The sequence below is a fragment of the Arvicanthis niloticus genome, chromosome 1 (assembly GCF_011762505.2).
Source record: "Arvicanthis niloticus isolate mArvNil1 chromosome 1, mArvNil1.pat.X, whole genome shotgun sequence".
Taxonomy (NCBI): domain Eukaryota; kingdom Metazoa; phylum Chordata; class Mammalia; order Rodentia; family Muridae; genus Arvicanthis; species Arvicanthis niloticus.
The window spans coordinates 147053052-147124327 of NC_047658.1; the positions used below are offsets into that span (position 1 = coordinate 147053052).

General features: G+C 44.9%; 2 protein-coding genes and 1 pseudogene across 3 annotated transcripts; 1 reads left to right on the forward strand and 2 right to left on the reverse strand.

Moving 5' to 3' along the window:
- Window positions 1–621: 621 nt before the first annotated feature.
- Aldh18a1 (aldehyde dehydrogenase 18 family member A1) lies at window positions 622–36407 on the reverse strand. Of its 2 annotated transcripts, none has more exons than XM_034505505.2 (19): window positions 36245–36407; window positions 34049–34115; window positions 33441–33556; window positions 26912–27126; window positions 24607–24756; window positions 24412–24516; window positions 20967–21125; window positions 20462–20552; window positions 17654–17778; window positions 16464–16608; window positions 15747–15820; window positions 14105–14198; window positions 12147–12367; window positions 10205–10342; window positions 8117–8312; window positions 7889–8010; window positions 5018–5204; window positions 3916–4011; window positions 622–1666 (listed from the first exon to the last, which is right to left on the reverse strand). In XM_034505505.2, the coding sequence occupies exons 3-19, from the start codon at window positions 33526–33528 to the stop codon at window positions 1485–1487; spliced, it is 2388 nt and encodes a 795-aa protein (XP_034361396.1). In that variant the 5' UTR covers window positions 33529–33556; window positions 34049–34115; window positions 36245–36407; the 3' UTR covers window positions 622–1484. The 2 variants fall into 2 exon arrangements, with proteins under 2 accessions (XP_034361396.1, XP_034361405.1); XM_034505514.2 differs by having other exon boundaries at window positions 1059–1666; window positions 20973–21125; window positions 36245–36364.
- Window positions 36408–43021: 6614 nt separating this feature from the next.
- On the reverse strand, window positions 43022–60221 carry Tctn3 (tectonic family member 3). Its single transcript, XM_034514160.2, has 14 exons — window positions 59902–60221; window positions 59629–59752; window positions 59276–59394; window positions 56970–57097; window positions 56636–56744; window positions 56427–56542; window positions 55956–55991; window positions 55346–55426; window positions 54252–54377; window positions 53148–53255; window positions 52625–52719; window positions 52181–52334; window positions 49714–49851; window positions 43022–45051 (listed from the first exon to the last, which is right to left on the reverse strand). Exons 1-14 carry the CDS (start codon window positions 60119–60121, stop codon window positions 44818–44820), a joined length of 1788 nt encoding a protein of 595 aa, XP_034370051.1. The 5' UTR covers window positions 60122–60221; the 3' UTR covers window positions 43022–44817.
- Window positions 60222–63889: 3668 nt separating this feature from the next.
- On the forward strand, window positions 63890–64625 carry LOC117696035 (heterogeneous nuclear ribonucleoprotein C pseudogene; annotated as a pseudogene).
- The last annotated feature ends 6651 nt before the right edge of the window (window positions 64626–71276 follow it).

A 71276-nucleotide genomic window follows, 5' to 3' on the forward strand; every position in this document is an offset into this window, starting at 1 on the left:
TGAGAGGTAGAACCGGAGCCAGCCTGGGAACATGATCCACACGACACCATAATTCTTATGCCCATAAAATCACTTGGAGGATCAGAAGCAGTGTGTCAATGAACCCTTGCTTCATATGGAGGCCTCCAAGAGATAAAAAGTCTTCGAAATGCAGATAGCAGAGTTCTGAAGACTCTAAGAATAGGAGCTGAAGGAAAGGGGTTGAGAGGATTAGAAGTGTTTAGACACACTTGACAGGTCAAGAGAGTGAATTTAGTTATAGCCACGGTGAACCAAAGATGTGGGCTAGTGACATGGTGGAGCAGATGCTTCGGGGATGTGACAGAAACAAACATGTTCATGTCATACACAGCCCCAGACACTAGATCATCATATAACCAGCCTCTAAACTCTTGGTGCCCACTGTCATGTTTTCTTTTCCTCTTGAGGCTGGAGTCCTTCCCTGGAAGGTTTCCCTGTGGTACTTCCATTGAAACTGCTCCCCCACCCTCATCTCCACACCAAGCCAACTTCCAGGAACAGCATGCAGAGAGCCGAGAGCTGGACAGGAAGGGTCACCAGGGAGGGAGAGGGAAGAGATGGTAAGGACAAATAAGGGAGAAAACTTTAACTGTGCACACGGGCTTTTATAAGAATTTTATTTCTCAAAAAAGGGGAAAGAATCTAAAGTATTAAAATAATCTCTAGTCTTTGTCCTGGAGGTCAAGAATAGGATGTCAAAATAATTCATATAAAAAGGTCAAGCATAATTGTAGATCTTCCTCCCACTTGTAGGAACATCCTGAAATCCATCCCTCCAGTGTGATGCTCAGATTCCAACTACTTTGAAGGTACCGTGTGTCCCTGGGTCAGGGACAGACTGCATGTGTACGATGTGCACTCATGACTTCACAGACACAAAGGTCATCTTCCCAGTGGATATAGGTCAGTCTGTCTTAGTCACCGTTTCCAATGAAAATGTTAATGGTTTTAAGGAGTTACCCCTCCTTAAGAATTCCTAGTCTCCCTTTCTGAAGATGAGCGTACGTAAAAGAAATAAAATTACATGTCGAGAGGCTGAGGATGGCAGGCTGGTCAAACGCCAAGAGACTTTACCTCACTGAGGTGTCACAGCAGCCAGGACTTTCCATTGTCTCTGATGTGAACAGACTGGGGAAAGCCAAGCCTCCACATCCAACAATGATTCTCTTCCTAAGACTGGACTGCAGGGCTAGGGACACAGCCTGGCAGTAGAACATTTGCCTAGCATGTGCAAGGCCCTAGATTCAACCCCAGTGACAGAGACAGACACACCCAAGAAGGCCGAAATGGAGTGTGAACAATAGCTAAGGTTGTAAATGCTGAATAGAGCCAGAAGCATAGGTGAACTGTCCAGAAGGTGAGCCTTCCAAGAAGTGAGGGATGAGATCAGGTTCTCTCTGGAGACCCTTGAGTAACCTAAATGTGCCAGACTGCACACAACAGTCCTGACTGTCTGGCTCCTCTCAGCTAAAATTTCTCTGGGGAACAGGGAGGTTCTCGTGAAGGTATTTTAGGCTTCCGTGTTCTGAGAAGTCTGAGACCACGTGGTCTTGCCCTCGAAGCAACCACTTAGTAGTTAGCAGTCCCTCGAGTCCTACTGGTCCCCGGGCGTGGATTCGTGATGTGCTGATTCCTACTTCAGCTCCTATTAAAAATTAAAACAAAACGAAATCAAAAAGTCATGGAGGAAAGCTGTGGCTTTTCCCACCTGCCGCTCCCTGTCCACCCGCGAGCCTGCAATGGACATCTTCTCTGCTAACGTCTGACCCATCTTCCCCGTGCCGGCTGGTGCTCCTCGTCCACCTGGTAAGTTCTCTGTCACTACAGATCATAACGACCCTTTCCAAACTGTGATGTGGTGCAGTATGTCACCTCTCTTTCCTGTCCTTCATCCAAGTGTATTCTGACAGTTTTAGAAGATCTTCATCAGTTTAAACATCTTAATTGTGTGCCCCATTTTAACATCCGGGCATGTCTTGAAGCTTATAACAATGTCTGGTATAAAGTTCGACTCCTAAACCTCCCCACCCCCGCCCCCTTTATTTTGAGAGGCAGTCCTCCTGTATAGCCCAGGTTAGCCTTGAAGTTTTGATCTTCCTGCCTCAGTCTCTGGAGTGGTAGGATGGCAGGTATGGGCCATTATACCAAAATAGTATTTATTTATTTTTAAAAGATTCATTTTTTTTTTTTTACTTTGTATAACTTTATTTTTACTATGTGTAATTTGCATGTATACTACATGTATACTAGTGCTGGTGGAGACCAGAAAAGAAGGTCAGATCTCCAGAAACTGGAGTCACAGATGTAAGTCACCTGATGTGGGTACGAGAAAAGAACCCTAGTCCTCTGCAAAAGCAGCAAGTGCTTTCAACCTCAGCCCCCCTCCCGCCCCACCCAAATAAGTCTTAACACTCTAGAAAGCATGGTCGTTACTGCTTCCAGGCTCTTAGCACAAAGGCGCCCGTCAGTTACTGAATATGGGACTTGTTATATAGACCAGGCTGGCCTTCTTGCTCATTTCTCTTCCTTCTTGCTCCTGACACCAGGGTGTTCCTGGGTCTGGCTCCGTGTTCTCCACTGTATTTGGTGGCCACTGGGATTCCTTATGCATCCAATGCACCAGGCCTAGGGATGAGGTAGTTGAAGAGCAAGCTCCTATACTATGGGGTAGATTTTCACTGGGCAAGGGGACCAAGGGGCAGGTCAGTTATCGCTTTTCTACGGTGTTTGAGTTCGAGGGCTGTGAAAGTGAATTAAATAATGATAATGATAATGATAATAATGGAGTCTTTTTGTGTGGCAAAAACAGGAACTCAAAAGTCAATGACTAAGCCATCTGTGGTAAATCCCCTCACACCCTCCACAATCAGGGAGAGGGATTTCTCCAGGCAGATCAGATGTTCTAGAAAGCTTGGGGGAGGGAGACTAGGGTACAGCTCAGCTGCACAGCAATGTCAGAGGCCCTGGGTTTGGCCCCTAGCACCAAAGAGAAAAGCCCAACACCAAAGACAAAAATCTCAAATGTTGGCTGGACACAGGTGGCACAAGCCTTTACTCCCCATGCTTGGGAGGCCAGCCTGGTCTATATAACAAGTTCTAAGATAGCCAGTGCTACATAGGAAGACCCTGTCTCAAAATGATACAATACACAACAAAGCAAAACGGCAACACATACATATGCCCTTCAAATATCCACAAACTATGCCACAGTGCCTTACTGGATGCTTGGGTAATGGTCCCCTGGGCAAGGAGGCTGTTCAAACGGCGATATGGAGAGCTGAAAGTTTGATAAGTAATGAAAGGACCGGGTGTATATTCCTAATGATCACCTTTGTTTGTGCTTGTGCCAGGGGTGAACCCAGAGCTTGTACATTCTAAGCACATGCTTTAGAATGACACCCCCACCTCCACACACATACACTTCCTTCCTGGTTCCTGATGTTGGTGTGTACACTCTGTGCAGGCACCAGTATCGACACCTTTCATTCTATATTCTGGTTCCTATCTCTGAGGCAACTTGGCAGTGTCACATCAAAGTAGTAAGTCTGCAATGACCTGCTCTCTGGGAACCACAGCAGCTTGTGAACTCAGATAAGCTGTGCTGGCCTGCATTGTAATGGGGGTGCCCGGGCTTGTGCAAGTTAGATCTCACATTGGCTGTGTGACTCTCTGCAAGTGACTTATCTCTTGGTTTCCCCATCTATGGAGAAGGAATTAGGAGCAATTATCATCTTCACAGTCGGGAGGTCTACCAATGCATGTGGTAGGTACATGGGATTTTTTTCTATCTAGGTCGCACAAGTGACTGGAGGGAGGTGTCTTTACTTCACCACAGTGCTTAGAGCCATCACAGTGGGACAGCCACAGGAGACTCCTTTTCTCTGTCTTTCTTACCCAGTCCAAATCGATAGCCATCAGAGAATCGAGTACTGGCGTTCCAGAAGACACAGGCGCTGTCCACGTGCTGGAGGAAGAATTCCGCTGTTTTCTCTACAAGGGAAAGAAAGAGAAGCCTACTGAGAATGACGCATGGGGAACCCACCCACTTTTGGTCACTCCTTGGTGACAGATCTGGCTGCACATGTTTTCCTCACATGTTAAACATGCAGGCTTAGGAGAGCTCTGAAGGGGAAGGCAGCAAACTGGGTCCCATGGTCGGGCTGGTAAGAGACAGTCAGCTGGAATCAGATCTGTAGGCAGTTATGCCTCCATGCTGGGACAGCCTGTCTAGGTCTGACCTCGAAGTCCACAAGTCTGTGGCCTTAAGCTCTGTGCCTGGGGGAGAAGGGAAGGGCATCACCTGGCTCTCAGGGTGTGAAGGAAGCCAGCTGGCCCCTGGGAATTCTCGCCCCAATGCCTCATGGTAAGTGGTCAGTTACTGATTGCTGCTGCTTGGTGCTATGGTCATAGCTTCAGTAAATTGGCTGTGAATTCCTCAGGGGCCATATGGCTTCCTTCACCAGCAGGTCTCAGCGCCAGCCATTCTGGCATGTATGCTATGTGCGTGTTAAATGAAGCAGTGTGCAGAGTCCGTCCTGCTCTTAACCTCTGGGTGCTGCTTTGCTTCAGCTGTAAATTGATTTTTTTTTTTTTTCAGACTCAGGGTCTTGCTATGTAGTCCAGGCAGGCTTTCAACTTGTGGCAATCCTCCTGCCTTAGCTTCCTGAGTTCTGAGATTGCAGATGTTTAGCCACAATGTCTGGCTTTGAAGTACATGGTGGGGCAGCTGCACAGGTAAAGACAATGCTTCTGAAGCAGGGGAAGCCTTAAAGTGGTGCCAATCATCCCTGCCCTGGCGATGGGGGCCACTGGGATGGACCCACAGATAGATCAGAGAGTACTCAGCAAGCCACCAGCTGTCTCCAATGCCAGGACTGTCACTGGTCAGTCTGGAGTGGGCTTTCCTGCAGGACCAGAGGAGCTGAGAGCAGCAGTCCCAACTGTAGGTCAGAGCAAAGAAAACTGGCACCACATGTCTGAAGCACCACAAACTGACCGTTCTCGGTGACGATGACATCTGTGTGAGAACTGCCGTACTTATGGATGTGATCAATGGCTTCCTGGACGCTGTCCACCACTTCGATGCACACTTCCAGGTCCCCATACTCTGTTCGGAGTGACTTCACTTCTGAGGGGCTGAAGGTCAGGTAGGAGGCAAACTTGGGGCCTGCGTGAATTTTTACCTGTCAAGAGAGGAAATCCAATACAAAAACCGCAGGGATGAACCAGCAGCTGGGCCTGAATGACCAGGCTGTGTGAAGAGAAGCTGGGCTAGGCAGCAAGGCCCTGGCAAGCAGCAGCCAGTATGCTTGTGGGCCTGGAAGGTGACTTGGCCTTCCTCACACCAGGATGCTCTGCTTGGTCATAGGCCAGGGATTGCTGGCCACTTTTCCAGCAACAGGCCCTTGAGCAAGCTGGGGATGGACTGGAAGGAAAAGCCTTTGAATGCTGAATGTCTGAGGCACACAAGCCCCTGACCTCTGGCTTTTTACTGAAGGAACATTTAACCATAAACTCTCATTCTCTCTAAAGTGAAACCTGCACTGGTTTCATGAGAAGGCACCATAAATGTATCTTTACTTCCTACACCCCAGGGAAGCCCTGGCTTGGTGCTCAGGGCTAAGTACTTCCAACTAGTTACCTATATGATTTTGGCCTGCCATGCCAGCTCTGTGCCCTCAAACCAATCCTGTTCCCAGTTAGACCAATGTAAGGGTCCTGGGCTGGCCCCTGAGGGACTTGATCACAGTCCAATTCCACAGAGGCCTTGTTCTCTGAGACTGCACAGGACTGGGTTCACGCCTTGATTCCTTCAGGTCTTGGCTCCAGCTACGACAAGCTGTCTCATCTGGTGGCTTGAGACCCTGATGCGACTTTGTTGGGCACTGCACTACCTCCAAGATAGGGGAATCCAATCTGTGATCAGATTATCCTGAGGATTTAGTTTCTACACACAAAGGAGCTGCATGTAGAATGCACATTGCCTCATCTTGGTTTGAAGCCTGTCAAGGCAATCCTCATTCTGACACCGGGGATGCCAAGAGTTAGCCCTCATTAGGATGGGGGGTGGGGGGGCTCAGTTCTAGCCAAGGACACCTTTCCTCCTGTACAGTGCAGGTGACTGTGATTTTTGGCATCTATAGGTAGCCAACAGTCAAATGGGCCACTAGTTTATGGACCTGAGCACGGACACTCGTGTGTCCTGATTCCCTTTTACTCTGTGGGGTGCACTTTCACTTTCAAACCAATGAGCGCAGGTGCTGGGCAGCTCTGACCGTTAACCTGACTAGGGGTTAGTGAAGCCCACCTCTGCATGTATCAGTAACCAGTCAAATAAGGGTGTCTGTTTCCAAACAGACGCTTAGAACCTGGGAGCTCTGGCCTAACGAATAGACCAATCCCTTGGCGGCCCTGTGGTAGGATGGCTTATTGGGAAGGGGTGAAAGGTAGAAGATGAACCTTCTTGAGGAAGGAGATCTCTGGAGAGATGTCCTGGAAGACTGTACTTCTCCTTTCTCTGCTTTCTGGCTACCATGAGGTGAGCTGCTTCCCACCGTGAGGGAAGAAACCCTCTGAAAGGGTAAACCAACTTAAGGAGTTAGGGATGGCACCAGGCTACGGGGAAACTGAGAGCAGCTGCTTTGCTGGTTCTTGGGTTCCCTAGCTGCAGCCTCGAGGACTCTGGGTTCCACTGGGGAACCACATTTCCACTGGCAGCCTCTACTCTGCATTTTGGACTACACCGAAAAGCTTACACACAGAGATTCTTCTGAGGATTTGCATGGTCCTCCCTGTAGTCATGTTTCTTTTAAGCACAGTCTTTTAAATTGCTTTTCTTGGGCGTTTTGTTTAGCTGTTGTGCCACAAAAAAACTAACACAAAAATCATACTGTATTGATAAGCATCTTTCCCTTCCGGCAAAAGGATGCCACCTCAGGGTCACAGCAAAGGAGGCCAGCAGGCTCACACCTGCTCTCAAAGGTGGAAATGTGGCCATGCAGGGCCTTTAATAGATGATTGTCCATTTGACCATGACATCTTCTAGTAATCTGCAACCGTGAATTTAGCACAGCATAAGCCTGTCTGTACTGCAAAGTTACTGACTATGTTTGCATACAACCTTGATAGCAGGTTATGAACAAAACCCAAAAGCTATGCAAACTGCTCACCCTGAATGCCACTCAGTAAGCTCATTTACATTGGCAACTGAAGACATTCTAGAGGAAAGGCGTGGATGCATATACATTTTACACCCAAAAAAACGCTTCTGAGGCTAGAGGAATGGCTTGGCAGTTAAGAGCGCTGGCTGCTCTTCCAGAGGACCCCAGTTCAATTCCCAGCACCCACATGACAACTCACAACTGTCTCTAACTCCACTTCCAGAGGATCTGATGCCCTCTTCTGGCCTTTTGGGGCACATGTGGTCTACAGACATTCATGCATAACACACACACACACATAACATGCAATAGTAAAAACACTGTGCCCCACTCCCCTCCCAAAAAACTCCTTAAAACAGAAACAAAAGTTCTTCTGTACAATTTTTTTAAAAAAGTTACATAAAAGGGAATGGCTAGTTGGAAACATAACTTTACTACCCAAATAAAACGCGGCTGTAAAGATCCCATTCTGTACGGTGCTATGTGGTCTGCTACCTTTGAACCCTCACAGAAGGGAAATATGCTGTGCCGAGTAAAACACGCAGCCACGGGCATCTGTGTATCCGTTCCATCCACCCACCGGCTGCAGAGGGCAGGGGTTATATCTTATTCGCCTGTGTACTCTGCACAGCACTGGTGTAACTTCCTGTCCCCTAAAGTGCCTGGAAGCTACTCCTGGTCTGATCTTTCCCGCGGGTCTACCATACCTGTTCCACTCTCAGCATGTCAATGATCTGGTCAAATAAGGGTGTTCTCAGCAGATCTCGGTGGATGAGCAAAGTCTCCAGAGCGTTACAGGCAGCTGGATATTCACATTTAGAGTCTCTGACTGAAGGGAAGAAGAACAAAGACTGAGTCCTGGGTACGTGATCCACAGGCACAGAGGATTCGCCAAGAGTTTCCCCTGACTCCACGAGAGCCCCGGGTCAGCTCACCGAGTCGGGTGACCTTGTCCACACTGGCTTCAGAATCCACGTACATATGGCAGATCCCCTCACTGTGGCCCATCACTGGGATCCCCTTGGCAGCTTTCTGGATGTCTCTGACCAGCTGGGAGGAGCCTCGAGGAATGATCAGATCTATTATTTTGTCAAGACGACAGAGATCTTCAACTTCTTCTCTGGTATTTACCTGAAGAGGGAGAAAATCAAAGAGGAAGATGGCATCTTCTGATCAAACTGCAGAGACGGGACTGTCGGTCTCGCTTGGCGACACGCTCTGTGTTTCAGATGTAGATGTGGCCGGTCCCCAGGGAGAGCTCAGTCACAGAAGAGAGGACAGTGGGACAGCTAACCACACAGGGCAGAGGGTCTTTTTAAATGCTCAGGAGGTGCTGAGTGCTGTGGTGGATGATAGGCAGGCACAGATGGCGCCATGCTACGGGATCACTAAAAGAAGCAGCCACTGGAGGAGAGGTCCCATTTCCCTGAGACTTCCACTGACAAGCTCCATCCTGGGATGCAGACTAGACCAATCACAAGTGCCTGTTTTTGTCACAGAGATAGCAGACATTTTCTTTTCTTCTTCTAGATTTGTCAGTGTCTTCCAACTATACAGCCCATCCAAGCTGTATAAACGTACATACGACAAAATGTTCATAGCTGCTTTATTTCGTGAAGCCAATACCAAGGACCAGCAAAAACTGCCACCGACAAAGAAAAGAGGAATGTGGCTATAAATGAACTACTACTTGGTAATAAAAAAGGAGAAAGAACTTTGGGATGCAAAACCACAGATAAATAGCACCAAGATAAAAATAAACAAAAGTCAGAGCATGGAATCGTGCATTCTGGATGACTCTGGATGACTCTATCAAAGTTCAGGAACAGACAAAAAGTAACTGAATGTGGTGCAAGTCAAAGAGGGTGGGAAGGGCAGGAAGGGCCCCGTGGCATGCTGGGGACATGTGGTTAGCAGCCATGCATATCCACACAGACATAGTTACAGAGCTGTCTTCTTGAAATCTGCATGTACCATAAGTTTAGTATACACAGCCAGGGAGGGAGGGAGGGAAAGGAAGAAGAAGGGAGGGGACCCATCCAAGCAGGCTGTACAGGAGCTGGGCTGAATTTCTAAGCCTGGGATTCTCCCACCAGATTCTCCCTGAGCAAGTAATAAGGCTGTTCCTCTCACAGAAAAAAAAAAAGAAAGCTCTAGAACTGGCTTCAATCAAATCCAAAACCTACCATAGATGGGTAAGGTTTTTGTACCCCAGAGTCTGCTTTTACTCAGTCCAGAGCAAGGGCCTAAGAAGGAACATTTTCTCTCAGGGTTATACTGAGAATTAGCTGAGGTAATGCAAGCTCCTGACATGACTTGCTCACACAGAGCTCCTCTGGTGACTCAGGCCAGGTCAGTGACCCAGTGACTGCAGTAACAGGCAGCAGTGTTGCTCTCATTCTCCCATGCCACATGAGGGCTGATGACAAACCTTCTTAAAGTGGCTTATGTCAAATCTAAACTCTATCAAAGACTGGAGAATTCTTTACCCCTGAGTCAGATTACCCTACATAACTTCTTCACCAATGGGAGGAACCCAGCCCTATAGTGGGTCTCCCACACCTGTAACCTAATGAATGAGGGTCTGGGGGCTCAGCAGGTAAAGGTGCTTGCTATACAAGCTTAAAGACCTGAGTTTGATTCCCAGAAACCATGTAAAGGTAGAAGGAGAGAGGTGACTCCACACAGTTGTTCTCTGACCTAAACGTATGCACGCACACATGCATGCACACACCACAGTACACTAGTAATAAAGAAAATTAAGTTTTAAAAAAGAACGAAGGTCTAATTGATTCTGAGTCACCCAGTAGTACCAGGATACACCTGTATGGCAGCTCTCTCAAGCCAGTGAAAACCCGCCTGGCTCAGCAGAATGGCCTAGGGTTCACAGAACTTGCTGCCTCTCTAACCAAACTTGCCTGTAGAAGCATCTTGGCTTCACACAACCTAGTATTTGCTACAAATTTCCACAGACCTCACCTGGCCCTCTCTGGGTGGGGCCAGGCTTGTTCCCAGCCACCTACCAGCTGTATGGCCTCCTTGACTCCGTGGGTGGAGAGGGCCTCCTGGGTCAGGAGGTGAAGAATGCGGTTGCTGTGTGAGGCCTCCTTCCCGCCTTTGAGCAATAAGCCGTTGCCACTTGCAATGGCCAAGGCTGCCACCTGCAGACAGAGTGACAATGATGTCTGCATTGCTGTGTGTCCATCTCACCTTCACCAGCCTCCAAGTCAATGAAAAACTCATTTTATCCCACTTTATATTGAAGCCCAGTAAGGGCGGTGACTCTCCAGGTCACACAGCTTACGAATGCAGGGCCGACAAACACTCTGAGATGCTTGGCTCTGGGGAATTAAACTATGTGGTTTCCATAGAAGCAGCACCAATGCAGGCTAAATTAATGGTCAGGGTCACATGGTACTTCCTCCCCTCTCTGGCCACTGTGGGGAACAGGATGCGGAAGTGTCTCTACAGTAAAGTCCCTGTTCCATTGGCTCAGTGGGGACCTATGGCCCCAGTTGACTGTGATCCTGAAGTTGACCTGGGGGCTCTACATGGCTGATCCTAAGAATATGGAGAACACAAGCTCATGCCAGCCCTGGATGGTGACAGCAGTCTGCTGAGGGAGCACACACTACTCAGGGCAGGGGGAAGATGAGCTATCCCACTGAAGCAGTCAGCAAAGACACAGGCTCACTTATCCTAAGCCATAAGCTTGATTTCCTGAACACTTCAGTTAAATGAAAATCACCCTAGTTGTTGGGAAAAGCTACTAAAACCCTTCGTCTGGCCATTTTAACCTCCAGATTATGGGTTCTTAATGCTTTCATTGCCTTGAGTTGCTCTTGAGCCCCTTACGATGGTAATGCAAACTTTGTCTAGCTCAATGCAGACATTTCATGTTCCACACACAACTGTTAGGATGTGTGTGTAGTCATCTGGGTCTACACTTCAGGTGAGGAGCCTCAGCCACAGGGGAAAGCCTTGTGAGGAATCGGGTCACTGAGACATTTCATGAACAGAGCCACACCATGGGGCCCCATTTCTGTTAGCACAAATGAGTTCTGCAGCCACCACTGGGCTCGTGTATAAGAGCAGCTTGTGGCAGAGGGGTAGTGAGCCTGGCTGAGGACAGGCAACCATGGGGAGGGAGTCCTGTGAGGAACAAGCTAATGGGAGGTCCAGTCAGGGAGTGCCTGCCACAGAGCTCTGCAGGCATCATAGTCCACGATGCTTTGCACAGAGAGGGGCTGGCTCTCCATTTTAAAAGAGAACTTCTCTTTGAGACTCAGAGCCAGTACAAAGAGTTGATCTTGTCCCACTCATGATTACTGATTTCTTGGAGAGTTTAGGTCAGAAGGGAGGCCAGCTCTCTACTGTCACCTCATGTCTCCCAACGTGGCTGCTTTGACACGTGTCAGCCACGTTCGTTAAAGAGGGCTGCATTCTATCTACCATCAACTATACAAAGTGCTTTTTCTATGTGATGTTCCTGCAGGAAGTACTCTGTGGCCCTGATAATGGAGTCCTTTTGTGTGGGTAGACAGGCGTTAGGTGAATGACTGCAGCAGCCTAGCAGGGACTTGCCAGTCTCAGAACAAAGAGCACCGGTGAGCCAGGAGAGCTGGGAGTTTCTTCTCCCCCTCCCTGCAGGGGGCTGATCTAGGCTCAGGGTGACAGGGAATATTAACTTTATAATGCTGGGTTGCATCTCTGCTCTGGGATGGCTGGATGGGTAAAGAGCATAACTCACCTTAATAATAAAATTGGCAATGCCATGGGCTCAAGAAAAAGATCTTTCTCTCTCTTATATATACACATGCTCATACATACATACATACATACATATATACATACATACATACATACATACATACATACATACATTCATCTCTGGTGACTTATCTCTACTCCTGGTAATAAATGCTTCCTCCAACCCATTCCCAGGCAGGGCCATGTCTCACATACCTGGGGTAGACAGTCAGGGCGAGACTCAAAGATCACCAGTAAAACACCTATTGGGACAGTCACTTGTTCTAACTCCAGGTTTTTGGCAATCCGAGTCCGGCGCAGGACGCGGCCTACGCTCTCTTGAGAGGAAGCTGCGATCTGCCGCAGCCCGATGGCCAGGCTGTTCAGTTTGGACGTGGAGAGGCTGAGGCGCTTCAGCAGAGGGCTTGCAAGTCTTCCTAAAACGGCAGTAGGACATGATAAAGTGGCCCGTGTGGGCAGGCTTTGGCCACCAACTTTACTGTAGTAGGGATAGACACGGAAGGAACTGAGAGTCTTGGTGATGCTGAGGCATACAGGTTTACATAGTTCTTCCTCGGGGTGGAGAAAGACTGCTTGACAACTCTATCTCATGTCCCCAAATGATCACTTTCAACATGTGACATTTCAAAACATTTCAGCATTTCAAAACAGGGAGGCCTGGGATTCTATCTATTTAAACAAGAGGCTGTGATGTAGTTGTTACACATAATCTCCCACAGGTACTAACAAGCCAGGCTATCTGGAATATGTATGGCATGTAAAAAAAAATGCCAACTGAGAAACATTAAGTCTATTCATCAGACATAGCTGAGGTATGTGTGCACTTGATGGCATCAAGAACAATGACAATTTGTCTTCTTTACTTTTCTGTTGTTGTTGCTGCTACTGTTATTGTTTTATTATTATTATTTTCCCCTTCCCTTCTCCCTCTCGCTCTGACCCCCTCACTCCAGCCCAAAGGTTTTTATTTAGTTACTATATGTAAGTACACTGTAGCTGTCTTCAAACATCCCATAAGAGGGCATCAGATCTCATTACAGGTGGTTGTGAGCCACCATTTGATTATGTGGTTGCTGGGATTTGAACTCCAGGAGAGCAGTTAGTGCTCTTAACTGCTGAGCCATCTCACCAGCCCCTATTATTATTATTATTGACAGGGTCTCACTATGTGGGTGGCCACCACACCCAGATAGCCCCACTATCTTTAGCTGGCAAAGCAGAGGATGAAGAGAAAGGAGGCGCCTGGGTCTCACTGACTGTTACTGGTCACCTGTGATATGACTTTTATCACCTGCTCTTCCATGAGTGCCACACAGATCTGTCTGGACAGCACTTGATGCCAGCCATAAAGATAGCACACTAGTTTAATGGCCCAAGAGTGTCTGATCTTTCAGTACAGGCAGCACAAGCCATTTCTATGGCTCTTTTACATCGACAGTTCATCTGAACTGGCATCCCAGGTCCACCATTGGCCATCCGTGACTTAGGGTGCATGACAGCTTTGCTGAGTGACACTAATAAATAGTTGTTCCCTCAAATACGTTAGATTGTGCAGTTTAAAGGGGATCCTGTTGGGAAAGCCCATAGCACAGTGCCTGCTAATAAGACGGCCTCAGCCACAATTAGCTGAGCATCTACAACAGTGATGTTCTCAGTTTCATTTTCTAGTTCTAAAATTGCCACAAAGGCCAGGGCTCACATCACACTTGAGAACAAGGAAAGCTCTTTGGAGGGTTGGGTTACAGTAACTGGAAATGGAGCAGAAGTAAGTACCATGAATAGTTAGAAAAAAAATGTAGGTAGCAGTAGCCACCAACCCTTGATAAAAATTACACATAATAAATAATGTGATTTCATCTAACAATCTTCCCTTTATATAGACATAAGAATTATCAGTAGCCTGACAGTGGTGGCACACACCTTTAATTCCAGCACTCAGAAGGCAGAGGTAGAGGCAGGCAAATCTCTAAATTTAGGACTAGCCTGGTCTACAGAATGAGTTTCAGGACAGCCAGGGCTACACAAAGAAACCCTGTCTTGGAAATCAAAAATAAATACATACATACATATATACATACATGCATACATACATAAATAAATAAGAAGAGAAGAAGGAGAAGCAAGAGGAGGAAGACAAAAGGATAAATCCTTACCCTCTGCCTCCTCCAAATCTTTTTTGTTGGCTAACAGAATCTCCTCCCGCTGGTCTGTCAGCAGGTCAGCCAGATGATTGATAATTTCTGCCCTCTATAAGAAAAGTAAAAGCAAACCATTAAAACGCCAGGTATGTACGAGAGTGTATACGATTCTTCCTCTACCCTCAGAGTGTCATGCTTGTCCCTGAAGCCAAAGTTGTCGCAGACTGAAGTCCCTTTCTTTCTCACACATTCCTGGCCCTGCCCACCTCCTTCCAACCTGCCCTCATTTCTTCTTCTCCTTCTCCTTCTCCACTCTGACTGTGGTCATTAGGAATCCATAGCTCAGCACTGAGGAGATGAAGAGTTATGGAATTTGACCGTGAGATAAACTGGCACACAGAATTAGGAATGACACACACAACTTTACAGATTTTGTATCAATAGACTGTTATTTCCCAGGTAAAGCTCACTCTTTCTCTCTCTGTCTCTCTCTGTCTCTCTCTCTGTCTCTCTCTCTCTGTCTCTGTCTCTCTCTGTCTCTGTCTCTCTCTGTCTCTCTCTCTCTCTCTCTCTCTCTCTTTTTGAGACAAGGTTTCTCTGTGTAGACCTATCTGTCCTGGAGCTCACTCTGTAGACCAGGCCAGCCTTGAACTCTCAGAGCTCCACCTGTTTCTGCCTCCTGAGTGCTGGGATTTAAGGTGTGCACCACCAACGCACAGCATCCCTGCTAAGTTTTAACAACTGGCTTTTCTTTAAGATTCTTTTGAGGTTTATTTTTATTATTTTATGTGTGAGAGTTCTGCCTGCACGTATGTCTGTACACCACAAGTGCACAGCGTCTGCAGTGGTCAGAAAAGGGTAGGGTACTAGATGACCTTGGCACTGGAGTCACAGATAATTATAAGCTACTATGTGAGTGTTGGGAGTCTAACTGAGGTCCTCTGGAAGAGCAGTCAGTGCTCTTAACTGCGGAGCCATCTCTCCAGCCCTTTGGCTTTTCCTTTGGCCAACTATTTGGTGAAATTAAAAGGAGAACATCCCAGTTCCCAGTGCCATATACCTAAGGGGACTGATCCTTGGCCATCTGACTGGGAAATGTGGCAGTGGGTGTGACACCATCCAAGTAGAGCAGAGTGGTCTGAGAGGAGCCAGAGCCCTCCTTGGTTTTAGCTTTTCTCACTTGTAGCCATTCTTGTCTCCCCTCTCAGACTGACTTGCTCCACAGAAGAAACCTGTGATACTCCAGCTGGAGCGGCGCTCCCTCAGGAAGCCAGCCAGGTTTCTCTTGGCTTCACCATTTCCATAAGCACCAGCTTTATTGACCTGCTGCTTAGACTCATTCATAATGGACAGAGGGGATGAACCACAGAGCAGGCTCTGAAGCTTCCCTTTGTCACCTGTTGCAGGCAATTCGATGGGCAGGAACAGGTAACTTTCCTGTGTGTACATGGGTCAGATCAGCAGCTTCCCTAACCTTGTCCTTGATCAAAACATAGTGATACACTGTCTTCAGACAAAGGGGGGGGGGCATACAATTAATTCAGATAATTCTATTAACAATAGGAATACACGGAGCCAGCAGACTTGACTGTTATACCAAAACGTACAGCATGTTTTGCTCTGAAAACCCCACCAAGCTGTCAGGGGATGTCCTCACCTGTTCAGGCTCTAAGGTGGCTAGCATTCTCCCTCCAGATCGAGCCATCTCCCCCTGCTGCTCCACTGTAGGGCCTGCAAGAGCACGTGCAAGCATCAGACCAGACTCTGTTTCCCAGGACATGCTTCACTGAATGCAGAAGGAATGTGGGTTTCGTGGTATGCTTGGTTGACCCACAGAGACCACCAAGGCCACAGAATGGCCACACCCGTCTCCCAACCAATAATAACCTAAACCACAAACAAACAAATGCATGCCAGAGTAACTGGGGGATAAACACAGAGACTTCCCATGTCTGATGTAGACAAGCATCTCTGGGCCTTCCAGAGTTCAATTTCATTTTGGCAAGCACATTTCTCACGGGCTTGCGTTTGTGAGTGCGGATAACAGGGCACATCTTTGTGTGCACTTCAGAGCTCACACTGTCTCACGGACCGCTCTGCATAGCTAACGCTCATTAGCTCTTAGCATCCAGTGCAGGGCTAGCAAGTGTTTCCTTATTTTGGAGAGTAAGAGTTAGACTAAGCAGGCAGGGTAGATGGACTCTCACAAGATCCAGTTCTGTAAACAGTCTTTACAACACCAGAATTTATGATGTGACTGCACTGCTTTCATAACCTGGATTTGCAAGGAGAGAGCTCAGGCTTCAGTCTCATCTAGGCTGGGATGGCGCTGGCTATTACCCACAAGCTCTGGGATTTGAGGGAAACTACTCACCAGCAGGCTTTACTTCTGAAAAGAAGGTGCCAACTTTCTTTCCCTCCACGATGTCTGTGATGACGTGCCCAGACACCTTTGGGTGGGTTCCGTTGGCAATGACGACAGAAGTACCGCCTTGCAAAGCCCAGAGGGCGGCTTTCACCTACGGAGTCAGGTTGGATCCAGGATGAGATTCACACCTAGAAACATGTATTCTGAACTTGCACTATGACATAAGATATAATCCGATACGTAGCAAGCTAAATAAACAGAGGAACGTGTTTAAAGCTCAGGGCCTGGGAAACCATATGCAGTCCACTGTAACTGTCCAGATACAGCATGTACTGCCTGAAGGGGAACCAAGTCCTGCTCTCTCTGAGATCGTCTAGTACTCAACTCAGAACGTGCACATTTTGATTTGTTATGCCTGAGCATTTCGATTTGTCATGCCTGAACAGCTACAACTGGATAGCTAGAGTAGTGACCAGAACAGGGTTATATGAACAAGGCCCTGGTCTTCTTCTCTACCATTGCCAACGTGATGCTCTTCTGCATTAAGGGTATGCAGCCTCTGAGAACAAATAACGGGAGGGAAAGGGGTTTTGAAAAGCTTCCAGAAACATCTGAGTTGACAACAGAGGATTCATTACGTGTGAACATTACACGGGCCATGCCCTTAATTGTCACTGTCTACTCTCTCTGGATTTGTATTCATCATGGAAATACACTTCTGAAGTTCCGGAAAACTTTAACTAGACAAGCAGAACACTACGTGAGCCGGGGGTTGCAGACTTAAGTAATGAAGAGAAAGTGAGCCGGGTACAGTACATCTTTACTTCCTGACTGTGATCCAATATGACCAGTTGCTATGTTAGCGGCTGCCTCGAAGGACTGTGTTCTCAAATTGTGAGCCGGGACTGAGCTCCCAAACTGTAAGCCGCCAGAGCTTTTATCAGCTATTTTGTCATAGCAACAAAATGAACACATGCACAAAATGTACTGTTTATATGTTAATAAAATACATCTAAGGGCATGATTAAATACAGGTATGCAACAGCCATAAAACATATCTAGATATGTGCATATTTAAGTATATGTGCGTGGTATCTAAACCATAACTTCCCCGTCAAAGTTAACACAAAAAAAGGAAAGAAAGTGATAAAATATCGTTTGAGTCTGATGACTGGAATAGTTCAGTGCTAGCTTACCTTGGCTTCCATGCCCCCTAGGCCCACTCTAGACTTGGTTCCAAATGTCACAGACTGCTGATCTCCCGGATAGAATATATCAATTAGTTTTGCATCATCTGAGCCTGGGGGGCTGTCAAAGAGGCCTAAAAAGTGAATTGGTGTCAGTAACTCTGCACTTACCCACACGGGCTGCCCCAGGCACTTGCTACTATACATACAAACACACCCCCCCCAAAAAAAAAACAAAAAAACAATGAATGCACTGTACCAACACCTGTCTCACCAGGAAAGAGCATAAGGGATCAGAGGAGCTGACCAACACTAAGCAATCGCTCCAGCACCTTCTGTGCCCTTTTAACCAGCCTTAAACAAATATCTCCCGAGCTCTGAGCAAGGTCACATCCTTGGCACAATGCCTACAGCGCTAACAAGAGTCTTTCCCTCTGCCCTCGGCTTATCATGCTGCACCTCAACAATATAACCAAAAGAGAGACAAGCGCAGAAACACTACAGTGAGCATACACCACTTGGGCAGGGTGAGAACTGAAGCAGGTACGGTACTCATTAACTCTCACCGTACCCGTGCAATCAAGCAGACTGATACCCGGTTTATGAGCGAGTGTCTTGGAGGCTGGGCTGAGTCAGCAGGAAAGCTATGACCGTCAGCACTCAGGCTGGCTTCATCTCCATGAAACACACAGCCTGTATGCAACTGAGCAGGGTAACATCATGGTGAGGTGAGATGTTATATATATGCAACATGAGGTTTAAAAAAATCCTCAGTTTCACTTTGAAAGATAGGAGACCCTGGAAAGGGGAAAGGTAAAGGGGAAGAGACCAAAGGGAGACACACATTAAGGAGACGCTGCCCATGGCTGAGAACTGGCTACAGAACATTTCAGGTGGTAATGTCATTTGGTTTTATGTGTTTGTATATACACGAGCGTATAGATATAATATACACATGTGCAGTGCATGTGGAGGCAGAGGACAACCTCAGGTGTCACCTCTCAGTTACCATCCACCTTCATTTACTTTTTAAAGAGAGTTCCACTGGCCTGGAACTTACCCAGTGGGCTAGGCTGATCAGCACCGAGCTCTGCTCACGCCGCCTAAGCACGCAGATTACAGGCCTACACTACTAGGCTTCTCTTTTCTTTCTATTTTTAATGTTTGTCCTGTGGGTCAAACTCACGTCCTCATGCTTGCAAAGCAAGTGCTTTGCCTACTGAGCCCCCTCCTCAGCCATTTTGGGGTTTAAATCGATGCTTTTCCTGCATGGGATGCCCACCTCATTCCAGATCTTTAGGACAATCCTGTTCCGTGTCAAACCTCCCTGGGGATTGAGGGAATCAGTGTGCGATGCTAACGCATGAGCAGCAGTAAGTGACCAACCCGCAAGGCCCAGCCAGTGCCCCACAGCTCCAGGATTCCCAGCTGGGTTCCTCCCAGAAGGTGACAGGCATGGAGTGAACTAAGGGGCTGTTCAGTTTCAGGTAACCGTGTGGGAAAGGCTGACCCACTGGATACATTTTCCAGAGGCCCTCCCAGCATTCTGTAATTCTGTCTCCTCCTCTTTCCTCTGTCTTCCCACCCCACCATCAGGATCTTTAACATATGATACTGTCCTAAGATTTAACACTTGATGGAAAAGGCGCATATCACTAAGCCTGGGTTTGATCTCCAGGATTCACAATGATGGAATGGAGATCAAGCCTCTGAACTCAGCACACACCCAACCCCCACATAAACAAATGTAATACCTTTTTTTTTTTTTTTTTAAGGAAATGAATAAAAACTTCTCATTAAGACAGTCACAACACAGAATAACACACAGCTAACAAGTAGGTATCATCAAGGGTCAGACAAATTAGAACCCTCATACTGTGTGGGTGGCAACACCAAACAGCACTGCGGTTGTGGGGAGACACCGTGGTTTTAAATACCAGGTTATCACATGAATCAAAGTCTTCTCTCCTCCCCACTCTTCCTCACTCCTCACTTCTCTCTCTTAACTGTAGGGTTGGGAATTGGCTCCCATTCTTGCTAGGTAAATATTCTCTCATGAAGCTCGACTATCACATTCTTAGGTGGGAAAAACAAAACAAACAAACAAACAAACAAAAAAACCCCAAAACACACTCCTACCAAAGTAGGCTGCCAGCAACATTATTACCAATAGCACAGATGCCCATTGACTGATGACTGAATACATAAAATGAGGAATGTCCAGAGTGGAGTATTATTTGGCAATGAAAAGATACAGAGCATTGGTGTGTACTACAATGTAGATGAAGCCTGAACACATTATACTAAGCGGACGGAGCCAGTTACAGAGGACTACACAGTTTATGATTCCCTTTGTATAAAATCTCTAATAAGGAAACCCACAGAGACAGAAAGTAGACTGGAGGTTGTGTACGCGGCTGGGGAGCCAATTCCCACTGAAAGTAGGCAGTGGCTACTAACAGGTGTGAGGTCTCTTGCCATGAGGAACATAACTTATAATTGTTTATGGAGACGGTTGTACAAGTATATAAATACTCCAGAGATCACTGAATTGAAATTTTTAAATAGGTGAATTACGTGGTGTGTGACTATTTCCTTGAAGCTGTTTAAAAACTAAGGAAACAACAACAACAAAAACCCATGAAAGTACCTAGAAACATCATTTGTGCATTCAAACTGCATTTTCCAGAAACGCCCACCCGAGTCACAGAAATTCTTCAGCTCACGTGGCTCAGGAACAGCCCACAGTGGAAAACCATCGGAAGAAAACCCGCGTGCTCACACGTGTGAACGAAAGAAAAAGGCATTGCCGCGTACCTTCCACGTCTGAGAGGACAATCAAGAGGTCGGTTTTCATCTCCACGGCCAGACGGGCAGCCAGGCTATCGTTATCCTTAACACTAATCACCTACAATGTAGGGAGAGCAGTGACTGAGTTAGCTTCGTGGTCCAAAAAGAATTCCCAGCAGCACCCAGCTAGGCTCTGGCAGGCAGAAACCAATGACAGAAATCATGCAAATGAGAGCTCAGGCCCCAGAGCCTGCACAACACAAAGGCTTCCTGTCCGACATGCACGCTGAGCTCTCCAAGCCAGGCTCACAGCATCATCTAAGCTTGGGGGGGGGGTGGGGGGGCAGCGCCTCACCCACTGAACAAAACTCCCTCATTTCAGAGGTGCCTCCTCAGCCAAGGCTCCGTAATGCCGGGTCTCTCAATCTCTCCTCTTGCTCACGCCAGACATCCAGTGTTAGTACATGCAGTGCGGCAGCATGTGGTAGTTAGTGTCTCCAGCATGCTCAACTCTTAGGAATACTTTACCCACATTTACCCCCTGAAGATCACTGTTGGGCTCAGCTGGGGGGACAACAGCGTCGTTTGTGTTGACGATGGGGACGATGTTCATCCGAAGCAGCTCGTGTAGTGTACCGTTGAGATTCCTGCGCTTCTGCTCGTCATGGAAGTCCAAGTTGGTCACCAAAATCTGAAGGGATTAAACGGAAGATGTGGCCGGGGGTGGGGGAAATGATGAACTTCCTAGGAGTGGCACAAAGAGATGCTGAGCACTGGAAAGCCAAGCTTTGGACTTTTAGAATAAAGCACACTGTTGGATACTGATCCAGTTCCATGTTTTATTTTCCTTTTAAACCTGGGGTCTAGCGTATGTATCTAGCCAGGTATGTTCCTGGTGAAGCACAATTCTAACATGCTTACTCAATTGTGTGAGGGAGCCTTGAAAGAATTACACTTGTCTGGAATATTTATCTAATGATGCTAAGATAGCATCTGTCTATGAAGTTGGGAAAATGATGCATCTACTTTAAAGGGACATTAGGGACTGGAGAGATGGCTCAATGGTTAAGAGCACTGACTGCTCTTCCAGAGGTCCTGAGTTCAATTCCCAGCAACCACACGGTGGCTCACAACCATCTGTAATGGGATCTGATGCCCTCTTCTGGAGTGTCTGAAGACAGCTACAGTGTACTCATACATAAAGTAAATGAACCTTTAAAATAAAACAAAATAGAATAAAACAGAATAGAATAAAATAAAATAAAGGGACATTAGGAGGATGCATGACTTGCCGTTACTATAAGAACTATCTCTGTACTCTAGCACCTGAGGCGCTGGCCATAGCAGGCACTTATGTGCTAGGTGAGTGAGTGAGGGTTTACCTGTCTGCAAGAGCGTATTAGACAAATTGGCATCGGGCTAGGCTGTCCCTTGTTTTGCTCTGATGCAGAGCACGGCTGGAGTTAAGAATACCATGTCTGAGTATGTGGGAATAGGGAGTTAGTCTCCATGATGGTAGAAAGAAGAGCCAGAGAGAACTTAGGGGCAAGGATGAGAATCAGGAGCTCCTGGATGGAGAGCTGAGGTGGAAGCTGTCAACGGGTCTGTTTTCACTCAAGAACTAGAGCAGCAGGCAGAAGGCAACAGGAGACCAAGGTGAAAGAGAATGACAGCAAGAAACTGAATGGCAGCAAACGCTGAAGAAAACAAAACACAAAAATGTTTTCCTGCAATTCCTGACGTAGGGAAGGTGGGAGGAAGGCGCTGAAGCAGGCAGCAGTTGAGGCGGCACCAGGATCTGTCGAGAAGGCCTGAGAGCCCTGCGACACAGCAAATACCTCACTGCTTATGAAATGTAGGGAATGAAGGCAGACTGGGAGAGCGACTGAGGGAAGGAGTCCCTCACAGACTCCGCCCACCCCCAGCTACAGGAATGGAGAATGACCATGATGGAGGGACACATGCTTGTGAAGAAATGTGAATCCTTTCTAGAAACCTTTAGTTCTGCAGGCAGTAGGCGGCGGGCTCAGAGCTGAAGCTGTGTCTGGCAAGCCTGCGTGAGACAGCAGATATAAACATACGGGTGCAGAAGGGGTAGGAGAGGGGTAAGTAGGAGGGCTAAAGGTGGTGCAGGGAAACACCTGTCACCTGTCACGACAGCTTCACAAACAAGGGCTGCTGCGGCTCTGGCTGGGAAGGGAGGGCAGGGGGCCCCCAGGAGGGGAAGCTGGTGCAGGAGCAAAGGTAACTAGCTGAGACAACAGGTCAGACTCATTTCTACGAAGGAAACAGGAGCTGCTGCGCTTGGGTAAGTCTTTAACCCGGGGTCCACATGGTGAAGTCTCAAACTCACTGATAAGGGTCTTCTACACAGGATTCCTGGAGAAAATAAGGAACCACGGGAGAAGGAGCAAAGAGCACATGTGATAAGCTCCACGAGCGAGAGGGGCCAGAGTGGAAGAGGCCCGAGGACCGGAGCTTCTGGGGAACAGGATAGGTAGAGCTTTTACCACCTCAGTATCAATGCAAACAGTGGCAGTGACTTCTGATGGAACGGTCACTACCAACGAAGCGAAATGGAACCTGTCCAAAAGCATCAATACCGAGAAAAATAAATGAATAAGACGTGACAAAAGTGTGGTGCCTGGACTGAACCTCCTGCCACTGGACAACTAACACTGCAGAGAAGAGCGAGTGGATGGTACCCATGATGGATACGATGTGTCCACTGTATTCACACTGACTCAGTGGGTCTCAGCCTCTCATGCTGCAGCCCTTCAATACAGCTCCTCACGCCGTGGTGGCTCCCGGCCACAAAATTATTTTCGCTGCTACTTTATAACTGCAACATCACCATTGTTATAAATTTTAAGGTCAATGCTTTTTGGAGACAGACGTTAGGCAAGGGTGTCTCGACCCACAGGTTGAGAACCACTGCACTAACTGAAACCCTGTCTCCCAAAACAAGACAAACAAACAAACAAAGCTCCCACAAAACCTGAGGTATCACCTATGTAAAATAACAGCACATAACTAGCAGGGTCAGAGGTACCAGAAACGTTGGCAAATATTAACTTCAGGCTTTTTATCAGTTATATGACTGCATTTTACAGGTTCTTATTTACTGCTTGGCTGTCCAGGTGATTAAAATCACATTTTTTTTAAAACTCAAACATTTAGGTAAAATGAAACAGTGTAGAAAGAAGGCAACATGAGAGGCGAGCACTCAACAGTCCCAGGACGGCTGGAACCTTGTCAGGCTTGTGCACCACAGAACCCCAATGCCAGGCAGACCATTTTGTGCATCATCAGTGCCCAATAAATACTCACTGGGTGAATGTAAAGCAAGCCACCCACTAGCATCCCTTCTTGCCTGTCAACACTCAGCATGTATTTACTTAAGGCAACCAGGTGCAGACTGGCGAGCTACCGGAAGTCAAATAAAGCAACAAAACCGACTCCTAACTTGTTCAGCATTTGCACTAACAGCAGTCTCTAGAGCAGCGATTCTCAACCTGTGTGTCGAGACCCCTGTCACTTATCAGATATCCTGCATATCTGATATTTATATCACGATTCATAGCAGTGACAGAATTACAGATATGATGTAGCAATGAAGTAATTTTGTGGTTGGGGGGGGGTCGCCACAGCATGGAGAAACTATATTTAAGGGTTGCAAAATTAGGAAGGTTGAGAACCACTGACCTATGAGTTACTGCGGGAGTAACTCTTGGGTTTGAGGTATGTTATGTATCAGAAGCTATCTTAAATACTTCTCATATATTTTCTCCTTGAACCTTCCCTAAAACTCTCTGACATAGGCACCAATGTTACTTTCATTTTTCCAATGAGGAAACCCAGGCAGACACTTAAAGACTGCATGCTGACATCGGCTGAGGAGTCTTGCTTGTAGGCTTCTTGCTCCGTGAGAACCGCCCTCACAGGTCCCACATCCCCAGAAAGGCCCAGTCTCTCACCTGGGCAGCACAGATGCTGTACTGTGTAAACATGGCCTCGTACAAGGCCATCAGCCCACTCTGTCCAGCAGCTGCACAGGCTCGGGCCTCTAAGACTGGAATTGCCTGCAATACAGCAATCGGATACCGTGTGGTTGGGAAGGAGGGAAGGGAGACCTGAGGACTCTATGACAGGGCTGAGGAAGCAGCACCCACCATCTCCTTCAGATGGTTTTGTCCTGAGTGCAGGGCTTGCCGCACGCTCTGAGACAGAAGGATCTCGTGGCGCAGGCGCTGCTTGCCGAAGGCGACGGCTCCACTGGTCACCAACATCATCTCTCGGCCCTGATTCTGCAGCACCGACACCTAGAATGGAAAAAGGAAAATGCACAAGTCATGGTCCACTCTCTCTCTCTTCACAGGACCTAAGTAGGATAGACATGAGTGGACTCATACACTTCTCTAGAGGACAGGGCTCAGCTGGATCTGGAACTGCTTGAATTGTTTGGCAGAAATATTTTTTTTACATAGACTCAAATGTCTGTTTAACAGGTGGCAGGCAGAAATGAGATATTTAGAAAGTGATTCTAGCATGCAGCCAGCTTTGGAGTCGTAGGACTTGACATCGTCCATCTATAATGCAGAAGGCGGCCTGGAGAGATCTGTAATCTAAAGCAGTCAATTCTGTAGACCAGGCTAGGCTCTAAGATGGAGATCCACCTGCTTCTGCCTCCCTAATGCTGGGATTAAAGGCATGCGCCCCACCGCCCAGCCTAAAACAGTCAATCCTTATCTTAGAAAAATACGTATTGGGCTGGACAGACTGCTCAGCAGTTAAGGGTACATACTGCTCTTGCAGAGGACCTGAGGTCAGTTCCCAGCACCCATGATGGGTGTTTCACAACCACCTGCAACTCTGGCTCCAGAGTCACCCAATGCCCCTGCCCTCCATGGGCATCTACATACACATGGACATACCCGCGAACAGACACACACAGAGAAATGGAAAAATAAATAAATAAATAAATAAATAAATAAAACAAATCTTTTTTTTTAAAGGCCATTTAGATACTTTTTAAAAAGCGATGCCTGGGGCTGAGGAGATGGCTTAGCCATTAAGAGCACTGGCTGCTCTTTCAAAGGTCCTGAGTTCAATTCCCAGCAACCACATGGTGGTTCACAACCATCTGTAATGGGATCTGATGCCCTCTTCTGGTGTGCACTCATAAATAACACACACACACACACACACACACACACACACACACAAGTTTTAAAAAGTGATGCCGCTACACCTCCACCATGGTTTAACGTCAATCCCAGACCTTGCACACTATGTAGCTATCTCAGCAGCAACCATTAAAAGCCAGGGAATATGGATGTCTGCATTGTACAATCATTATTACCCGAAACATTTGAATGGCATTCCTCATGTCAAATAGCCAGTGCTCACATTTACACCCAGTTTGGTTTTTTTTGGCTCAGACTACAGTGCAAGCTAAGCCCATATATCATAAGCAGTTAAATATCTTTAAAATCTTTTAATCCATAGGCTTCCCTCCTCTCCCTTCATGGTTTCCCAGCCCTCATTTTTCTGACTGTATCCACATAAGATATGGAAGCTTTTGTTGGGGTGTGAGTGTCAAGAATTTTCTTCAGGCAGGTTATAAGCATGATGCCTGGTTCTCTTCCTGTTTATGAAGTTGGCAACAATTGTTGATTATCACTGAGATTCACTATTCCATTAGGGTTTGCAATATATTGATATTCTAACTCAGATCAAACCATGGTGGTCAAAGCCAGGGTAGAAAAGCTATATCCCCAATTCCATCAGTGGGTGTCTAAAAGTTTTATTATGGGCTGGAGAGATGGCTCAGAGGTTAAGAGCATTGACTGCTCTTCCAGAGGTCCTGAGTTCAATTCCCAGCAACCACACAGTGGCTCATAACCATCTGTAATGGGATCTGATTCTGTCTTCTGGTGTGTCTGAAGTCAGTGACAGTGTACTCACATAAAAAGTGTTATTATAAACTCATGCATTTAAACATATTTTACTTCCCTGGAGCAGTTGCTTACTCATATTCAAACTTTTCAATCTAGAGCCACTGGGCAGCCCTTGATGTGGCCTTCTGAATCCACCCAAAACGACCGGATGTCTCAGATGAGACTGTGAATAAGGCCCTGATCTAATTGCTAGAGCCGTTCTCTCAGGTCCACAGCAGCAGAAGGCAAGCAGGTGGCTAAAGAAGGTATTTCTGCCAGGTTCTCTCACCCATTTCATCCTCCTCTGATCAGAATCTTCCATCTCCTTTGCGGTTGAAGCCCAGATCTAGACTAAGGTCTGAAACCCCACCTGCTGTGATGACCCACTTGACTTCCCAGACTCCCCTGATAGTGCCATCACGGTTCCCAGGTTTGCCTCCTCCTTGGCCCATCCGCTCTCACACACATGATTAACAAGTCTGGCATCAACTTGGAGACTCTGTTTTAGTTTAGCAGAAGGTTCTGCCCTGGCAATTACCTGTTCAACAATAGATGCCAGGCGCCCCAGTGCCAGGCCACACTCATCTCCTCTGGTCACCACAGCACTGCCGAGTTTTACTACAATTCTCTTGGCGTGCTTCAGTTCACTTCGGTGGGCAAAAGGCTTGCCATGTGCACGACTGAGGGGTACCGTGATAAAGGGGATGTTGCTCCAAGAACGAACATGTCTAACAGCTGAAGGCTGGACACCATCTGTATGTTCAACAGTCAAGGGCAAAAAAACCAAGACAACAGAAAGACACAATATAACTTTACAATGAAAAGATTCATACACAATAGTAACCAGCTTGGCTACACAAAATAGCTAGGCTATTATTGCACTGTATCTCTAGCACTTAAATACAAGCCCTTTGTTGTTTTGCTTTTGAGTCATGCTCTCACTATGTAGCCTAAGCTAGACTCAAACTCACAATCCTCCTGCATCAGTCCCCCAATGCTAGGATTGAAGGCATGTACCATCATGCCCAGCACATACAAATCTTAGAAAGACCATCTTATACAATAGTACTAACTAGTCCTTTCCTTCTTTGTTATATAGCTACTCTTTCAAGTAACTATGTTTCAGGTTGTGGAAGACAGTCTGGTTTCTTTACAATGGGCTTGCAGTGTAGCACCTGGCTCAGAGATGTTCACTGAGGCACCATTCTGGACAGGGGAAGCTGTAGCAACCTTAGTAGATTCACAGGTATACTGTCTCTTCCTCCAGAGGACATCTCAGGGACTAAAACACTGTTGTCTTTTTCATTGGAGCTGCCTGCCTTCTCCAGGCTAATCAATATAGCTGCCCTACCTCAGTCTTTAGGGTATCATTTTAAATATCATTAGTATCTATGTCCAATATGAAAGTTGTAGACCTGATGTTTCGCTTATGTGGTCTGTTAGAGAGAAGGCTGGTAGAGCGACAGACTTACACTCTTGGGGGGGGGGTCAGAGCCCTGAGCTACACCCAAGTATCACGTGTCCCTTTGACAGCTGTCAGGACCTAGCCTGCTGGCTATTTGTCTCTCCTATCTACTGCAGGGCCATTCTTGCCTTGTGAGTATGGGTGTGACGGCCTGATAGGATCCCTCAGGGGCACAGATAGAAATTAATACGTCAGTCCATGTGGTGAAATGGCAGAAGCCAATCAGAACCCAGCAGCTGGGCTAGCATGAAGAAGGCTTGTGATCCACACTGTCTCTATCAGCAGAGGAGGATGGTTTGACTTAGAGCCAGGCAGTCAAGGGTCGGTCTGCTTGCAGGCAATTCGGTCACAGCAGATTAGGGCTGATAAGGTTCAAACAGAGGTCACAACTATCAGGGCGGTTTCAAGCAGATAAGAACTGAGTTTGATGGGGGCATTCAAGGTAAGTTTCAAGGAATTGAGGGTTTAGGAATTTCCTGTTGAACAAAACCATTTTATCTTCTCCACCCTGCATGATCCTACCATTCTTTTCTTGAGTTAGAGTCTCATGTAGCCCAGGCTAGCCTCATATTTACCAAGTTGCCAGAGCTGGCTGTGAATTCCTGATCTTTCTGCTTCTGCATTTTGAGTGCTGGGAATATAAGAGTATACTACCATACCCGGCTTCTAGGGGTGTTTTTTGTTTTGTTTTGTTTTTTTTAGGTTTTTTTTTTTTTTTTTTTTTTTTTTTGTTTGGTTTGGTTTTTCGAGACAGGGTTTCTCTGTATAGCCTTGGCTGTCCTGGAACTCACTCTGTAGACCAGGCTGGCCTCAAACTCAGAAATCCACCTGTCTCTGCCTCCCAAGTGCTGGGATTAAAGGCGTGTGCCACCACCGCCCGGCGGGGTGTTTTTAAAATATATTTTATAGTTTATTTTACACTTTAAGGTTTACATTGCGTACTGTTATGATTGGACCTTACGTCCCGTCAGTGGTCATATGGTCCACGCCCTGGTTACCAGCATACAGAGCTATGGAAGGTGGGTGCAATCTTTAGGAGTAGGGCCTAGTAGAAGAAGGTAATGCTACTGTTGGTGTGCCTTTGAAGGGCCTACTGTGACCCTTGTCCCTCTTCTGCTTTCTGGCTACCACAAGGTAAGCAGTCTTTTCTGTTCTGCACCTCTGAGTGACACACTGCCTTACCATGGATCAAAGGGAAACAAATCTTCACCCTGCCTACGAACCGCAGAGCCCTGCACCAAAGTGACCATGCACCAAAGCTTCTGAAACCACGAGCTCAGATAATCCTGGCTTCATTTCAAGTTCATTTTTCTCAAGTTCTCTGTCACTTTGACAAAAAGCAGACCAGCACATGGACAGGAAGGCCTTGGTTAATTAGGAAAACCCCAAAGCTTCTGGGGAGTTCTCCCTCCATTTCTGAGAAATCCTTACCTTCAGGGCACCAAAGAAAACCTGTTTCTCCAGAGGAAGGTCACAAGGCATCGAGAAATATGTATGCATGCTCATGTGGTGAGAGGTGTGTATGAGCAGGCTGTCCATGTAGGAAGTATGTGTGCACATGCCTCGGGTGAGGTGGGTGACAAGGCTGTCCAAATTCACAGTATGCCGTGGATTATACAACAAAGCATGCGCCGTCCTTCACTGCTTTTCCTCCGAGTTTGAGAAGTTTAGTGATCAATGAGGCTGCCACAGAGGCTTTAAGAAGGGACCTTCATATTGTGTCTCTCTCCCTGGCCTTTTGCTGGTTTTCTTTGAATACCTTGTGAGGTGGTTTGAATGGGAAAGTCCCCATAGGCTACTGTATTTGAATAGTTGGCCTTCAGGGGGGTTGGGGGAGGACCTGGAACCTTTGGGAAGTGCGGCTCTGCCGGAGGAAGTGTGTCACTGGAGGTGGACTTTGAAGGCTTAGAGCCTCACGCTACTTCCTGTCCATCCTCTCTGCTTCTTGTGTGTGGATAAAATGAAATAAGCCAGCTTCCTGCTGCTACCAGCAAGCCATGCTTTCGGCACTATCATGGACTTGAGACTTTGGGAAACAGATGGCAAAACAGGCCCTGTTTTCTTAACAGTTGCTTTGGTTCTGGTGTCTTACCACAGCAGCAGCAAAGGAATACATGCTGTCACTCAGCCTTTCGTATAGTTTGTCTGCTCTTTGGTTTTCCATGCCCAGTTAACCCAGTACTCTGGGACCCAAAAGTGAGAAAAGTCACAAGTGCCTCTTTTTGCCTCTTTTTATAAATGTGGATAAATAATATAAACAATGAAAATACTGAATAACCGGGCCAGGTGAAGCACATCAGCAACCTTAGTACTTGAGGTTACAGAAAGAGGATTGTGAATTCAAGGCCATCCTGGGCCACACAGCAAGTCTGAGACCAGCCTGGGCTACCCAGTCAGGTCCCTCCTGCCAGTAAATAATATTTAATACACAGTGGAACTTCTCATACTAGTCACACGCACCATGTAACCGCCCTGTATAGATTTACTCAGGCAGTTTGTCACAGCAACAAGAAATACACTACCAATCATCATTATGATTTTACAGACTTCTTATGGTTAAGACTGATGAATTATACTTTAGCCATTATCCCTGTTTGATACATAAGGAAGCTTAGGCCAGGTAAAAAAACAGTAATTTACCAACATTACCAGAATGCAAAAGATGACCACAGTACTTTGCAGCTTTTCCCATCAACAGGTGGATAGCATGCTTTAGGGGGGGAGACCACCTGGAACCCAGATGAACCAGTACCCCAGCAGGAAGCCCTGACCACAGCAATCCAAGCCAGCATCCATGACGAAAGAAATATAACCCAAGCCCAAATGCCAACCCAAGAACAACACCCCTGATGGACAGTTGTTTTTAGTTACTAAGTTATGTCATTTGTGAACAATAGTGTTAGTTTTCAAATTCAGGGAGCTGGCTTTGGACCTCAAGTTTCCCATATGCATATCCTTTTGTATATGAAGGGGGAACAGAGACTTTCTGACAATGATAAGATGATGATAAGATTTAGATTTGGTATAAATTGAGGAGCTGGCCAGCTCAAGATACCAGTCTTTCAGTAAATGGTGCCAAAACACTTAGCATCACTGGGCAATGGTGGCTCAGGCCTTTAATCCCAGCACTTAAGAGGCAGAGGCAGGTGGATCTCTGGGTGGAGACTGGCAGGGTCTAAAGAGAGAGCTCCAGGACAGCCAGGGCTACACAGATATACTCTATCTGGAAAAACAAAACAAAACAAAACAAACAAACAAAATCAATCAAACAAACAAAAGAATACTTTGTATCTATCCATATGCTAAAAAGAGGAACTCTGACCTAACTCTCACATCTGTGGGAAAAATGAACTTAAAAAGTCTTGGAAGTGTGAATGCTGGGATTATAAGCATTCGCACACAGCCTTACCCAGATTTTTGCATGGGTCCTGGGGATTTGAATTCAGATTCTCAGGTTTTCAGTACAACTCAAAAAAAGAATGAGAGATTTTGGACTTGGCTCTAAAGTAAAATTCATAAAAAGAAAAACCAGTAAGTTTGACCCCATCAAAATACAAATTTTTCCTCTGTGAGAGACCTTGTTAAAAGAATAAAGCAACACATCAATAAACAGTGAGGGAAGGTTGGCAAACCATCTACTCACCAAGGATGAGTACCGAGAAGACACAAAGAATTCTCCAAGCTCGACAGAAGAAAATAAAACATCCCAATTAAAAATGAGAGGTTAGGAGGATGGCTCAGGGGCTGGAGAGATGGCTCAGAGGTTAAGAACACCAACTGTTCTTCCAGAGGTCCTGAGTTCAATTCCCAGCAACCACATGGTGGCTCACAACCATCTGTAATGAAGTCCGATGCCCCTTCTGGTGTGTCCAAAGAGAGCAATGGTGTACTCATATAAATAAATAAATAAATAAATAAATAAATAAATAAATCTTTAAAAAAAAAAGGAGGATGGCTCAGTGAGTAAGAGCACTCACTTGTATTGAAAACCTGAGGATCTGAGTTCAAATCCCCAGCTCCCATGGAAGAATGTGGACAAGGCTATGTGTGAACGCTTATAATCTTAGCACTGCACACTTCTGAGACTTTGCTTGCTAGCTAGCCTGTCCTAAAGGGTTAGCTTCTGGTTCGGTGAGAGACCCTGTCTCAAGAGAAGGAGGTAGAAAGTGATAGAAGAGGGCATTTGGTGTCCTCCCCTGTCCTCTGCATTTGTGTGCATGCACACATGCAACACACATGCAACACACACACACACTCATGATACAGACAAACACTTCACTAAAGGGAATACTTAGCTGGCAAACAAGCACACAGAAAGCTGTTCACCATCATTAGTCACTGATGACAAACAAGATAAAGCTACCATGCAATATCAGTACATCATACCATTTATCAAAATGGTTCAAATAAAAGAGTCACAGTATATGGTGGTAAAAATGTAGAGAAGTGGATGAGTTGTGCCCTGTTGGGGGGGAGGGTAAAATACTTTAATTACACTACAAAAACAACTGGGCAAGTCCTATTAAACTATACAGGTAGGGCTGTAGAGATGGCTCAATGGTTAAGAGCACTGACTGCTCTTTCAATGGACCCAGGTTCAATATCCACATCAGTAAGCTCACAACGGCCTGTACCTCAAGTTTCTTCATGCACATAGTTCACAACTCATGCAGGCACACATTCATACAGATAAATAAAAGTTCAAAAATATTTAATAAAAATAAAACAACTAAACATGGTCATGGTAAAACTATCGTGTGGTCCAACAACCGCAAATCTGACACTCTTAGGCATTTATTTATCCCAGAAAAATGAAAACTAAGTTCATATAAAACTCCCATGTATGAATGTTCAAAGTGGCTTCATTTATGTCCTCAATGCATGCTCAAGAGGCCAAAGCCTAGATGTCCTTATTGAGACTGGTTATTTTGGCTATGGCACATCTGTACCACTTTACAATATTTCACTCTCCTCACTAACTACTACTCAGATTGGGGGCTGGGGAATCATACTGAATTAATGCAAAGAGGAAGGAAGGAAGGAAGGAAGGAAGGAAGGAAGGAAGGAAGGAAGGAAGGAAGGAAGGAACTCAGAAAATCTGTCACACACCAGATGAGTCTACTTATATAACATTTTTCAAAAAAAAAAAAAAAAATTAAACATAGAGGAGATTAGAGGTGGCCAAGGGTTAGGGATAAGGGAGAGGAGACGGTGATAACAAAGAAACAAACACAAAGGTCTGGTGGTATCTTCTCTGTATTAATGCTAACACCCTGCTGGAAACATTGTTTGAAATTGGAGTAAAGAATATAAGGGATCTACCAGTATTATAAATGTAGCAACTCAAAATTAAATACTTAAATTGCAGCCAAAGGAAAGAAAGAATTAAAGAAAGAAAGAAAGAAAGAAAGAAAGAAAGAAAGAAAGAAAGAAAGATCCAATTAACTTGTACATATTTTGGGAAGAATGATTATAAAAAACCCATATTATTGACAAAAACAAATATTTGCCCACCAGCAGGCAGCTTCCCCATCCCCCTTTAAAACCTGGCCTGCAGCACACTGCCCACCACACTTCTGAAATACGCATCAGCGGTACATACGCGATCTGGGCACAGCTATGGACTGAACCCAAGGCAGCAGACGTTGGCTGAAGGGCTGGAACCCAGAGCGGTGCATGTGTCTCAACATGTTGAGATGTAGCTACAAATCCAGATACCTGTGTGAAGAATTTCATTAATAGTGGGGAGGGAATAATGAAAAACTCTAGTTAACTTATTATAAACCCCTCCACTTCTTCTCTTAGAGCAAAACCTTGACCCTCTTGGTATAAACTTTGCTAAGTTAGAAACTACTTCCTCAGTGTTACAGGAATAGACAAACAAATGTATTTTTATTTTAAAGAACTGCTTTTTACTTTTTACACAAACAGTAATCAGATACAATGAGTATCTTGAATTATGAAATATTTTAAAGACACAATGTTTATGGGCTGGAGAGGTGGTTCAGAGGTTAAGAGCACTGGCTGATCTTCCAGAAGTCCTGAGTCCAATTCCCAGCAACCACATGGTGGCTCATAACCATCTATGACGAGATCCAGTGCCCTCTTCTGGCCTGTAGGTATACATGCAGACAGAATGATGTATACATAATAAATAAATCTAAAACAAAACAAAGTTTATATATTGGTATTAAATCTTTGTTATATTACCTGTTTTGCTAAGACTGGTGGATATAGTCCAAATCCTTTGTGTGTATGTGTTGGTGGTCAGAGGTACCTGCAAATGTGGAGGTCAGAGGTCAGAGGTCAGTTTCAGGTGTGTTGCTCTATCTCTGTCCACTGTATTTTTTGAGATCAAGTCTCTCAATGAACCTAGAGCTTGCAGTTTCTGTTGTACTGGTTGGCCAGTGAGCTTGTACTTGCTGGTTTGCTTCCCCCAGCTCTGGGGTTACAGAGGTAAACCACAACATCAGATTTTTACATGGGTGCTAGAGATCTGAACTTAGGTCTCCATGCTTGCACAACAAGTGCCTTCCTTACCCACTGAACTGGTCCCCAAATCTCTTTTTCAGTGTGTCTCAAAAAGAAAAAAATAGCATTTAGCTCCACAGCAAAGAGAAAGCAAGGAATGGAATATACTATTCTGCAATTATTCTGCACAAAATCACAGAAATGGAGAGAGGACAAAGGAACAGGATAGCTCTGTAATAGAACACACAGCAACAAGCAGATAACCAAACCTGGTGAGTGATGGCTTTACTGGCTTCAGTTTCTGCATAACACTGAAGTATGCTGCAGACCCATGGTCTATGTTCAACACTTACATAAATCCCCTCAATAATGGCCGCTAAACAATTATTTATACAGATTCTGCAAAAATGCCTATGAAGAGCCAGTAGTGACACAATTCAAGTTGTGCCCCCTTTGTCCCACCATCCTAGCAACTCTAGTCTTCAAAGTTGGACATAATCCTCGGGGTGAGCTGGTTGGTTGGTTGCTCTCCCCAGATGAGCTCTAAGCTCCCCTTGGGAGTATGGTACACAGGATGGGGTTCTACACAACTTTAGATTGGATAGATTTAAGTGTTGGCTCTGTCCTTGCCATAGGAACTCAATCTCCTCATCTGTAAATGAGAGATAATACCAGTTAATACAGCCTGAGATCACTGTGGGAGTTACACAAGGCAAAGCACAGAAAGCGCCTGGGCACACAGATAAGGCTAATGTCTGCCTCCCTCCTCTGTCTTTTAAAAGGCACTGACATGTCTTAACCTTTCCACTTACTTCCTTCACCAACACAAAAAGGTCAAAAGAGACACATTGATGGACATCTGTGCTGAGTGGCCAATGCCTGTAATCCCAGCATTTGGGGGAGGTAGAGGCAAAAGGATCAGAAGCCCAAGGTTGTTCTCAGCACACAGCCAGTTCTAGGCCAGCCTGAGCTACATAGGACCCTGTCTCGAAAAAGATTCTGATCTGGTCACAGGCATAGTTCTAGACTGTTTACCCCTCTCTTGTCTAAGTGCAGAAAGCTGTGAATGTTTGAGATCCATTGAGGTATGAGGACTTCCCTTTACCACTTGTCTCTGTCTCAGGGAGGCAAGATCTTATATTGCAAAGGACTGTTCAACCTGTCAGTTTATTGTGACAACATAAACCAGACAAGTGATGCAAAAACCCAAAGGGTATATATATGGAGACTCTGTGATCGAGAGAGAAGTTCTTATATTTTAACTCAAAGCAGCTTTCAAGTGATTATACACAAGTACTCTGAGCGCTCTTATCTCACTTAGAGAAGTGAACTTCAGTCTCAACAAACTACCCAGACAAACACACGCTGAGTTCATGGTTCACTACTTAACAAAAAGACAAAAGACCAAAGATAAACATTGCTGCTTCGGAGGGTGGGGGAATAATGCTAGGGTAAGGCATTCGAGGTGAAGAATCTGAGTGCACCCTTACTGTGCCAGGAGATAATTATCATACACAGGGGCTCCAGGAGTAACCCTGGCTGCAAGGAGGATCATCTATGCACAGGCTCCATATGTCAGGTGGGGAGCCACAGAGAACTGCAGACTCAGGCCCTGGGGGTGCGCCTATGGCTGCTTACACACCAGGTGTAAGCACAGGAGCACTGGAAGGCGCACACTTCAGCACAGGAGCACTGGAAGGCGGTTGCGGACCTGGGTGGGAAGAGGTTGCAGGGTCCTCCAGCCTCCACCTGGCCGCAAACCCAAAGATCCCAGGGCCTCCTATGCCTTGCACCGGGAGCTGTGCATGAGCATCTCGGGGCACCTAGGCGCCCCGCGCCGCCGCCGACTCCCGTGTTCACGCCCCTCCGGACCTGCGGCCCGCATCTCCCCGGATCCGCGCGTGTACCCTTGCCCAGTGCTGCCCGGTCACCTACCTGCTGACCGCCTACCCCAGCCCCGGACCACTCTCCACGGCGGCCGTCCTCTCCTCCGCCTTTTCTTCCGTCTACGTCCCGGCTCTCCGGAGTTGCGTCAGCTGCGTTAGACTGAACCCCTGTAGCGCCGCTGACGTTGGGAGACGAGTCTGACCCGCGCTACGCCACGGCAACGGCGCAGGCGCTTCTGAGAATCGCGCCCACGCTCCACGTGGCGGGCCCCCTCCCATCCCCAGGCTCCCCGCCCGCAGAGTATAGGGGCGGGGCTCCGAGCACCCAGAAAGGAGCCGCCCCAGAAAGCTTCCCAGAAAGGTAAAGAAGACAGGTTCCCAGTTGCTGGTGGATTTCATACAGCGTGTTTGACAGTTGATCGTCTATATGTCAGACTCACCTTACAAATAGATCGAATCATCTAAGACCGTCCCCCTCAAAAAACAAAAAACTGGCTATTGAAAAAAAATTGGCACTATGATAAAACAAATTGAACCCAGTTAACTGAAAGTAACAGGCCAAGTGTTTTCAGCAACGGCGGTTGTAAGAATACCGCATTTAAAACGATGTGTTTAATCTCTGATTGTTAATAATTACTGATTATTTCAAAGCTGAATGCAGAACGAGCACAGACCATCTCCTCCCGGGCTGGCAACGTACTCCTCCCATAGCACCATTTGCACGTAGGCCATTGTCTAGAGAAGGTCAGCTTTGGCTGGGAGTTGGTGCTTTGTGCTTTTGTAGTCCTGGCAACGCTGCTGAACCTATTCATTCATTTTTCTCACTAAAGGGAACTTACCGCTACTTCTCAGTCCAAGATGAAAAGAGGCCTAAAAGGAGGTCTCAGATCAGGAGAGATCCACGCTCATATATACCCTTTGGGTTTGCAGAAGAGAAAATCTGGCTGGGAGCCCACCATGCAGAGGGAGTTCTGTGCTATGCTAAAGATTTTTGAATCTTATGGGCCACCAAGTCAGTAAATCCAAACTTTTAAAGCCCTGGAATGATGTGATCAGGTTTTTTGTGTCAGAAATCAGGACAGAGGTGTAGAAACTGTTAGGTCGGTTAGCCTATTGCAAAGCTCCACGTAAGAAATGATAAGCGGTCAAAAGGCTCCAACAGGGGGCGTGGGAGCAAAAAGGAAGGAGCGCTCACCGCACTTTTAGCTAGGGTGAGTACCAGGAAGAGGAGTTCTTTGAAATGAGAGGGTGCTGCAGCATGAGATCCAGGAAGAGGATGAGAGGAGCTGTGCTTTTTGGCAAGAGTGTTGGGGCCAGGAAGAGTTACATTTTGAGCAAGTTGAGGGTAGGGAGGCGGGGAATTAAAGAGAAACAATAAATCAGGAACTGATTAGATCTGGTACCTGAGCTTCTCAAAAAAAAAGGGGGGGGGGGAATGTAACTAGACTAAGGGACTGGAGCTAAGTTAGAAGGCGATTCTGGTTCTTCAGTTCACTCACTTATGGTCTTATTGTAATTGCTTGTCTGCCTTCCCTCTTGGGAAGCAAGCCTCTGGAGAGCAGGGAAGTATATTCCTAGACTATGAGATAGTTTGTAAGTATTGGGGGAGTATATGATTTCTTTAGTTTTAAAAAATTTTAGATTCCTCAAAAAGTGAATTGGAATTTTATTGGTGCTAAAAAGATAAAAGAAACTGGGCTTATAACAGCATCCGTGTTAGGCTGGTCTTTCTTAAAGGCCATGTCTTCAACTCCAGCATTCCACAGGCAGAGGGCAGAGGATTAGACCTTAGCCAGCCTGGGCTTCATACATAGCGAGTTCCAGACCAGCCTGGGCTCTGCAACGACATGCTATCTAAGTGTCTCAAAGAATCGAGCAGGAAACTCCTTAACATTCTACTGTTTTTATTTTTATTCTTTTAATTATAGTTTACTTATTGTTTTGCCACTAATATTCTGTTTTGCCAGTAGAGAGGAGTGCGTCAGAAGAGTGGGAATAAGGAAAAATCCAGTTCTAGGCACACAGCCTGCTCCTTTTTCTATGAAAATCAAAGAATTTAGTCATAGTGTCTTTCTCACATACACAACAAATGTTCTTTTTGTTGACTGGGTGGGGGGGTGAACTTTAACTTGTCCTAGCAAACGGGAATAAGGCTCTGCACGACCAGGAAGTCATGCAGGAAGCAGGACATTTAGAACATTTAGTCTTTTACTCTGTAGTCCTAGCGTCCCGAACCTGCTGTTAATTGATTGGTTGAGTGACTTGGGAGGGGCGGGGCATGCCGCAGCACTCATGGAGGTCAGAATTTATGGAAGTTGGTTCTTTGCCTCTTCCATGTGGATTCTTGGAATTGAACTAGGATCATCAGACTTGGCATCAAGTACCTTTACCTACTCAGACATCCTCCTGGCCCTGGAACCTGCTGTGTAGACTAGGTTGACATTGCTTCCTAAATGTTTCGATTACAGATATATGCTGCCAACCACTGCCGCACAGAACAATATCAAGAGCCAGACTTAATTTGTCTTTCTTGTCTTTCAGGAGACTGGGGTGGGGCAAGGTCTGATTCTGAAGCTCTGGTTGGCCTTGAACCCGGGCTGGGATTAGAAACATGGGCCACCACACCAACTTTAAAATAGTTTCAAGTTATTAAATGTAAAGGGCAGATATTCATCCCAACAAAGCAATTGTGTGTGTGTGTGTGTGTGTGTGTGTGTGTGTGTGTGTGTGTGTGTGTGTGTATTTGAGTCTTCAAGGGCAATAGGGGAATTCGGGTCTCTCGAGAGACAAGAACAAGAAACTGGAGCATTAGGAACGAATGCTATCCTCCACTTGAGTCTCTTCTTTACACACCGCTCATCCTGCCCCCTCCCACTTTCTCTGGAAATAGTCTTCCCATAGCGCTCTGAAAGTAAATGTGAGAGTAGCGAAGATTTTGTCAGTTGTAAATAGTGAAAGGTTTCTTAACACAACAAACGATCGAACATTAGTTTGAAACTGAACAACTGAGGTGCTTCTGGCGCTCCCTGCTTGTCGTATAGTGAGACTCCAGTTACCTTAGTTCTGACACACATGTACGCTGAATAACGTAAATGGCACCATGTCACACGACACCAGGAGTAATGCCCCAACTCAGATTTCAGACCACTGCATGTTATGAACTGCAGCGTTTTCACTGTACATACAAAGTTTTCTGCTCTTATAGAAGGGCAGAGATTTAGTTGTCCAACCTTAATATTTCTACTGCCATTCTCAGATGTAAGTATTGGATTAACAAACGTTTCAACTGTATGACATTAGAATTTTTGGTTTTAAAGATGTGATGGAAAATGGTCTTCCCAGCTCTACAGTAGCCTCACTGTTAGCGTCATTCCTGACAGACAGGCTTGATCTCACTTCCAAACTCCTAGAAAAGAAGAGTTTCAGGGACTCCTGTGTGATTCTAGGACTCCATGCTTGAATCTCAGTCAGCTGAGGTAGGGGCAGGAGGCCTATGTTGCTCTGCCCACACCTTAGCAGTGAGTGATGGGTAGGCTCAGAGAAGGGGTAAACAATAGTCAGGAGTCAGCAGTAACCAATGAACACTACAGCCACACTGTGTACTTTATAGTTTCATAAAGCCAAGGGGCACACTAGAAGCATCAGGAAAATGTAAATGATGATGATAGTGATGATGATGATGATAGTGATGATGATGAATGTGATAATAGGAGATCCTTCTGCATCTCTGCTTCTTGGATTATAGGCACACATGACCACACCCATCTAAAACACAGATTTTCTTGTTTCTGATTATTTATTATGAAAGAGTCTTAAAGTTCCTGCTTCCCAATCCCCCCCCCCCCCCCCACACACACAGGTGAACTAGAATCTTCAGATACAGGGCTCAGTCAGTATTTTATCTTACAGAACCTCAGCAGATCACAAGGTGACAGGCATGAGGGAATGATTCTAGACAGGCCTGGGATGTTGAACAAACCCATCAACAGAAAAGGGAGGTTGTTATTCATGGAGCACAATAAACTGTGCAGAATAAACTGAGGCTTGTTTTAGAGGGTAACTACCAAGTTTCTTCAAAACATGGTATTTTCTGATTACAAAACCAGTATCATTAAAAAGAAACTACATTTTGATATGCAGCCTTTTAATTTTTGTTTTCCATTCATGCATATATGAACATTTCTATTTTATAAAAGCAGGAACATAGAGTATCTGTGATATTTTGTAGTTTGTTTTCCCCATTTAAAGTAGGTCATGAGGCAGCTGGAGATGGCTCAGTGTGTAAGAGCACTTGCTGCTCTACCAGAGGACCCAAGTCTAGTTCCAGCACCCATGTTAGATGCTCACATCCACCCAGCTCCAGGGTATCAAAACCCTCTTCTGGCCTCTGCTGGTACCTGCACTCACATATGCATGCATACACACACACACACACACACACACACACACACACACACACACACACACACACACAATTTAAATAGGTCATAAATCCTATTGCAATAAAGGCAAGTCTACATAATTTTTAGGGGTGGTACAAATTTCCAATCTATACATGTACCATAATTTAACTGGTTTGATACTGTTGAACATTATTTTGCCTAATAACTGGAATTATTGGGTTAAAGTTTAAAAGCAGGGCCTTTTATTCTTTCCTTTTCTGTTTTCCTTTTTTGAGAGGGAGAGTAAGGTCTCACATAGCACCAGGCTCACTTTGAACTCATGAGCCTCCTGCCTCCCTGAATTCTGGGATTATAGGCATGTACCACCATAACCAGCTTAAACAGGCTCTTTCTTTGTTGCTGAGAATGGCCTTTGTTACTGCGCAGCCCAGTTGCCAGTCTTCAGCTTCAACTTCCTGAATGCTGGGATTAAAGATACAAAACCTATTTATCTTCTAAACATTTCTTAAGACCTGTGACACATGTGACCCAATAGCTACCACACCTTATTGATGTTTCTATCCGTTTACATACCCACTGGATGTATGTGAGAACTCTGTACACATTTCTCCAACCTGCAGCAGGCTGGCAGGGGTTCCTATTTCACTTTATCCAAACTGTACATACCTCTTTGTAAAACTTGTTCTTTACATTGGATTTGTCTGTAAAATGTCTTCCCCATACTAAGGACTGCATTGGTTTGAGTACAGAGAAGATTCAGAACCGGAGCTAATACGTATTGAGTTTTCCGGTAAGCATGAGGATGGTTGTGAAGTTCTATTACAAGAATGAAATTACCCTGGAAGGTCCGTGTGTCCAACAGAAGTACCATACGACCTACAACTTCACTCTAACCTATATACCTATAATAAATGAGAAATCAGTGTCCACACTGAAGTTCATACAAATGTTCCTAACTGCCGGTGGTGAGAGTAACCTAAGTGCCATTGTCTAACAAACGGATCAAATGTAGCAGATCCATGAATGGACTGTTTAGCCATAAAGGAGCAACATGTTGATACAAACTACCAATCAGATGAACTCTGAAAACTCACAAAGTGAAAAGAAGTCAGATACAAAGGTAACATGATGGATGTTCAGAATAGGCTATCTAGAGAGGGAAAAAAGGAGGATTCTTGATTACCACAAAGGTAACCGGGAGGAGAGAGGGAGAAGCCTGCTAATGGGAAGCTTTTCTTTTACAGGGTAATGACAGAACTGGAGTCAATGGTGATTGCCGTTACTACCCTGACTTGTATATTATTCATTTTTGGTATATGTATTCAGTGTATGTGCATGTAGGAGGGCACATGCATGTATATGAATGTGTGTATATGTGTATGTATATACCTGAGGTTAACCTTGCATCTCCTCGATCACTCACCTCATTCACTGAGCCAGAGTCTCTCAATGGAGCCTGGAGCTCTGTTTTGATTAATAGGGCTGGCCTGATTAGCCCAGGGATTCCTTGTCTCTGCCTCTCACAGGAACTTTAGGCAGGCTGCCATGTCCACCAGGGGGCGGAAAACACACACACACACACACACACACACACACACACACACACACAAAGCACGCAGAGAAAAAGAGAATTCTAGATACCTGTCTCTCTACTTGCATGGCAAATACTTTACCAATAGAACCATTTCCCCAGTGCTGAATTGTGTGCACTTTCAAAGGCTGTCTTTTGGGGCTGGAGAGATGGCTCAGTGGTTAAGAGCACTTGTTCTTATAGAGGACCCAGGTTCAATTCCCAGCTCCCAATAGTGGTTCACAACCATCACACTTAGGCATGCATATGCACATGTAAGAAAAGAAAACCCTAAACACACAAACTAAATACATCTGAAAGATTTTAGAATGCTGCACAGGCCTTTAGACAGAAAATTTAAAGACGGAATGGCTCATAGCCTCAGTGAGAGTAAGCAAAGGAGAACAGAGGGAGAGGGACAGACTCTGGAAAGAGCCTGTAGTTGGCTCTAGGTGAACTGGGGGTCAGCTAGCCTGCAACTTAGGACACATTGTCTTATAGGGTTATTAACTGCTAAGACCAAACTTGAAGGCCCCATGTCTCCTAATACCTAGTGGTCAGAGTGATTGGGACTGGGAGCCAAGGCTGCTTGGCCAGATAACATCTGTATAATGGACCCTGTTGAGAAGTGTGCTGCCAACTTCCCATGATCCTCACTGCCCTGTGCAGGAACGCTTCTGGCTTGGTAGTATCGGACTCAAGAACTTTGACCTTTTCAGAGAAACTGGCTACTTGCTAAGGACTCTGGAATGGAACGAAGTGATGCAGCAGCTGAGATGGAATATATTGTCAGCGTTTTCTTCTGCTCCTCAGGCAGGATTGTGACTGCTTCATTAAAAGACAATTTGGGAACTGGGTGGTAACAGCACATGCTTTTAATCCCAGTACTTGGGAGGTAGAGGCAAGCAGATCTCCACGAGTTCAAAGTCAGCCTAGGCTACAAATCAAGTTCCAGGTCAGCCAGGGATATCCAAAGAAACCCCGTCTCAAAAAACCAAAACCAAAACCAAACCAACCAACCAACCAACCAAAAACATTTTGGGTTTCAGAGTACTAATAACTTCCAACCCTCTCTGCCTGGCTTTCAAATTCCCACAAAGCGAACTTCCATCGCTGCTTAATCCATTTGGTATTTTTCCTGTGATCACTTTAATCCATAGACATGCCTGGGCCTCTCCTGAGGTCGTCCCAGGTTCTCAGGTCCTTCCCCGTCCCATTCACTTTCCTAGGCCAGCAGATTTTTGATGTATGTGCCAACCTGATTATAAAGCTCACCCATCAATAAAGCAAGCCACATGGACTGTCTGGCTCCAGTGGTACACATCACTCAGAGGGGTTGGTGCCTCAGAGCTGCACGTTTCACACGGCTTCGCTGGAGTTACTCTTTTGCATCTTAACTCTATATTCACTGTCTCATTCCAAGGCTTAATGTTTAAAATAATTAGAATTAATGTCACTTCTTCCATCAAAATCTTGCCTTAATTGAAGGCACAGCATGAGTCTTTTAAGTTTTAAGATTTCTACTATAATTCTCAACTAATTTGTCTCCATTCAAGAAGAGGAACTGAGCTGAAGAACTCTGTCTCTGTGCTCGCTACTTGTGTTCCAGGCAGGCAGTCGGGGTTCTCTGTGAGCTACCAAGCCCTTATCCTTAAAGAAACAGACTTTAAACAGAAGTCATGGGCATCAAATTGGAATAAAGGAGAGTATTTCCCCAGGAAAGAAGCCAAGTCACCTGATTCAAATACTGCTGTGCAGTTTATGAGAGACCCTGCTCTCCTTTAAGCCTCATACATGTAAAAATTTTCGGGGTATCACCGGGTGTCAACTTCTGCCATGCTACTGGCCATAATACAACAGAGTTCTCAGTCACTTCTATTACCCTACACCACCAAGGAGGGAAGGACAGAAAGGACTGGTGGGGTCATTTGCTAGTGAGAAAAGGAGATGGGACTCCATTCACTTTGGAAAACGAGTCTAAAGAACTACTTTCCTAATGCAGGTCTGGGCAAAGGGTGTGGCTATACTTTGGCAAAAGAGCCAGACAAAATACAGAGCCAGCAGTTTCCTGGCTTGAATTGTCAGTGCTAATACAGGGGCCAGCCACTCTGAGTTCACTCTGGGTGATGGCAGGAGCATGTGCCTGTGCGTGGCTGGACAGATCCTGCAAACATATTTTAGAGAGGCAAAACACAACACGAAGAGACACACCATGGAGAGACAGAGCTCTCGGCCAGCCTAGCTTTAGCGCCAGAGAACCCACTGTGTACCTGGAGGTCTGTGGAGCCCGAAGTGGAAAGTTATGATGACGGAATATTTGTAATTGCTTTTCTAGAGTACCATCTTCAATTTAGAAAGATTCCTGACTGGGCATGATGGTACATGCCTTTAATCCTGGCACTTCACAGGCAGAGGCAGGGGGAATGTCTCTGTGTGTCTGAGGCCAGCCTGGTCTACATTGGGAGTTCTAGGCCAACCAAGGCTACATAATGAGAAAGTGGAAAGGAAAAAAAAAATTCTTTTGTTAGGTTCTTCCCTGAATTCCCTCCTGAAATCACGAGTAAGCCAGGACCTGTTTAGCCAAGATAAGTAGGCTGTCTGCAGAGTTTCCCATAGGGAACAACGAAACCTGATTATTTTCTTTCCTCACTAGGTCTGTGAGTTGAGAAGTCCAAGTAGAAAGACACACAGGATGAGGATGAGACAGGCTGAGTCTTTCTGAACACTGGCCCCTCTGCTGAACGCTGCTTTAAAGGGAAAGAAGAAATCAAATGGCAGCTTCCAGTCTATTCTGGGTTGATCCCTTGGTGGCTCTGGCTTCTGAGTAATGTCCACAAAGTTCACAAGAGTCGTCAAAGATATTTCTGTTCCTCTCTGGTGCTCCTACAGGAAGAAAGTCAAAGATAGGTAAGCTCTGGGTATGTTTCAGAGTCTCCAGCTGCGTTATTCCCTTGGGACTGAAAACATGTTGCCCAAGCAACATACATCTTCTTGAAGGGCTGCATGTAGTTCTCATTGTGTGAGATACAAGCAAACAAACTTCAAACAATAGCCGGTGACTCCAGAACTCGAACAGGTATACCTGAAGCCTCATTCTCAGAGCCTACCACCCATAGAGGGCAGAGATGGAAGATCAGGAGTTTAAGGTCATTCTTGACTATAGCAAATTTGAGGCCAGTCTGGGCTATAGAAGATCCTGTTTCAAAAGAGACTTTCGCTGTCTCCAACTAGGGAGCGGCCGGATAGCGGGAAGGCCAGGTGACCAGAGCACTGCTATCACATGCTTCGCAGCTCTGCCCTACAGGGCCCGGCAGCTGCAGCTCTGAAACAATCCATAAGTGAAGGCAGAAAGGATGCTCACTGGAAAAAAAGAATTGGGGTGGAAGGAACTTACCTTGATTATCACATCTATGATTCATACACTCTTAGATTTTTAAAGATTCCCCAGGAGTCAAACAGAAGAGATGCTCCCAGGAGAAACATCCATGTCAGGCTGACCCCATATCCAATCTCAGAAACAGGACCTAGATGCGGCTCTCACGTTCCTGAGATGAATTCCTTTGTTCTAACTCTGTGCTTACCACGCACACCTTGATTCTAATTTGACAGTACATAGTTGTCTCGTGGCACCTGGAATGAAGCTGTCCTGTTTGCCTGCATCACTTTAAGGCACATACTTACTGTTTTCTGGAGTTCATTTGTCTGCTTATTTGTGTTTTAAAAGATTTGTTTATTTTTATATCCATGAATGTTTTTGCCTATACATGTTTGTGTACTGTGTGTGTGTGTGTCCCCGTGCATGCGTGTGCGTGTGTGCACGCCTGCTATCCAGGAAGGCCAGAAAATAGTGTTGAGTCCTCTAGAACTGGAGTTACTACAGCTGGAGCTGCCCTGTGGGCCCTGCAGAAGAGATGCCAGTGCTCTCGTTCACTCTCCACTACCTGCTGTGGTTTTAGAAAACATCAAACACCAGACTCCAAAAAGGTAATTTTTACCTGGAATTACTTATTTCTGGTTTTGAAATAGCACAGGACAATGCTATGGTAATGTCACAAGCTGTATGGCGCCTCTGAAAAACAGTCACCAAAGCTGTGGCACAGAACTGAGGTGCTCAGCCACACCCATCCGAGGACAGCCCGCCTTGGCTAACTCAGCCCAGGGAAAATAAGAGTCCAAGCAGACACTGAAAACTAGCAATGACTAACTGAATAAAGAGAATTAGAGCACGCTTAACAGGAAATTTAAGAACAAGCAGTATATTTTCTTTGAAATTTAACATGATAAGGCTTTTTTGGTTAGGACATTAATTTTGTCCCCAGGAACTTTAAAATGGAAATGAAGTATATTACTGTGACATCACTGAGAGTCTTATTTAAAGAATGCCTGTGACAAGTACTTTGGGATGGAAAATGGAACAGAGAATTAATTTTCAGTTCCAGGCTTAGTGTTGGGTAGGGTCTCAGGTAGTGGGCTGCTCTGCCTCACTTCAGGCCTTTGGGAGGAAGACAAGCTTTGAACCACCCAGTTGTCCTGGAAGGCCACTGCACAGGGCAGAGGTTAGGAAAGGGGTGTGGTCTACACAGTGTTCATCAGTAATAAAACTGAGTCTCTGAATGCATGCAGTGTGTGTGTGTGTATCTGTTTATGCATCAGAGGACAACTCGTGGGAATCACTTCTGTCCTTCCATCATGTGGGTCCTAGAGATCAAACTCAGGTCATCAGGTGTGGTGGCAGGTGCCTTTAATTGGCTAAACCATTTCCTGGGGCCAAACTAATATTTTAATGTCTACATGTCTGACTCCCTTTTAAAAGTTTTTATCTTTCATTTTTAATAAATACATCAATCATATATACATATGTGTGTGTGTGTGTGTGTGTGTGTATTTCTAGGGTACAGTGTACTATTTTAAACGATAAATACAACAGGGAATGATCAGCTAGGGTAGCTGACATACTGACCACGTTGACATTCAAACTCTGTCTGGCTCCTTTTCATTGATTTCTAAGGCAGAGAAAAGAGTTTTCTATCTAGAACTGATTTTCCAGACACTCATGAGCCCAAAAAAGCAACCGTGACACCTGTGTCTACTCAGTAATAATATAGTTTTCATCCTCGGTGGCATTTCGGTGGCTTAAGTCACATACAATAAGCTGTCTGAACATCTGTCCTTTAGCTGCATACGGGACATGCACTCATGAGAGATGCTACTTGATTGGACTTTCAAGATGTCCTCAAAACAGTGCGTCCATGAAACATATCAGAAACTCTGCTTTCCCTGAAATGGGAAGACGATAATCTAAGAGAAATGTGGGTGGAGGCAGGGTTTACAAAGGAAACGGAGGTCACACATGAGATGGAATTGCTAGCTATTCTCATTTGATCGTTACATCTATCAAAATCCCATTCTGTATCCCACAAACACGTGCAATTACTATACTCCAATTAAAACCACAATTGTGGTTGTCTTCACAATTGCATGAAGCCCAGAAGACCATTCAGTTCAGAGGGATAGAACTGTACTTTCCAGGTCAATGAATAACACCGAACGTTGCTGACTGGTTTGAGAGAGCAGTTTTATCACCACGTGGAGAACAAGGCTTTTCAGGTATGTGTAGTGTGGTAGATTGGAGTTTTGAAGTCTAACGTTTCTGCATTTGCACTTTAAGGTTTTGAACAGGCAAAAGTGGAGGACTCGCTGTGCGGTGTGAGTCACTGAAACAACTCCCTCAGCCTCTGCTGCCTCGGGTCTTTTGTTGAGACAAACAATGGCAGAGCCACAGCGAGTTTCCTTTTGCTCTGGTTCCAGGTCTGTTCTGTGTGGCCCCTTCACTATTTTATGATGCTTACTGTAGAAATCATCACCAACACTTCCTGAGGTTTGAGTTTCTTCGCTTTACTTCAACCTACAGCGCAGCAACATCCCTTATTTAATACGAGATTTGCTAACTAACAGCATGAGGAGTTTGATTGGGTTTGTTTGGCTTTTATAATGGGATATACATCTTACACATTACTGCAACTTACTGTATCTAAGTCAATTCTTAAACCACCATGTTCTCCACCAAGTCTTTACAAATGAAACTATTATTAAGAAGCTGGGATGCTTCCTCTGAGATTCGTGTCTTTGCAGCTACACTCTTTACTATGAACTAGAACAGATATATTTATGGTCAGAGTGTAACCCATGACTGAGACACAAGTTCTTTATTCTACATGAACGACAACATCAGGTACATTGTTGTGAGCATTTCCCTCAGCTCTGATTTTTCTTTTATTTATTTTTTCCTTAAATGTCTTTTTGTTGGGTTTTAATGCTTTCTTTGATATATAATTTCTAAACAATAAAATCGATGGGTGTTACTATTTAGGTCAGAGTTCTGGCTGATAACTGTTATCCGACCAAAGCCAAAACAAGAGGCAGAGGTGCAATGCCTCAGTTCTTCTGTAGTCCCTTTTCAGTCTTACAACTGGACTAGCTAATGGTACATCAGCTACTCATCAGCTGAAACTCTATTACCCACGTCTATCAGGTAGACTGAATGACTGGACAGTATTGTAGGCAAAGCAAACTACCAGAAAAGGGCGTGGGGTAAAGTGTCTAGAAGAAAACAAGCACCCGGTGGCTGTAACGCCCGAGAGAGGCAGAGACTTTGGAAATGAAAAAACACAAAAACAGCCCTGTGACAACAGAACTCTAGTGAGGAAAACTTATCAGGGGATTCAGTGCAGGTTCTGTACCTGACTCATGAGTCTTACAGAAACATGTCCATCTAGGCAAAGAACAGGAAGCTCTCAGTGAAACTTCCCGATAACCGAGTATTATCACCACTGTTAGGCAAAGACAACCAAGTTGTCCAATCCTGCTGCTTGGGAGAGTGTAAGTATGTTATGCCAGGCCTAAATGCAGCTCCCTGTTAATTTCCTGAAAATCAAATATACTGCAGCAAACAGAAATTACAATGTTTTAATTTTCACTGAAAATAAAAGCATACTGGTCCATACATGAATCACTTCACCTCAGCATATCTAGGTAAAAATACCGTATGTTTGAATCTCTAAAGCCAAAGACTACACACTCACAAAAGGCAGATGCTAAGTGTGTCCTACAGCATGTTATAAACTGGAGACATATGTTTACTCCAGATAGAAGCATTTATTTAATGGGGACCATAGAAGCAAGAATTGGTAACTATGCCAGTAATGTAATCACAACAAACAGATTCCAAAACATTATTAGTTGAGTGACTGTTGCAGTGAGCACACATGCATAGAATATGCTTTCTGTGGCCAGATTACTAATAACAGTACGGTTATTTAAAAGAAATCTGAAATAAGGGGGTGGGGTGGGGTGGGGATGGAGAAGAATGGATATGGTTGCATTCACTCTGACAAAAGGCTAATTTTCATAAGCATGCTGGAGAGACAGACCTAAAACTGGATTCTGGGGACTCACTCTAAAGAAACATTGATTGGTAACATACACTGGTTCTTAGAAGTTCAACAACACCCTGGTTGTCAAATGGCTGGGAGGAACATGACTTACCTGTACAGACTTGCATTGGTATAGGAATCGGGCTCCTGCCACGTGAGCTTGTGGGTTGGACTGCAGTCCTATATGTGCCCACAACACCTGGATCTCCAGGGACACTGGTATCCAACAGCAGGAAGTGCAGTTAACTGCCTGTAAAGAAGCATGCGCTCATTTGAATCGTTTCTGTTGTTTTTGAAAAGATTTATTTTTATGGATGTGTACGCAAGTCTCTGTCTGTCTGTCTGTCTGTCTGTCTGTCTGTCTTTCTTTGTACATGTGCAGATGCCCATGGAGGCTAGAGAGAGTGTCAGATCCCCTGTATGTGGAGTTATAGGCAGTTGCGAGCCACCAATGGGTGCTTTTAACTGCTGATCCATCTTTTCTCAGCATGTCTTGAGCAGCTATTGTTATTTAAAGCACTGTGTAATAAGACAGAGGCTCATGTGGCTTAGAGAAAGTACAAAACCAGGCCATATAAATGTTCTTAATCTTTAAAAAGTTGTATTTAAAAATGAACAACAGAATGAAGAGTCTTCTGAAAACTAAAGGTACATCCAACATCTGGTCTAACATCTGGTCTAGCTATTCTACTCTTGGGTGCACAACTATTCAATGAAAATGAAACCACACTGCCAAAGAGATAGCTGCACTGCCATTCACAACAACCAGCATAGGTTCTTCACAGAGGTTCCTATTGAGGAATAAAAGGCTGAAGAAAATGTGGTATCCATACAATGGAATATGATTCATTCACTCAAGAAAAGAAAAAAGGCAGCCCTGACATTTGCAGCAAAATGGGTGGACACAGTGAACACTGCATTCTATTTGGTTTTTCAAGACAGGGTTTCTCTCTGCAGCCCTGGCTGTCTTAGAACTCACTCTGTAGATGAGGCTAGCCTAAGATTCAGAGACCTGACTACCTCTGCCTCCTGAGTGCTGGGATCAGAGGTGTGCGCCACCACTGTGTGGAGAGAAATGCTGACCTTAACACAGAAGAGCAGAATTCTATAGTGATTACTGGAGACTAGTTAAAGGTGGGGCAGAGTACACAGAGAGTAAGGTGGGATAGTTAGTTACAAGTTACAGTTAAACAGTTTTAAATAACCGAAGGCTCACAGCACAGTGGGGCAACTAAGTTTTAAATAACTGACTGTACATTTTATGCAAAACCTGGAGGTTTAATTCCTAGCACTGAAAGAAAAAAAGAGAGAGAGAAGCAAGAAGCCTCTGAATGTAACAGTGAGGACGGAAATGATCACTAAATAGTGCATGAATGTACTGAACTGTCACACGTGTTCTACACATATATACAGTTATGTTCCTTAAAAATAAAACTTCCAGAAAGGCACACAATTAGACCGGCACATGTTGCTGAGGAGAAACACTCACTAAGAGACAGCTACAAAGTGTCTCCTAAGGATATGAAAGGTCGTGGCCTCGAGCAAACAACTTGGATTTAAAAAAAAAAAAAAAGGATTTGAACACAGAAGTAATGACACAGGGTTGGTGGTTAGAGTCTAAGTCTGTTTTGAAGGCATCAGGGAGCCATGTACATGGTTCTAACAGACACCTGGCATAGTTACAGCCCTAAGAGAAACAATTACAAGATGTAGGAAGATACTTCCTATTTGACTTCAATTTTTAAACCCTTAATACTCCTTCTGTATGTGAAACGTGATCTTTATTTGGTGGTGCTCAGAACTGAACCCAATTCAACTATCCAGCAAGGGTTCTACACTGTCCTAAAAACCTGACCTGTTGGGATCGTAAGAGAATAAACCTGCTGCCAGCCTCATAAACAAACCCGTACTGACCAAACAAACAGTTAAGACTGTAAGTGTGGCTGCAAACACGGCTCAGCAGGGAAAGCTTGCTGACTCCCAAGCCTGGCAACTTGAGCTTGATCCCCGCACGGTAGGACAGGACAACCTCTCCAGGCTTCCCTCTGACTTCCACACATATGCACTTATATGACAAACGGAATGAAAACAGGAATCTGAGAGAATATTTGAAACATATGGCCTGGCTTTGAACTATAAGGTAACATCAGAGCCTCTCAACCTTCCTAATGCCGGAACCTGTTAATACAGTTCCTCACGCTGTGCTGACCCTCCTCCCCCAACCATAAAGTTATTTTTGTTGCTACTTTATAACTGTAATTTTGCTGTTATAAATTACAATGTAAATATCCGTGTTTTCTGATGGTCTGAGGCGACCCCTGTGAAAGGGTTGCTTGACCCTAGAAGGGGTCACGACCCACAGGTTGAGAATTGCTCTAGATTATCTTCAAGTTTGTTTTAAAGTAAAGAAAGTAGATTGGACGGAGGTGTAACCTGAAACATGGACCCCCAGATGGGTATAATTTCTTACATTCTTCTTGATAAATACAGACAGACTCAAGACTGGTTTTTCCACCTTGCTAGCCATAATTGCAAAGGTGGAGAACGAGTCACCACTCAGCAGTGGCTTCCTTCCTTACTGAAACGCTGCAATTCTTGCTGAGGATCCTGGTCCACCCTCCTTTCTGGGCTGGGTCGGCATTGCCAAAGATGGCAATGAGTTCTGGTCGGGGGCTTCCATGAAGGGTCTGGTAAATCTCCCTCTGCAAGTGGCTGCAGTTCACCTCTTTGGGTCTGAAAGTAAAACACCACACCGTGGAGGCTGGAGCCCAACACTAGCATGGTGGCGACTCCATATTAGTATTCAAACATAAAATTAATATCGTGATAGGGATCAGAGGAAGAAACCTTAGCAGGTACTTCATAGATGCGAGGACTTTCTTTTTCTAAAGTGTTATTGAAAGTAGTTCAATAAATAAATAAATAAATAAATAAATAAATAAATAAATAGAACAGTTACTACTTCTACATTGTCCCTATAAACAGAAACAAAATGGTGGACATGCTTTAAGGCAAATAATTACCTTAACTGGCACCCAGACACTGCGTTCACACCAAACTGTACTCCATGTCTCTTAGCAGAGCAAAGCCCATTACCGTCGCTCCGCAACAGGGTCATCTGAGGTGCAAAAGTGATGGTCAAGGAGACTGTAACAGAAATAGCAAGTGCGCAGGGCTGGGAAATCGATGCTTTTACTGTACCCTAAGCACTGTTAGTATTTTACTAATAAACTGTCAGTTTGGTCACACATTTTCTCTAGTAGTTAAAAAGCCAGACAAATACTGTCTTTTTAAAAACTCATTAACTATATACTAGCATATGAGTATCACACTAAAATAAGCAAACATCAGTGTAATTTTTACTGTTAGTTGTCTGAGGTGTAAAGCCTTTGGTGGCTTTGAGGTATAAAACCTTTAAGAACATAATATACTTTGATACAGAATATGCTACCAAAGCCCGACAGAACCTTGAGAACTGGAAAACCCAGAAGGTCAGCAACCTTCCTTGTTAGGCTGCAATAGTCCACCCAGCCCCCAAAAAGATACTGAGTGACCTAAGTCACCAGATAGCACCAAGAGTGGCTTCCCAGTGAGGTAGCCAGGATTCCCGCTTCTTGGAGCAGCAGGAAAAGCAGCTTTTCTCTGTTGAAATGCCTGCAGAAGGAAGAAGACAATTACTGTGCAGACAGGCTTCCCCACTGGACTCATGCCTTCCCTCCAAATAGGCAATCTGTGAGCTGCACTGAGAAGCTTCCCATCACCACACTGCAGCATCATCTCCACCACTCCCTCTTCCCTCTCTAACATAAATCTGGAGCGATCTGTTTGTTGTTCTGTTTTGGAGAGTGCTGGGGACTAAACTTAGGGTCTTGTATATGCTAGGCAAGTGCTCTCTCCCTGTTCCTGAGCAATCTGAACGCTGAAATTCACTCCATGCTAATTCTGCCAAGGATTGAAGCCATGGACTCACTAAGGATCCCTGACACTGTTTCTCAAACACTGGTACTGAGTTCAGGCAATGTGTATGCAGCCTGGCCGAATCCAAAGGAATCTAAATATAAGCTGAATTTTAATCAGTAACGGGACTGGGAGAGACACAGAGCCTGGATGATTACAGACTTGGAGAGAACTCTCTTGGTTTTAAAGAGGTAAAGAGGCAGAAGAAAGGCCGACAGATGACAGTAGTGTAGACCACAAATCAGAGGTCACTGGGAAATACAATTATAAATGTTCAAAGATGAGAAAACAGTAAAAGAATTTCTGTGTGCTGCTGACTGAACACAGGGAGCATCTTTAACAAGTTCAGTGTTGTTTTGGTTGGGTCCAAACAGAGCATCAGAGAAAATGTTAATGATATGCACGTATTGAGTATCTGTCACTCTAGTTAAATTAAGGAACAGTAACTGTCGAGACCTCAATTAAGACCAAAGTAGGCCTTAATATTCAGATTCTGTTACACACACATTACAGAAACAGATTATTATTTCTTTTCTATGAAGTAGAGTGGGGAGATTTTATTAAAGATAATTCCACAGAAGAAAGAGAGGTACTCAGACAGACAGACAGACAGACACAGTATGGATACTGGCTCTGTAAAGTGCTATCTCTAGGACTGAACCTCTGAACCCTCTCAGAGTGAAGGCTGCTGACCCTAAAGTGAACGATGAAGTCCTGCTGTATGGAAACCCCTGGCTTGACAGTCAGGTTGGTCTGTCTGAAGCTGACAGAGACTTTCTGGATGCCAAAGGTCCCATTGGTTTCTATCTCATAGATGACCTGAAAAACAAAAGGAGACTCCATTAATCAAAATTGTGGGCTTAAAGTGTTTAGCACAGAAGACTCTTCTGTGTTCTTAACTGCGTGCAAGAGGCTTACGTAACAATCAGAACAGATAAAAAACAATAGCATGTCAGGATAAAGACGGCTTGATATTGCAATTGCATGTGAAACAGAGACCAAATATGGCTCTTAGGAAAAGCTGATGGAAGAGGTGTACTTAGTTAAAAGAGTTTTGAGTGTGAGCCAGACAGGCAGGTGTGGAATTGGACAGGGTAATTATGGGCTGGAAACCAGGGTTACTAGGCCCTTGAGTGTCTGAAGAGAAATCAAGATAGTAGCTGGGGACAGAAGGGACACTTTAAGATAATGTTTTAAGATAATTCTTATTCCTTTACACATCTTCATTGATTATAAAAGAAAATTACAGTTGACTAATCTTAGACTTTGCTATGATACCGTGGCAGCATATGGAAGTGTGCAAAGTCGGCGAGAGCCAGTGCAAGACTGTGTGTACAAAGGAGGAGTCTGAACCTCAAACACTGGAGGGCAATAGTGATGGACATGACTGAAAACATGGTGGGGACTAAAGTGACAGGCTCAACTCCTGACGCAAGAGCTGAGATGATGACCAGAAGTTGGTGAGTTACTCTAGCCCAGTGGTTCTCAACCTATGGGTCACGACCACATTGCAGGTTGAACGACCTTTTCAACAGGGTGGAGGGGGCGGGGGGGTGGAGTTGCCTAAGACCATTGGAAAACAGACATTTACATTACAATTCATAACAGCACAGTTACAGTCATGAAGTAGCAACAAAATAATTTTATGGTCAGGGGGTCATCACACCATGAACTGTATAAAGGGTCACAGCATTAGGAAGGTTGGGAATCGCTGCTCTACCTCTTACAGGAAGATGAGGCCCCTCTGGTGATATTGACTGATATGCACCAGTCCAGAGTTTCCATACCTGGGACACGATATTCTGACACGTGTTTCCAGCCAACAGAGGTGGGCTGGCTTGCGAGGCAAGTGTTACAGGAACCTGGAACTGTTGAGAGGGAGAAGTAGGTCAACAGCAATGGAGAACAGCCTTTCTCTTGGAGCAAGAGGAGAAACGCATGCTAGCTATGCGTTATGCTGACGTGAATGCTTTCCTTTCCCCGGCCTATCCCATTTTCCTCTCCTCCCAGTGCCAGACAACTTAAAGTCAGGCCATTCTGAATCAGCACATCTCAGTACAAGCTTCTTGGAACACTGGTTCTATCAGATATGAAGCAAGGGCCACAGCCAATCAGATGTAAAGAATCCTCTATTTCCCTCTTAGACACTCGTATGCCTGCTATTATATGAAGAGACTTAAAGACTCCCACTCCAAATGCAGCATTTAGCTTGGTTTAACTCAGGTGTTTTCTAGACTTACTAACATGTCACTAATCTTTACTTCATGGGAAGCTATTTCTAGATCTACATTTGTGGTATAGAATGCCTACATTCTCCTCCAGTATTATAATTTAGAATGAAATGGCCTTAGATAGATATTAGCCAAGTAGTGTTCTTCCTGTTAAACAGCATCATACCTTCATATTCTGAAGATCAGTCATACCTCTTGGAACCTAGGAAAGACGAAGAATGGAAACATGAGGGTGTATATGCCTTTCATAAAATCACCAGGAGTTTCCACTTCAAACGGACTTTGGTAGGGGCAGGGGAAGATCAAAATTCTAGAGTGGCCTCAGATCTTTCACCTGACTCTCCTCTCACTAAATATCAGTGTGAAGCTCAATGCCACACTATATTGAATGTCACACACCCACACAGAGCTTGCTCAAAAAGGCTTTGGCCAAAACAGGGGACTGTCTCTGCACCTTCACTCTTAAGTAATCCCATCAGCCAGGATGGTGGCGAGGTCTTATCTTAGGAATTGTAAGCTCCAAAATCCAAGGGATTTTTCTTCAGCACACAACTATGGGGGGCATATGAGCTTCACCGTGAGGCTGAGTGATTTGAGTGAGGTGAGTCTGTAGAATGGGCAGAGAGGAACGACCTACCCTCAAGACTCTGAAGTTATAATAAGAGGCAGCATCCAGGGCTGGCTCCGAGGTGCAGCTACTGGCCAGGTCCTTGAAGAAACGAGGACACGTTGTGCTTTTACTCTCTAGGAAACCTTATAGCACAAAGAGGGAAGACAGCAGTGGTCAGGGAGAAAGCCTGTTTCCAAAAAAAGCCAAAGGCCGGTGTGCTCCTGCCCCAGACCCACCTGCAGGGTTGCTCTCGGCACAGAGTCCCCCAGCTCCCACTGCTGCTGGCTGCCTCAGTAAGCTCACTACAGATGAGCTGGGGTAGTAGATCAGGATGGGATCCCCAGCCTGAATAAAATAGAGGACACACTCATTTGCTGTGAGGTTAGACTCAACAGCCCAGGAAAGGTTAACTAGACAGTTCTGATGAGCACGGTTTACCTCATCTTAGGAGGGTACTACGGAGTTACACAGCCAACTGGACTCTGTCGGGAAAAGCAGACTACCCCATCCCCTTCCCCAGGCTCCCCCATCCCCTTCCCCAGGCTCCCCCATCCCCTTCCCCAGGCTCACCCTATAGAACAGAACTGGAGGCTGGGTTTTCGATGTCAAAGTGAAGGACTGGCCTCCAAACTCTGCAGCCAGGGCCTGGAAGTTGGTTGCATTGACTGTTGGGAGCTTCTGGAAATAGTTTGATTCTGCTAAAATTTTGTTTTTAAAAGAACAGAAACTTAGATTAAAAAAGCATTTCGTTTTTAAGTATATGGCATAAGAAACAACCTTTGAAGCACAACAAACACACATTACCACACGCAAGTGAACATCAAGAGTTTAAGAAAGAACTATAAGACGGTTCACCTGGTCAAGGCAATTGCCGCCAAGACTGACAACTTGAGTTTGATCCCTGGGACTTACATACTGGAAGAGGAGGAGAGCTAATTCTCACAAGCTGTCCTTCCATCTCCACAAGTGTGCTATGGCAGGTATTCATGTCACATGCATGTGTGTGCTGTCCCCCTCCCCAGTAAATAAGTGAAATTTTTACAGAACCAAGTACTGCTCAGGCACAGGTTGCTGACGCCTGGTCTGTACACCACCGTTCCTGCCCTGTATCTCCAGGAGCTAAGGCTTCCAGCTCAGCAGCTTCCTCCAGAAACTACACAGAAAGGCTATTTGCCTCCTAACAAATCAAGTTACTACTACCTTTGTACGCAAACATTAAAGTGAAGTGGAGAGAAAAGATGAACTCAGAGAGTCAATAGCTATGGATTCTTTTCATAGCTTTTCCCAGGAAGAGAGAGCCACAGCCAGTTGTGAGTGGGTGCTGGGAATTGAGCCTGGGTCCTCTGGAAGAACAGCCAGTGCTCTTAGGTGTCGAGCCATCTCTCTAGCCCCACAGATGACCACTTGCCCCACCCCATTTCAGTACAGTGTATTGGTTGAAGTAGTGATAAGGACATAATGCAAATAAGACATACAAGCTAAGGCTATATACATGTACAGAAGTACATTATTCATCTATGAATTCATATATGAATATATAAATATTCTTGTTGGTGTCCACCATCACACATGGCATACTATCAGCCAACAGTTTAGAGGTAGTTACACTCTGACATAACTGGATGTGGAAAGAAGCCTACAGACCATCTCAATCAATCCCACTAGGAAATTTGGATCTTCTGAGGCAAGGGAGTTGCAAGAGACCTCAGAGTAAGCTAGCAAAACCAGGAGCAGACCCCCAACCCCCTACTTGCTGGTCTATAGTTTTCCCCCTCTACCGTGCTGTAGAGACCCTGGTAGGAATAGCACACCCACGCCATGGGCATTATCAAGACATTTTATCCATTGTGAATAAATATACAGTTTGCCTCTTTCTAAAAAATGATTTATTTATTTTCACTTTATGTGCATTGGTGTTTTGCTTGTATGCATGTGTGAGCATGACACACAGATCCCCTGAAGCTGGAGTTACAGCCAGTTGTGAGCTGCCATGTGGGTGCTAGGAATTGAACCTGGGTCCTCTAGAAGAACAGTCAGTGTTCTTACATGCTGAGCCATCTCTCAGCATCTAGCCCCACAGTTTGTCCTTTTAAGGGGCTGACAATTTCTCTGGAGGAAGTCATAATATTCACATACACTGACAACCACACAAGGAACTCTACAAATTCTAAAGGAATGACTTAGGACGAGTGTCTCAGAACTTCTGAGGATCAGCTCACTTAGGCAGATGACAGAAGATTCTTAGGAGAACTAAGATGTTCACAATGCAAGGAGAAAGAGGGCCACTTGAGTCAAGGAGAAGAGCAAATGAAATTTAGGAAAAATGTAAGGCATAGCTTGAGGACAATGAACATGAATTTGTCCAAAAGTAAAAGGGCAGTATAAAATCATTAGAGAAAAACTTGCAAAAGAAAGAAAGGAAGGAAGAAATCAACATGGATTGCTAGGCTAAGGTGCTGAGCAGTATTTTAAAGGAGGTTTCAGAAATTACTAATGTCCTCTACTAACTAAAAGTAAGAGGGTAGTGGTAAGAGAGGTGAGCAATAGGGATTTGGAGAGAGAGAGAGAGAGAGAGAGACAGAGAGAGAGACAGAGAGAGAGACAGAGAGAGAGAGAGAAGGAGAAGGAGAAGGAGAAAAGGAGGAGGAAGAGGAGGAGGAGGAGGAGGAGGAGGAGGAGGAGGAGGAGGAGGAGGAGGAGGAAGGAGAAGGAGAAGGAGAAGGAGAAGGAGAAGGAGAAGGAGAAGGAGAAGGAGAAGGAGAAGGAGAAGGAGAAGGAGAAGGAGAAGGAGAAGAAGAAGAAGAATTATTCCAAAGACAAAGTCACGTTGTAATAAACGTTAAATGACAAGCGCAGCCAAACTTGTTTCTACTCACAGTTGTTCACGCGAACACAAAACTGTGTAATTCCACTGGAGTCTGTGAAAACTCTAGAAGGAAATGGGGAGTTGCTCCTGAACATAAGAGAGTTGTCCACACATACCCAACTTGAAGATCTGTGAGAAAAGGTGAAGAGACTGAGGAGAGGCGTGGAGAGAGGTTAGGGAAGGGGCCCTACTCCACTGATGTCTGATGCCAATAAGGGGATCTGTGGGTAGAGGTGTAACACTCGGGTTCTGTTTTCCCGGATGGTTCAGCACTCCCAGGAAAGCCCAAGGGAACATCCTGAGGGGGCGGGAGGCGGGGGACTAGGGGTAGGAAGCTCACTCTTCTCCACCAGAGCAGCTCACCTTACACTACCAGGAAGGCAGAAGGAAAAGACTGTCCTGGGATGGAGAAGATCGCAGTCCTTGTCACAGCAGCAGTTTAAATCGCAGGTACCAGGAGTCAGGTCGCAGACACAGATCGGTAAGGCTGTAAGTGCAAGAAGTAAAGCGAGATGAAGCTCCCCAAAGTTTTCCCGCGCGGACAGCCCCATTACCAGTTACGTGGCAAGGCAATTTTGTCTACACAATTTTAGATCCGAGAAGTCAGTATTTCCATCCCGTATCCCGCCGCATCACCTGGGAAGGGGTCGGTGGTTGCGTTCTCTGGCATCGATAGCGTCCAGGGAGTAGGACTCACAAACGAGTCCGGAGGAGCTGCAGTGGGCACTTCGGGCGTCACTGGCCCCAGGTCCCAGGCAGTGGGCACAGCCCGGGCTGTGGAGGAGGTCTGAGGCCGGGCGGCATCAGAAATCATCAGGACCACCGCCACCAGCAGGTGCAGCTGCGGAGTGCACATAAGGCAGGCGGGTCACTGAGAGCTGCACAGGAGACAAGGTCTCCAGATAGGTCCCAGGGGCTCGGGGAAGAGGAGTCGCGTATGACGTCATCAGCTTCCATTTGTGCATTGGCTCAGGCAGGAGCCGAGTGCTCTTTAGCCAATGGAAGGCCGTGTTATTACGACCCTGCGCGTTCTTCCTGCTGCGCTCTCCTCCTTAGCGGCGTGCGACTCCCGTTACCTGGCAACCGCTGGGAGTCCCAAGGGCGAAGGCGCCTTTGCCCTATCCTGCCGCTAGATGGCAGCTGGCATCAGGTTGGTGCCCTTTACGGACCTGGAGGAATTGAGTGAAGTCTTCACTGAGGGGAAGACCCAGAGGCAAGAACTGGAATTACTTGTGTCTTTCGATCGGTCTTCCCAAGGTAAGAGGCCCTTTCTGTGGAAACACCACGATCTCAAAGAGAAAAACACAGAAAGTCACATCCCTTATGTGTGCCGGGAAACTGAGTACCGGATCGCACTCGTTACTCCCAAGACTCAAGTGGAATCACAAAGTTTAGGCCAACCTGGGCTACTGTGTGAGAGTCTGTTCCAACAAAGTTCACATGATAGGAGCTTGAGAGATGGCTTGGCTGCTAAGAACATTTGTTCTTTCAAAGAATTGAGGTTCGCTTCTCAGAACTCGTAGGGTGTCTCACAACTATCTGCAACTCCAGTTCCAGGGGATCCGTTGCCCAAGCCATCTTCTGTCCTCAGTAGGCGGCATCAGATACCCACAGGTGCACAGACATATGCAGGCAAAACACTCCTATGCATAAAATCTAAAAGAAAATTTAAAAAAAATCCACACTGCAATACTATGGTATTTTTTAAAAGCACAATAAAACAATGCTTACTTCAACTCCGTGAATTTCTTTATTTATTCCCCACCCCCTCTCTGAGTCACTGTTTTATGTAGACCAGGCTGACCCTCAAACTCAAATGTGGCCAAGGATGACTCTGAATTTCTGGTCCTTCTGGGTCTGGGATTTCAATCATATAGGCCACTACAACATCATGGAGGTGAAACACACGGCTTTGGCTTCATGCACACCTGGCAAACACTCTAACAACTTAAATTTTATTTAAAAAGAAAAAAAAAAAGCTTTAGTAAGTGCATCATATCGATAAAGGTAATCTGTATATAATAATAAGGGTAATAAGGAGAGAGGTTCTGTACAAGAAAACAGGATAGGGAAGATTACCCGTGCTTAAAGAAAGTTACAATTTAGAAACATTTTCTCAGGAGAAAGTAAAGATACAGAGATGGAAATAGCCAAGGAACCAAGAAGAAAGCTGATTGCTTTTTTACCGTTTTACCGTTAAGTTTTGTAACACTCTTTAGAATGTGTTTGCTCTTCTCTGGAGTGGCTTGGCCCTTCTGATTGTCTAATAGTACAAACATTCTGTATTTCCACTAATCTGGTAGATGCAGACAGGCATGGCTATTGCACACACGATAGGCCCACAATGTGCTTGAGCTGTTAAATATTTAATTTTAAAACTGCGATTCGAGGTTAAATAACCTCAGGTGACTAATAGCTATTGCAAGGAGCGGTTGGATTGCATATGATCAAAACCCAGCCAGTTATCTTCCTGTGCTCACAATTCCAACATTTGGGTTATTTTAGTTGTTTGCGAGAATAAAGTAACGTCTGCCAGGAGTTACCTAACTAAACTCTAGTCCACTCCTTAAAACTGATTTCAGCTGTCTCTCTTTCCAGTGAATCTCCTGTGCTGGTGCCTCTCTTTTCCATTGAATTTCTTGGGCAGATAAAATTTGAGACACTTGAAGTTGCTCGTATTTTGCGAGAGGATGTTAATTTTTACGATGCCTTGGAATTCGTAGCTTAAATATATATCCCTATGCTCTACATTTTCTCAAACACTTTTATGTGATTGGGTGGTTAACTAAGACATAAGTAAATATATGTATCTACAGTGTTTGATCTTAATTACTTACCTGTTGTATTAACAGTTTCTGTAGCTTTTCTCGTAGATTTATTTTTTTATTTATGTGCATCTCATGTGCGTGGGTCCCTGTGAAGGACAGAAGAGGGGAGGAGATGGCTCTGGAGCTGGAGTTGCAGCTGATTGTGAGCCTCCTGCTGTGGATGATGGGAGCTGAGTACAGGTCTGTGCAGGAGCAGAATGTACTCTTGCACCCTGCGCCCTCTCCAGCCCACATTCCATAGATTGCTCAAAGGCCATAGTTATATTGCTCAAGTTATACGTATTTACTAGGATATAATTTCTGGAAGGTAAGCAGTTTTATCTGTCTTGTTTGCTGATATATCCCCTTGCTTAGTCATGCAGGCTGGGTTCATATGTGAGCATTCAAAATACATATCGAAGACTGGTTTGTTGAACTCCTTCACTTTAGTTCCTGGGAGATCACCTTATTTCAGGTCGTGCTTGTCTTTATAAGTTTTGCTTTATATTTGATCATAAATATCTTTTAGATCTCAAAGTTTAGAGTTTGCGTTTCCACTCTGGAATTTTTCCCTAGATGGTTGTTGGTAAACTTGGCCTGGTTGAAGTAATCTCAGGGTTGCCCGGTAAGGAAATACTGTTCAGCAACATCTCAGTGACTTTTCCTTCAAGGCAGAAGGCTTGCCTACTGTGCTATAGGCTCTGCACTCTGTCCCAGCACTGGGAGTGGGACATGAGTTTATGTCTCCATCTAACTTTTCTGTAATTTGTGGAGATCTGGGGAAGAGGAAAGAAGAGCATTAGGATTTGTTCCCAGTCTTGCATCTTGATCCAATCTGCTATGTTTTCAACCACATGCTGAAGGCTTTTCCTTCGAAACACAGGTAGCCGTTGACACCATATGATCCAGTTTGGAAATCTCTACTTCTAAGGTGATGTCATATTAACTCACCCAAAGACTTGGCTCCACCTTAAAACTGGCATCTGTTTGGCACATGGGAACAAATTTCTTCCTCCTCAAAATTCTCAGATTTTATTATTAGATCCCTGAAGAACTGAGATTTTTATGTTACGTGTTCCAGCAAACAGAAAGTAGGAAGAACTTAGATACATTTTTGTTCAACTGTCACATTGGGAATGAACTCTATTCTCTATCTCTCCCTCACTGTATTGTAAAACTAAACATCACAGAAAAGCCTGCTGGTGCACAGATTCATGTGCAGACACGAACACACCTTGAAATTGAGAAACACAATAAGGGAATTTCGGGGAAGAGACAGAAAGCAGATGATGGATCAGCCCAATTCCATCTTAGGATAAAAAACCATTTTGTTATAAGGTCCGAATAAGTTGTTTCTATTTGCTGCAGAAGTCAAGTTTGACTTATACATACTTTACCGTGATAAGATAACGTGCTCTGTCAAGGAACCTTGAGCTGTTCCGCCAAGAGGATCTGTCAAATACTCTAATATGCTATCTGCTTCTGTAAAATTGGCTTGCAAAATCCTTATGTTACACCTTTTCTCTATAAAAGGAGGCATGAAAAGCCAACCAGTTAGTACTGTATTCTCAAATCCTGCTTTAGAGAGTCACTCCTATGTACAGTAAATAAAACTTGCTTATTTGGTTTTACTTTGGATGGTGGTTTTCATTCTTGGCTGGAGGGATTAGCACAGACAGCTGTGAGCTCCCCACCTGCTATAGCTTGGGCATCATAGGCCCTCTCAGTGCAGGCTGTTATCCCCTTCCGCTTGTGAAAAACATTTTTGATTCCCCCCTACAGTTTTGGTTTCACAAAAAAGTTTATCATCAAAAGAGATGGCTATCAATGCTATCAACAGGCTGGATCCTCCATCCAGGAAATCTCTTGTATTCATTGGGAATCTCAACACTCTTATGATCAAAAAATCTGATTTGGAGGCAATCTTTTCAAAGGCAAAAATCTGGATTGTTCTGTGCACAGGGGCTTTGCCTTTGTCAAGTGTATTAATGAGAGAGATGCTGTAGCTGGAGAGGATGACAGAATGGTTGCTGGTCAGGCTTTAGCTGTGAATCTGGCTGCAGAGCCAAGAGTAAGCAGAGGGAAACAGGTGTGAAATACTCTGCAGCAGGGATGTACGGTTCCTCGCTTGACTTGGCCAATGGAATGATTATGACAGGATGTACAATTACCCAGCATGTATTTCTTCTTGTATTGTTCATGCTGTGGTGCCTTCTAAATATAGTGTATGTTGGGAAACTCCTCACAAAGCCGCAAAAGTGAATTCAATTTGAAGATTGGACGACTGGGATCCAGAGAGTTGAAAGATGATCTTCAGACCATTAAGAAGAAGAAGCTGACCCAAATAAAACACTGAGTAGATTCTTGGCTGGAAAGCCTGGAGAAAACTGAAGAAGAGGAGGAGGAGGAAGAAATCAAACTGGCAAACTTGTCTTTCTCGTCCCCAGGAGAGATGAAGAGTGAACAATCTGGAGAAGAGCAGAGCAGCATCTCTGTGCCAAAATGTGAAACTAATGAGAAGACGAGTCTAAGGCAGATGCGGATGAGTACTGAGCAGGAGGCCTGCTGGATGATGGTGGTGGTGGTGAAGGTGGTGGTGGGGTGTGTGTGTGTGTGTGTGTGTGTGTGTGTGTCCAGCTGGAACTGATCAAGGATAATGAAAGAGGCTGAGGAAGGAGATGACTCTTAAGCACATGGTGGAATTTAGAATTTTTTCCCCATTATTCCTTTACCTAAGTGCTTGTTCGACATTGAATTAAGTACAGATCCTCTTCCCTGGTATCTTCCACACCTATTCACTGTCCTCCCTCTCTCTGTCCTCCCTCTCTCTGTCCTCCCTCTCTCTGTCCTCCCTCTCTGTGTTCCCTCTCTCTGTGCTCCCTCTCTCTGCCCTCCCTCTCTGTGTTCCCTCTCTCTGTGCTCCCTCTCTCTGCCCTCCCTCTCTCTGTCTACCCTCTTTGTCCTCCCTCTGTGTCCTCCCTCTCATTGCCCTCCCTCCCTGTTCTCTCTCTCACTGTCCTCCTTCTGTGTCCTCCCTCTCTCTGTCCACCCTCTTTGTCCTCCCTCTGTGTCCTCCCTCTGTGTCCTCCCTCTCTCTGTCCTCCCTCTGTGTCCTCCCTCTCTTTGTACTCCCTCTCACTGTCCTCCCTCTCTGTCCTCCATCTCTCTGTCCTCCTCTCTCTGTCCTCCCTCTGTGTCCTCCCTCTCACTGTCCTCCCTCTCTGTGTCCTCCCTCTCTGTGTCTCCCCTCTGTGTCCTCCCTCTGTGTCTTTCCTCTGTGTCCTCCCTCTCACTGTCCTCCCTCTCTGTCCTCCCTCTCACTGTCCTCCCTCTCTGTCCTCCCTCTGTGTCCTTCCTCTCTGTCCTCCCTCTCTCTGTCCTCCCTCTCACTGTCCTCCCTCTCTGTCCTCCCTCTGTGTCCTTCCTCTCTGTCCTCCCTCTCTCTGTCCTCCCTCTCTATCCTCCCTCTCTGTCCTCCCTCTGTGTTCTCCCTCTCTGTTCTCCCTCTGTGTCTTCCCTCTGTGTCCTCCCTCTCACTGTCCTCCCTCTGTGTCCTCCCTCTCTCTGTCCTCCCTCTCTGTCCTCCCTCTCTGTCCTCCTTCTGTGTCCTCCCTCTGTGTCCTCCCTCTCTTTGTCTTCCCTCTCACTCTCATCCTTCTGTGTCCTCCCTCTGTGTCCTCCCTCTCTTTGTCTTCCCTCTCACTCTCATCCTTCTGTGTCCTCCCTCTGTGTCCTCCCTCTCTTTGTCCTCCCTCTTACTGTCCTCCTTTTCTGTCCTCCCTCTCTCTCTTTCCTCCCTCTGTATCCTCCCTCTCTCTGTCCTCCCTCTCTGTCTTCCCTCTGTGTTCTCCCTCTGTGTCCTCTCACTCTGTCCTCCCTCTCTGTCCTCCCTCCCTGTCCTCCCTCTCCCTGTCCTCCCTCTCTGTCTTCCCTCTCCCTGTCCTCCCTGTGTTCATTAACTTACAATTGGCATCTGGCTCCACTTTTCCTTCTTTTGATGCTCCTTAGTAGTTTTATTAAAACTTACCCTGTTAAGTTTTGTTTTTAATTTTGATACCTCTTTGGCTTAAAAATAAAAAGATGATATTTAAAAAAAAGATAACCATGGAAAGGTACTCTCAAGGATCATTGGGTTTATAATTATGTATGCATGTATGTGAAATAAGGATTTTTACCTAAACTATATGAAGAACCCAAGATTTGACTAAGGTCGTTGTGAAAGAACGTATCTACGATAATTTGGATCTGAAGTGTCTCAGAGGATCGGCCTATGGTGCTGTTGTGTGATAATAGAACCTTCTAGAAGTGGGCCACGGTAGGAGGACGTTTCCTGGCTTCCAAGAGGTGAGTGGCTTTCTTTTGCCCTGTGCTCCTCCCTCACTTCTGCTTCTCACAGGCCCTGAGGCTCAGGGCCCAATCAGCATGGGGGATAAAACATCCAAAACGGTGAGCCCCGATAACACTTCCTTCTTGAAAGCTGTTGTGTCAGGTGCTTTATCACAGTGGTGGAACATGTCTACCACAATATCCAAACGACTAATAAGCAAAGGAGGAAAAATGTTATTACTGATCAGGGAAATTAGAATCAAGACAATAAAATACCATACCCCACAGAAGAGCAAGAAATAGAAACACCAGATAATACAAACTTTCAGTGAGGATGTGGAATTTTGAACAATGTCTTGTTTTGTAGCCCAAGTTACCCCTGAACTCATGGTGATCCTCCTGTGTCAGTCTCCTGTGTCAGCTTAGGTCTGAGCTGACATTGTGGCTTTACACATGTTTCTGATGGTAGGGGAAATTTTTGCTGTCTTCTACTGTTGAGCTAAACATATTCTACTCCTATGACAAAATACATTCTTTCATATATGTACTGAAATGTATACGTATTTGCCGAAAGACTGTTAGAATACTTATAGTATAACACTGTTTATACCACACCAGTGATCACATTAACAGCAAAATGTATTCGCCATAATACAGTATAGTCAAACCCCTTCTTCAGTTAAAGAAAATCCAAAACAAGGCAAAACTGTCCTGCTATTAGAGGCCAGGAGAATGGTTTGTGTGAGGAGACTTGTCAGTGGGGAGGAGCGTGGTGATGGGTTCTAACCTGGTCACCAGTTTCCTCAGTTTACTGTATGATTGTGCGTTTTTGGTAATTCTGTGCAGTTTTCCTGTCTTTGTGTGTGTGTGTGTGTTTGTTTGTTTTTGGGTTTGGGGGATTTTTGAGTCAGGGTTTCTCTGTGTAGCCCTGGCTTTCCTGGGAATCTCTCTGTAGAGCAGGTTGACTGCCCTGGAGCTCACTCAGTAGAACAGGCTGGACTTGAACTCAGAAATCCACCTGCCTCCGCCTCTGGCACCCGAGTGCTGGGAACAAAGGTGTGCATCGCCACTGCCTGGCTAGTTCTGTGCAGTTCCAGTGCTTTTGCGCCCTCATGTTTCTGCCACCACAGAAAAGGCAGAGCTTCGTCTCCATGAAGGTCCCTCCTATTGTTCTTCCCTGACCACATCCACCTCCCTCCTCCTTGTCCCGGGATGCAGTTTTAAGTGTCATTAATTTTATAATTGACATGATTTGATCGATCATCTAAGTTATTTACAAATGGCTCACAGCAGGGTGTGGCGGTACCTTTAATTCCAGCACTCTGGAGTCAGAAGCAGGATGATCTCTTTGAGTTTGAGACAAGCCTGGTCTACATAGCAAGCTCCAGGATAGCTAGGACTACATAGGGAGAGCCTGTCTCAAAAACCAAAATAAAATAGTAGTAGTAGTGATAGTAGCACTAATAGTAATAGTAGTAGTAGTTGTAATAGTAGTAGTAATAGTAGTAGTAATTATAGTAGTAATAATAGTAATAGTAGTAGTAATAGTTGTAATAGTAGTAGCAGTAATAGTAGCAGTAATTGTAGTAGTAATAATAGTAATAGTAGTAGTAATAGCAGTAGTAATTGTAGTAGTAATAGTAGTACTAATAGTAATAGGTAGTAGTAGTTGTAATAGTAGTAGTAATAGTTGTAATAGTAGTAGTGATAGTAGCAGTAATAGTAGTAATAGTTGTAATAGTTGTAATAGAAGTAGTAGTAATAGTAGTAGTAACAGTAGTAATAGTAGTAGTAACAGTAGTAATAGTAGTAGTAGCAGCGATATAGCTCACAAGCGTTTATTAAGTAAATCAAATGCATGGTGTTTATATGTTACCTGAAGATAAAGGTTGAATGGCCCTCTAGTGGAATTCAGCCTCCCTTCCTCGACGCCTCTTCCTTTGAGATGGTCTCATTAAATACCCCAGGATGACCTTGAACTTCGGTCCTCCTACTTCGGCCTCTTGCACTGCAGGAATGCAGGTGTGTGCCTCGATGCCCAGCTCCGGCTTCTTGTTTTTCAGTGACCCAACCATTAGCCACTTTACATATTCTTGCAATGTAGTTAAAATAAGTTTGTATATCAGCATTAAGACCACGCATGTGTATTCAACTCGACTGAAGCAGCGGTCTCTGGTCTTCAGTGAGCACCAGCCATGATTGTTTCTCAGTTTTATTGTCTTTGCCATTAGACAGAGCTAGATAAATTCCAATTTGTCCCAATTTGGGGTATCGGAATGAGGTTTGGGTATTTGTGGGATTTTTTTCCCCTCCTGTGTTTTTAAATCAAGAAAAAGGGACTATGATCCAGTCTCTGTTAGAAGGGTCTACTTCTAGTTGGCAGGTGTCCAGTACAACATGCCACTAGTTTTTATATAATATGGTGAGTTGGATTTGCTGCTGATGTTTGTCAAATCACATGAAAGTTAGTTGAGTTGAACGGCAAGCCATTCTTGTAACTTACTGGTCCCAGCCTTCTGGGCTGGACTGGCTTGGCAGGACTGGATGGTCTCAGATGACCTCACACAGCAGACTGGCTGGGTCATGGTTTGAAGGCTGGGAAGACACACATCTGGGAATACAGATTGGCTATAGTTATTTTAATTGTTAGTTTCTTAATGTTTGAATCAAGAGAGTTGCTCTGTTAGCTGCTTTCCTTGTCCTTTTCACGGTGCCTCCTTGATTTTGAAAGCCTCTTAGCTACCAGGTAGTTTTTTTTCCTTCCCATGTTAAACATATGTTGCTCACTAATGTCCATACCATTATTTCAGTTAAATGGTAACAATGCAAGCCTGAAACAAACTTTACTTATAGCATAGTTTAAAGTTTAAGAACATCAATGAGGTAATTTCTATAACATAGTAGTCCTTTTAATTTTATAAGGTTTTACAAAGAGCCATGTGTTTTGTATTTTGAAAAGTTCATATGGCGGTACAGCATAGGAGTTATAGGATAACTGTGTATTAGTTTACTTTTATTTATTATAGTCTATGAGTGAACTGACATTTTAAAAGACTCCACATATGATGAAGTTCCAAAAGTCACTTAAGAATTTCAGAAAACATAACCATATTTATTTTTAACATATGCATTCAAGGATTACTAGAAAACTAGAATGGTAATAAATTTTAAGTGGAAAATCTTATATTTTGATTTTACAGTATTAAGTCACCAGTCCGGGTTTTTGTTTGACAGTGTTCACAAAAGATACTAGATATTTCAATAACTAAAAAGGAAAAAAATGGGGTTGGAGAGATGGCTCAGTGGTTGAGAGCGCATACTGCTATTGCAGAGAACCCAAGTTCAATTTCTAGCACTAATATTAGCCAGCTCACAAACTCCACAGGATCAGACTCCCTCTTCTGGCCTCTGTGGGCACCTACACACACATGACACATACACTCCAGCACACACATGCACATATAAATAAAAATAAATCTTAAAAAATTCTAAAGACCAATTTTTATGATTACTTTAGACTTATTTAAACTACATATATAAATAATCTTTATAAAGATTTATTTAAATATATTTAAACTAGAAACTTAAAGAATTTCTGGAGTAATTCCGGGTCTACTTATCTTGATAATGTGAAGCATTTAGGGGGTGGTCAACGTTGTTGGGTAGTTCCCATACATTTGCAGGCTTTTTGCCTAGGATCCCCAGCAGTCTCTAAGAAGGCCAGGAAGAAACTGTAGAAAGTCCTTTCTTCCTCCCCACAGTGTTAGTTGAGGAAGTATGTGGCGTCGCTGTAAAATCCTTTCAAGTGTCTTCATTACAGAACATAAAATTTAATGTACAAAGCATACTTGTGGGGAGAAATATTACTTGGCTTGAAGGCACTGACTAAATACCATTGTTGGGGTAGAAGGCTTAACGTGATTCCAGCCAGATGAAGGCCTCTCTATGCTCACCTAAGCTACATTCCGAAAGCTTTAATCAATCAGGGGAAAGTCTTCAATGTCACACTGATAAAGGAGCTGTGGGGTGGCTTTTTAATCCCAGGAGCTAGATACCTAATGCAGCCAGGGGAGGAGGGTGGGGCCAGTGTGGGGAGGTGTTAGGGCCACTCTGAATCTACTGTTTGTCTATACAGCATCTCTATACATCCATTCAAATGGTCACAGATATTTTGGTTTTAGGGAATAAATCCAAAGTTTCATGTAGATAAAAATTTAGTATGTCTATATTTTATTTTCATTGTATAATAATGACATTAGCCCAGAAATGAAATATAGGTATTTTTACTTTAAATGTAAAAAATTTAGTTTACCAATTTTCCCTTATTTCCATTGATAATGATTCCCAAATAAAAATTATAAAAATTTATCAACCTTAAAGACATGTATCTTATTACTTAATATTAAATTGTCTTAATCTGTGGTTAAGATTTTCTTTTGGATTAACAGAACTGACAGTTATGTTAAAGAAGGGAAAGTCCTCTAACCTTATTTAGCCTATAAAGCAGGATCATATGATTGTAACTAACTCTGAAATAAAACAAAACAAAGCATTTCCTTCCAGAACTTGGGTTTCAGGGTATGGCCAGCTATGTTTCCTCAAGGAGCCAAGTGGCCTCTATAAAGTTACTCAGCATACCACACGCCTCAACTCACAGTTCTGTGGGGAAGAGATCACCTTGACTTCTGAGCCTAGGGTTATATTTAAAAATATTAAAAATAATTAAAAATTAAATTAAAAACCATGAGTAGTTTAAAACACCTGGATTTATGACATTTATGCCAAATAGACCCCGTCTTGAAACTAATTAAGTTTACAATCTCTTAACCCTCTCACAGTACTTTTGTTTATCTCTGTGTTACTTTATGTCCAGCCAGG

Excerpts from the sequence above, each read along its gene's own strand:
- Tctn3 (XM_034514160.2), bottom strand. The coding sequence starts at position 60,121 with ATGTGCACTCCGCAGCTGCACCTGCTGGTGGCGGTGGTCCTGATGATT. Across the intron at positions 55,992-56,426 it reads ATAACTTCAGAGTCTTGAGG|GTTCCAAGAGGTATGACTGA; the intron begins GTAGGTCGTTCC and ends CGTCTTTCCTAG. Across the intron at positions 54,378-55,345 it reads GTCAGAATATCGTGTCCCAG|GTCATCTATGAGATAGAAAC; the intron begins GTATGGAAACTC and ends TTTGTTTTTCAG.
- Aldh18a1 (XM_034505505.2), bottom strand. The coding sequence starts at position 33,528 with ATGTTGAGACACATGCACCGCTCTGGGTTCCAGCCCTTCAGCCAACGT. Across the intron at positions 24,757-26,911 it reads TGGCATCTATTGTTGAACAG|GTGTCGGTGCTGCAGAATCA; the intron begins GTAATTGCCAGG and ends TTTCCATTCTAG. Across the intron at positions 14,199-15,746 it reads CCACCTTAGAGCCTGAACAG|AGGGCAGAAATTATCAATCA; the intron begins GTGAGGACATCC and ends CTTTTCTTATAG.